The 70,060-nt window shown below is 45.4% G+C and overlaps 7 protein-coding genes and 2 non-coding genes across 11 annotated transcripts; 3 read left to right on the top strand and 6 right to left on the bottom strand.

Annotated features, from left to right (window-relative positions):
* Positions 1-10,005: 10,005 nt before the first annotated feature.
* TRNAD-GUC (transfer RNA aspartic acid (anticodon GUC)) lies at positions 10,006-10,077 on the bottom strand. Its single transcript has one exon. It is a non-coding gene; the product is annotated as a tRNA-Asp (tRNA).
* Positions 10,078-10,235: 158 nt separating this feature from the next.
* Positions 10,236-12,491, top strand: LOC127344619 (uncharacterized protein At4g15545). The gene is made up of 9 exons (XM_051370931.2): positions 10,236-10,559; positions 10,654-10,722; positions 10,852-10,905; positions 11,026-11,080; positions 11,192-11,263; positions 11,360-11,731; positions 11,832-11,877; positions 11,985-12,063; positions 12,157-12,491. Exons 1-9 carry the CDS (start codon positions 10,242-10,244, stop codon positions 12,247-12,249), a joined length of 1,158 nt encoding a protein of 385 aa, XP_051226891.1. The 5' UTR covers positions 10,236-10,241; the 3' UTR covers positions 12,250-12,491.
* A 173-nt stretch (positions 12,492-12,664) lies between these two features.
* On the bottom strand, positions 12,665-17,508 carry LOC127344620 (uncharacterized). The gene is made up of 9 exons (XM_051370932.1): positions 17,319-17,508; positions 15,744-15,907; positions 14,703-14,791; positions 14,488-14,623; positions 14,317-14,391; positions 14,040-14,161; positions 13,870-13,945; positions 13,256-13,315; positions 12,665-13,162 (listed from the first exon to the last, which is right to left on the bottom strand). Exons 2-9 carry the CDS (start codon positions 15,879-15,881, stop codon positions 13,034-13,036), a joined length of 825 nt encoding a protein of 274 aa, XP_051226892.1. The 5' UTR covers positions 15,882-15,907; positions 17,319-17,508; the 3' UTR covers positions 12,665-13,033.
* A 10,063-nt stretch (positions 17,509-27,571) lies between these two features.
* On the top strand, positions 27,572-37,326 carry LOC127344618 (uncharacterized). Of its 3 annotated transcripts, XM_051370928.2 has the most exons (9): positions 27,572-27,773; positions 27,869-27,983; positions 28,606-29,642; positions 30,450-30,627; positions 30,775-32,038; positions 32,154-32,260; positions 33,003-33,796; positions 34,218-34,330; positions 36,209-37,326. In XM_051370928.2, the coding sequence occupies exons 1-9, from the start codon at positions 27,669-27,671 to the stop codon at positions 36,492-36,494; spliced, it is 3,999 nt and encodes a 1,332-aa protein (XP_051226888.1). In that variant the 5' UTR covers positions 27,572-27,668; the 3' UTR covers positions 36,495-37,326. The 3 variants fall into 3 exon arrangements, with proteins under 3 accessions (XP_051226888.1, XP_051226887.1, XP_051226889.1); XM_051370927.2 differs by having other exon boundaries at positions 30,450-32,038; XM_051370929.1 differs by lacking the exon at positions 27,572-27,773 and adding an exon at positions 28,255-28,325 and having other exon boundaries at positions 30,450-32,038.
* A 526-nt stretch (positions 37,327-37,852) lies between these two features.
* TRNAR-CCG (transfer RNA arginine (anticodon CCG)) lies at positions 37,853-37,925 on the bottom strand. The gene has a single exon. It is a non-coding gene; the product is annotated as a tRNA-Arg (tRNA).
* Positions 37,926-44,507: 6,582 nt separating this feature from the next.
* Positions 44,508-51,247, top strand: LOC127344616 (protein PAT1 homolog 1). Its single transcript, XM_051370926.2, has 5 exons — positions 44,508-44,787; positions 45,124-45,278; positions 46,410-46,466; positions 47,241-47,310; positions 48,530-51,247. Exons 1-5 carry the CDS (start codon positions 44,727-44,729, stop codon positions 50,599-50,601), a joined length of 2,415 nt encoding a protein of 804 aa, XP_051226886.1. The 5' UTR covers positions 44,508-44,726; the 3' UTR covers positions 50,602-51,247.
* A 319-nt stretch (positions 51,248-51,566) lies between these two features.
* Positions 51,567-51,941, bottom strand: LOC127340073 (putative calcium-binding protein CML23). The gene has a single exon (XM_051365852.1). It carries the CDS (start codon positions 51,939-51,941, stop codon positions 51,567-51,569), a length of 375 nt encoding a protein of 124 aa, XP_051221812.1.
* Positions 51,942-54,628: 2,687 nt separating this feature from the next.
* On the bottom strand, positions 54,629-55,207 carry LOC127338713 (putative calcium-binding protein CML23). The gene has a single exon (XM_051364724.2). The coding sequence runs from the start codon at positions 55,163-55,165 to the stop codon at positions 54,725-54,727; it is 441 nt and encodes a 146-aa protein (XP_051220684.1). The 5' UTR covers positions 55,166-55,207; the 3' UTR covers positions 54,629-54,724.
* A 3,009-nt stretch (positions 55,208-58,216) lies between these two features.
* On the bottom strand, positions 58,217-58,808 carry LOC127338715 (putative calcium-binding protein CML23). Its single transcript, XM_051364725.2, has one exon. The coding sequence runs from the start codon at positions 58,729-58,731 to the stop codon at positions 58,297-58,299; it is 435 nt and encodes a 144-aa protein (XP_051220685.1). The 5' UTR covers positions 58,732-58,808; the 3' UTR covers positions 58,217-58,296.
* Between the last annotated feature and the right edge of the window lie 11,252 nt (positions 58,809-70,060).

Here is a 70,060-nt window from a genome sequence, read left to right as displayed (position 1 = left end):
TGGTGTTGGTCATGCTTTGCCCTAGGGAGAGCTTTAGTCAACAGATCTGCTACATTCAGATCAGTGTGTACTTTGCAAATCTTTACTTCTCCATCTTCGATGTACTCGCGAATCGAGTGGTAACGCAGCTTGATATGCTTCAGCCTCTTGTGTGACCTTGGTTCTTGTGCATTGGCGATGGCACCCATGTTGTCACAATATATGACTAGTGGGTCCAATGCACTAGGAACCACACCGAGCTCTATAATGAACCTCTTCATCCATACCGCTTCTGATGAAGCCTCTGAAGCCGCTATGTACTCCGATTCTGTTGAGGATTTCGCCACCGTGCAACTGCTTCGAGCTTGCCCGACTTTATCGCAGCACCATTCAATATAAACGCGTACCCTGTGTGTGACTTAGAGTCATCAGGATCAGTGTTCCAACTTGCATCGGTGTAACTTGTTACAACGAGCTCTTGGTCACCTCCATAACAAAGAAACATATCCTTAGTTCTTTTCAAGTACTTCAGGATATTCTTGACCGCTGTCCAGTGTTCCATTCCTGGATCACTTTGATATCTGCTAGTCAAACTAACAGCATGTGCTATATCCGGTCTTGTACATAGCATGGCATACATGATAGAGCCTACTGCCGAGGCATAGGGGATCTGACTCATCCTTTCTCTTTCTTCTGCCGTAGCCGGACCTTGAGTCTTACTCAAGACCTTGCCTGGTAACATAGGTAAGAATCCTTTCTTACTTTCGTCCATTCTAAACTTCTTTAGAATCTTGTCCAGGTATGTACTCTGTGATAGCCCTATTAGACGTCTTGATCTATCTCTATAAATCTTGATGCCTAATATATATGATGCTTCACCAAGGTCTTTCATTGAAAAACTATTATTCAAATAACCCTTTACACTGCTTAATAGTTCTATATCATTCCCAATTAACAATATGTCATCTACATATAATATCAGGAATGCTACAGAGCTCCCACTCACTTTCTTGTAAATACAGGCCTCTCCATGACACTGTATAAACCCGAAGTCTTTGATCACCTTATCAAAGCGTCGGTTCCAACTTCTTGATGCTTGCTTCAGTCCATAAATTGAACGCTGAAGTTTGCATACTTTGTCAGCATTTTTAGGATCGACAAAACCTTTGGGTTGTACCATATACAACTCTTCCTCAATGTCACCATTAAGGAACGCCGTTTTGACATCCATCTGCCAAATCTCATAATCGAAAAATGCAGCTATTGCTAACAAAATCCTCACAGATTTTAGCTTCGCTACAGGTGAGAAAGTCTCATCGTAGTCCACTCCTTGAATTTGTCGGAAACCCTTTGCGACAAGTCGAGCTTTATAGACAGTAATATTACCATCAGCATCTGTTTTTCTCTTGAAGATCCATTTATTCTCAACAGCCTTTCGGCTATCAGGTAAGTCTACCAAAGTCCATACTTTGTTATCATACATGGATCCCATTTCGGATTTCATGGCTTCTTGCCATTTGTTGGAATCTGGGCTCATCATCGCTTCTTCATACGTCACAGGGTCCTCATCATTGTTATCCACAATCATGACATTTAGATAAGGATCATACCAATCAGGAGTGGCACGTTCCCTTGTCGATCTGCGAGGTTCAGTAGTTTCCTCGTTCGAAGTTCCATGATCATTATCATTAGCTTCCTCTGTTGTCGGTGTAGGCGGTACTGGTACAACTTCCGGTACTGCGCTACTCTGATCAACGAGTATAGATTCATCAATCTCATCGAGTTCTACTTTTCTTCCAGTCACTTCTTTAGTGAGAAATACTTTCTCAAGAAAGGTTCCGTTCTTAGCAACAAAGATTTTGCCTTCGGATCTGTGATAGAAAGTGTACCCTATAGTTTCCTTAGGGTATCCTATGAAGACGCATTTCTCCGCTTTGGGTTCTAGCTTGTCCGGTTGTAACTTCTTTACATAGGCTTCGCAACCCCAAACTTTCAGGAACGACAGCTTAGGTTTCTTATTAAACCATAATTCATACGGTGTCGTTTCTACGGATTTTGATGGTGCTCTATTTAAAGTGAATGCGGCTGTCTCTAATGCATAACTCCAAAATGATAACGGCAAATCAGTAAGAGACATCATAGAACGAACCATATCTAAGAGAGTTCGATTACGACGTTCGGACACACCGTTACGTTGTGGTGTTCCCGGCGGTGTCAATTGTGAAAGTATTCCGCATTTCTTTAAATGCACGCCAAACTCATAACTCAGATATTCACCTCCGCGATCAGATCGTAGAAATTTGATCTTCTTGTTACGTTGATTTTCTACTTCACTTTGAAATTCCTTAAACTTCTCGAAAGTTTCGGATTTATGTTTCATGAAATAGATATACCCATATCTACTCAGATCATCTGTGAAGGTTAGAACATAACGATAACCACCGCGCGATGCTACGCTCATTGGTCCGCACACATCGGTATGTATGATTTCCAATAAGTCAGTAGCTCGCTCCATCATTCCAGAAAATGGAGTCTTAGTCATTTTTCCCATTAGACATGCTTCGCATCTATCAAGTGACTCAAAGTCAAGTGATTCAAGTAATCCATCAGTATGGAGTTTCTTCATGCGTTTCACTCCAATATGACCAAGACGACAGTGCCACATATAAGTAGAATTATCATTCAATTTAATTCGCTTAGCATCAATGTTATGTATATGGGTATCACTACTATCGAGATCTAACAGAAATAAGCCATTCTTTTCAGGTGCTCGACCATAAAATATATTATTCATAAAAATAGAACAACCATTATTCTCAGACTTGAATGAATAACCGTCTTGCATTAAACAAGATCCAGATATAATGTTCATGCTCAACGCGGGTACAAAATAACAATTATTTAGGCTTAAAACTAATCCCGAAGGTAGATGTAGAGGAAGTGTGCCGACAGCGATCACATCGACTTTGGATCCATTTCCAACGCGCATCGTCACTTCATCTTTCAGTAGTCTTCGTTTATTCTTTAGTTCCTGTTTCGAGTTACAAATATGAGCAACCGAACCAGTATCAAATACCCAGGTACTAGTACGAGAACCAGTGAGATAAACATCTATAACATGTATATCAGATATACCTTCTTTCTTCTTCTTGACAAGGCCGCTCTTCAGATCCGCCAAATACTTGGAGCAATTACGCTTCCAGTGTCCCTTCTCCTTGCAGTAATAGCACTCAGCATCAGGCTTAGGGCCAGTCTTAGGTTTCACAGGAGGCGTGGCAGCTTTCTTGCCACTCTTCCTATTCTTGCCTTTAGACTTGCCCTGTTTCTTGAAGCTGGTGGTCTTGTTGACCATCAACACTTGGTGCTCTTTCTTGATCTCAATCTCAGCAGATTTTAGCATGGAGAAAAGTTCAGGTAACTCTTTGTTCATGTTCTGCATATTGTAGTTCATCACAAAGTTCTTATAACTAGGTGGCAGTGATTGAAGGACACGATTAATCCCCAGTCTATTAGGAATCACTATTCCCAAGTCACTGAGTTTCTTCGCATGCCCGGTCATGGCGAGCATGTGCTCACTAACGGAGCTGCCTTCTTCCATCATGCAGCTGAAGAAGTGTTTCGATGCTTCATAGCATTCCACGGCCGCATGAGTCTCAAATATAGTCTTCAACTCATTGATCAACTCATGTGGATCGTGGTGCTCAAAACGTTTTTGAAGATCGGCTTCCAGGCTGCATAAGATGGCACACTGAACTTGAGAGTACCGAGTTTTCCGAGTTGCGTAAACAGCTTTTACTTCATCGGTTTCAGTTTCTGCAGGAGGGTCACCTAGCGGTGCATCAAGCACATATTGCAGATTTCCGCCATTGAGGAAAATCCTCACATGACGGAACCAGTCGGTGAAGTTGCTACCGTTGCTCTTAAGCTTTTCTTTCTCTAGGAACTGGTTAAAATTGATTGAGGACGCCATATCTACAACATATATTTGCAATAGTTTAGACTAAGTTTATGACAAAATGAGTTCAAATTTTAATTCAAATTAATTAAAAAACTAGGTGAACTCCCACTCAAAACAATATCCCTCGCATTGTCTTAGTGATCACACGAACCAAATCCACCGCACCTAAGTCCGATCATCACGAGACAAGGTGTGATTTCAATGGCGAACATTCAAAGTGTTCATCATATCAATCATATGATTCATGCTCTACCTTTCGGTATCACGTGTTCCGAGACCATGTCTGTACATGCTAGGCTCGTCAAGGCCACCTTAGTATCCGCATGTGCAAAAACTGGCTTGCACCCGTTGTATGCACTTGTTGATTCTATCACACCCGATCATCACGAGATGCTTCGAAACGACAAGTCTTGGCAACGGTGCTACTAAGGATGAACACTTTATTATCTTGAGATTTTAGTGAGAGGGATCATCTTATAATGCTACCGTCGCGATCTAAGCAAAATAAGATGCATAAAAGGATTAACATCACATGCAGTTCATATGTGATATGATATGGCCCTTTTGTCTTTGCGCCTTTGATCTTCATCTCCAAAGCACGGACATGATCTCCATCATCAACGGGCATGATCTCCATCATCATCGGCGAAGCACCAAGGTCAATGGCGCCGTCTTCATGATTGTCCTCCATGTAGCAACTATTACAACTACTTTGAAATACTACTCAACATGAAATTTAAAGACAACCATAAGGCTCCTGCCGGTTGCCACAATACAATAATGATCATCTCATACATAGTCATCATCACATTATGGCCATATCACATCACCAAACCCTGCAAAAACAAGTTAGACGTTCTCTAATTTGGTTTGCATATTTTACGTGGTTTAGGGTTTTCGAGTAAGATCCAATCTACCTACGAACATGAACCACAACGGTGATACTAGTGTTGTCAATAGAAGAATAAATTGAATCTTCACTATAGTAGGAGAGACAGACACCCGCAAAGCCACTTATGCAATACAAGTTGCATGTCGAGCGTGGAGCAAATCTCATGAACGCGGTCATGTAAAGTTAGCCCGAGCCGCTTCATCCCACTATGCCACAAAGATGCAAAGTACTCAACTAAAGATAACAAAAGCATCAACGCCCACAAACCATTGTGTTCTACTCGTGCAACCATCTATGCATAGACACGGCTCTGATACCACTGTAGGATAACGTTGCATAGAAAACAAAAATTTTCCTACCACGAACACGAAATCCAAGCCAAGATGCAATCTAGAAGACGGTAGCAACGAGGGGATTATCGAGTCTCACCCTTGAAGAGATTCCAAAGCCTACAAGAGGAGGCTCTTGTTGCTGCGGTAGACGTTCACTTGCCGCTTGCAAAAGCGCGTAGAAGATCTTGATCACGATCGGATCCGGCGCCACGAACGGGCAGCACCTCCGTACTCGGTCACACGTTCGGTTGTTGATGAAGACGACGTCCACCTCCCCGTTCCAGCGGGCAGCGGAAGTAGTAGCTCCTCTTGAATCCGACAGCACGACGGCGTGGTGTCGGTGGTGGTGGAGAAATCCGGCGGAGCTTCGCTAAAGCTACGCGGAAGATATGGAGGAGAAGGGGGCGGCTAGGGTTTGGGAGGGGGTGGCCGGCCACTTCAATGGGGCGGCCAGCTTGTGGTCTTAGGGTGGCCGGCCCCCTCCCCTTGGCCCCTCATTATATAGGTGGATCCCCAAGAGTTGGTCTCCAAGTCTTCGAATAAGACCCGAACCAAAAACCTTCCATATGGTGGGGAAACCTAGCCAAGCTAGGACTCCCACCAAAGGTGGGATTTCCACCTCCCATATGGGGGGGTGGCCGGCCACCTAAGGGGGAGTCCACTTGGGACTCCTCCCCCACTAGGGTTGGCCGGCCATGGAGGTGGAGTCCCATGTGGACTCCACCTTCCTTGGTGGTTTCTTCCGGATTTTTCTAGAACCTTCTAGAACCTTCCATAGAACCTTCCGCGACATTTTAATTCACATAAAATGACATCCTATATATGAATCTTATTCTCCGGACCATTCCTAACTCCTCGTGATGTCCGGATCTCATCCGGGACTCCGAACAAATATTCGAATTCCATTCCATATTCAATTTCTACCATTTCAACATCCAACTTTAAGTGTGTCACCCTACGGTTCGTGAACTATGCGGACATGGTTGAGTACTCACTCTGACCAATAACCAATAGCGGGATCTGGAGATCCATAATGGCTCCCACATATTCAACGATGACTTTAGTGATCGAATGAACCATTCACATATAATACCAATTCCCTTTGTCACGCGATATTTTACTTGTCCGAGGTTTGATCTTCGGTATCACTTTATACCTTGTTCAACCTCGTCTCCTGACAAGTACTCTTTACTCGTACCGTGGTATGTGGTCTCTTATGAACTTATTCATATGCTTGCAAGACATTTAGACGACATTCCACCGAGAGGGCCCAGAGTATATCTATCCGTCATCGGGATGGACAAATCCCACTGTTGATCCATATGCTTCAACTCATACTTTCTGGATACTTAATCCCACCTTTATAGCCACCCATTTACGCAGTGGTGTTTGGTGTAATCAAAGTACCTTTCCGGTATAAGTGATTTATATGATCTCATGGTCATAAGGACTAGGTAACTATGTATCAAAAGCTTATAGCAAATAACTTAATGACGAGATCTTATGCTACGCTTAATTGGGTGTGTCCATTACATCATTCATATAATGATATAACTTTGTTATTAATAACATCCAATGTTCATGATTATGAAACTAATCATCCATTAATCAACAAGCTAGTTTAAGAGGCATACTAGGGACTTCTTGTTTGTCTACATATCACACATGTACTAATGTTTCGGTTAATACAATTATAGCATGATATATAAACATTTATCATAAACATAAAGATATAAATAATAACCACTTTATTATTGCCTCTAGGGCATATCTCCTTCAGATGACACTATTTTGCTACTGCAAGATGATGCTCAACAAGCTGTTAACTTAAAGCTCCTGCTCTATATCTTTGAAGCTATGTCAGGTCTGAAAATAAACTTTGAGAAAAGTGAAGTTATGTTGATTATGGAAGATGATATTAAGTAAACTTTCTATGCTGAATTATTCAACTGTCAGAAAGGTAATTGGCCCATCAGGTACCTGGGGACTCCTGTTTGTGCCAGAAGAGCTTCAGTAGCTGACATGAGATTCCTGGGAGAGAAAACCAAGAAAAAGATGAGTGGCTGGATTGGTAATTCCATGTCCATTGGGGGGAGGTTGATTAAGATTGATGCTTGCCTTGCTAGCACTGCTGTGTATCAGATGTCACTGAGACTTTTGCATAAAACAACTATTGAACAAGTTGATAAGCCTATCAGGTCTTTTTTCTGGGCTGGTAGTGCTGATAAGAGAAAATATCACTTTGTTAAGTGGAGATGGATCTGTAAACCCAAACAGAAAGGTGGTTTGGGAGTAAAGGACTTATCCAGATTCAATATTAGTTTGATGTGCAAATGGTGGTGGAAATTGGAGCATGACACTGGTCCTTGGCAAGATTTTATGAGATTAAAATACTTGAATCACAAAGGCATTTACTATGCAAAACACAGACCTGGAGACTCTCCCCTCTGGGGTGATATGTTGAAAGTTAAAGATCTGTATCTCTGTGGCAGGAGAATGAAAGTTGGGAATGGGGAATTAACTAGCTTCTGGGGAGACTCTTGGTGCAGCATTAATCCTCTTAAGGAGATGTTCCCTGTTCTGTTTGATATCTGCAATGAACAACACATCACTGTTGCTGATGCAGCCAATATGGGTTGGAGATTTTCTTACAGAAGATGGCTACCTCCTGATTTGATTATTCAAGAGGCTGGTTTATTTCAGTTATTAAATCAATCCCAATTATCTCAGGAGAAGGACTCCCCTAGATGGAAATGGACTAAAAAGGGCAATTTCACTATAAAATCTGTGTATAAGCAGATCAGTGGTGGAGGTCGAGACAGATCCTTTAGGCATCTCTGAAAAAGTAAAGTTCCTTTGAAAATCAAAATTTGGCTTTGGCTGATCTGTCATAATGCTATTGCCACTAAAGACAATTTGCTTAAACGCAATTGGCCTGGGGACCCCATCTGCCAGTTCTGTAATGAACATGAATCCATCATTCACCTCTTTTTTGGCTGTTCTGCTGCCAAGTTTGTGTGGAGTGCAATAGCCACTGCTATCAAAGCTCCTACTCGACCTGGGAGTTTTTCCCAATTTTTCTGGTGGTTCCCTCAGTTCTCTCATGCTAGTCGCAACACTCAGATTGCTGGTTTGGCTGCTGTGTGCTGGGCCATTTGGAAACTAAGAAATAAATCCTGTTTTGAAAAAAAGTTAATCAGTTCACCGATTGACATCATCAGTTACGCTGCTGTTTTCATGAATTATTGGTCAGGTCTCCATGGTGAGCAGGATGCTTTGGAGCTTCGTGCTGGAGCTGATGGACTTCTGCGCCTTGCTGCTGCGGCGGGAGATGGAAATCCACCTGCGAGGAGTTCTGGACGAGCTAATCAGTTGCGCCTGGAGGATAAGGATTCTGAAGATAAACGTGAAGACTCAACAACCTCCTGAAATCGTTCGCTGTGCGATCTAGGATGTTCCCCAGTTCCTCTTGTTGCCGTGCCCTTTTGAGCTGTTCCCTTGTCGCTGTCAAAGTTATCGTTTTCTTGTAATATACTTTCTGGTTTTGTAATTTTTGTCCTGAACGTTAGCATTAGGCGGCGATCCCCTCCTCCTGCTGAAAACTGATATTGTATTTTCGTTATCTCCATGGTAATGAAAATTCGATCCCACGTGGGTCGTTTGGAAAAAAAATTGTTCGTTGGGTCATTCACTTCTAGATATCCTGCTGATGCGTGTTGTTCAAATTTTGCCATCTTTTCCGTCTCATCATACACCATGCTTGTAAATCTTATTCTGCATTTTTTTTTCCTGTGGAGAAGGGTTTTCCTGTTCTTTTATTTTTGCCTGTCTTCCATCGGTTACATACTGACCTCGCTGCATCGCTACAAAAGCAGGTACAAATAAGAACACCAACAGAGAAATGGAAACAGCTAGATGAACTCGGGGATGTCAAAGAAGAGATCAGGAATACCAACGCCAGGCCGATCAAGGTTCAGTCATATCCGTAATCATTTTCACCATCTATCACCAATCACCATTAGATACTGCAAACATTCTTGTCACGCTACGCGAAAGATTATAAAATCAACCCCCTTGTTACAGCGGACAACGATGCGCACCTACAGGCGCGAGAATCGCGCACTGGGTGCGGAGGGCTCGGCCGTCAAGGTCCGACGCAGCCCTCGCTTCGCGGCTATGGAGGAGCCAGAGCCCGTGGACATCGCCACCAAGGCCGCAAAGTTCGACGTCAGTGAGGCGCCCAGCACCCTGTCTGCCGGCCGGCAGGACGACGCCGGCTCCTCTGTCGCCACCTCCACCGCCACGCCAGCAGCGCTGCACACCGTCGGCCAGGAGTGTGGCCTGTCCCCTGACGAGCTTCAGGCTGCCATGCTACTTTCGTCCATGTGCTCACCTCGTCGTTTGCCATGATTAACCTAGGGATTAAACATACCCGCAAAAACAAAACTAGGGATTATACTTCCAACGAAATTCTTCCAAAGCTTTGGTAAAATCGATGGGTCCAAAATGCACATTCCTTGAAATGTTCAGAGTTGATTCGAAGCAAATTCAAGTAAACTCAAACTTAACAAAAAAAAATGATATTTGGTCGAGATAATTCGCAAATTATTACCAAAACTTATGCATATCAGTGATTTTGGTTGGCCCCAGAATATTGTTCAATCAGAAATTCAAAACCTGTATGTTTATCTGGTGTTCTCTTCTGTACTTCTCATATCTCACACATATACATAAACCATGTACTCCTTGTGTTCTTGATATCGACATGCTGGAGTTCGAGGCTAGCCCTTCAGAAACGGCCAAATCTCCCTTCAGAAATGCTAAACCTTGAACGCAAAAAAATTCGCCGTTGCCGGGGATCGAACCCGGGTCACCCGCGTGACAGGCGGGAATACTTACCACTATACTACAACGACTTTGTTGTTTGAATTCCAATCGTTATCATAGTTGATCATAAAGAAATCAACCTCGCCGCGGCTCCTCGGCACCCGCACCACATTCCTTTCTTCTCTTCTTCCCGCTCCCCAATAACCTCCTGCCCCCGCTTCGGATCGATCCCACCACGCCATTTCCCCACCCGATGACGCAGACTCCAGCCACCCATCCCGCCACCACCGCGCCGGCGCCAGCGCCTCCTCCCACCGAGGCCGCCGGGCTGTCCGACGCCATCGCGGCCGCGCTGCCTTCGGACCCGTACGAGCAGCTGGAGGTGGCCCGCAAGATCACCGCCGTGGCCGTGGCCGCACGCGCCTCCCGCCTGGAGCACGAGGCCGCGCGCCTCCGCCAGAAGCTGGCCGACAAGGACCGCGTCGCCGCCGAGCTCGCCGAGAGGGCCGACGCGCTCGACCGGGCACTCCGCGACGCCGACGCCCGTCTCTGCGCCGTCCTCGACGACAACGTACGTGAGCCTCCATCAGCTTGCTTCGGCATTAGCCGTGTTTCGTAACTTTTTTGTTGTTGATATTCTTGTGGGTTAAATTGATTTCTCGAAGGCTAAGCTGGTGAAGGAGAGGGACTCGCTCGCCCAGACGTCCAAGAAGCTGGCCAGGGACCTCGCCAAGGTGACGGCCGGCCGCCACTCCCATTTGTGATCACATTCTCTGCATTTTACTACTATAAGCTGTGATATGTGCTGTCGTACCTACGCTGAGACTACTGGTGATCTTTTTGGGGCGGTTTCCGCTTTGCAGCTGGAGACATTCAAGAGGCACCTAATGCAGTCGCTGGGGGACGAGAATTCTTCAGTAAGTTTCTTATTTCGTTTCTGCCAAGCATGGCCGCTTAATTTTGCCGTCAATGAAGATGGGTGAACGTACATTGCTATTGGGATTTGGGAGTCATGCTTTGTGCCCTTCTCTGCGCAGAGTCAAGAAACAGTAGACATCAGAACCTGCGATGCCAAAGGAAATTCTTGGAGAGGTATGATGGTACTATAATGCATCGTCACTACTCACTGCTCGGCCGAATCGAACGTAGTGTAGCGCCCTGTTTCGCTTGTGCTGAATCTTCTCTTGCACGCACTTTCCCAAGAGGGATCGGCGAAGAGCGTCTCCACCGCCCGAGCCGACGGATCTTCCGAAGCCGAAAGCGTGAACCAGGAAGGTATGCAGCAGCACACAGCATTCCCATTTCTGTACAATAACTGAATCCTGTTTCCTGAGCAGCTCATGCTTACGTATCTGTCCCCCTCTGCTTCAGCGGTAGCAAGGCCATTGGAGCAGAAGCTTACCATCACGCACATGACTCCACGCCTGGCCTCCGACCCTGAACCGAAGCTGAGATCCTCTGCCGCTTCCGCTAGGAGGTACTCCACCGCCGTGTCCCCGAAGCTGACGTCCGGGGCCGTTTCCCCGAGACGGTACTCGACGGCCGTGTCGCCTCGACCCACGTCAGCCGGCGCCGTTTCCCCGAGACGGTACTCGACGGCCGTGTCGCCTCGACCCACGTCAGCCGGCGCCGAGATCGCCAGTTCGCCGCGACTCGAAGGCCATATGGCAATGTCGGCGTGGATACCCTCGAGCAAGATGTCCTCTGCGGCCAATTCGCCCCCTCGTGGACACTCAATCTCAGGTAGTACTACGATATTCACTTTGTTTGTTCCATGACAGAATGAAATGCACATCGTTCAGCCGGAGATCGTTCCCTGTTCAAATCGTTTCTGTTGTTTCAGGGCGCACAACAAGAGTAGATGGCAAGGAGTTCTTTCGGCAAGCAAGGTAGTACGATCGGCCAGCTAGTTCTTGTGTATCCTAGCCTGCAAAACATAAAATTCTTGATAGAAAAACGCGCATCAGTTGTTGGTTTCTATCTTTTTCATGTGCAGGAGTCGTCTCTCGTACGAACAGTTTGCTGCTTTCCTCGCCAACATCAAGGAGCTCAACGCTCACAGGCAATCCCAAGTGGTAACTTTCAGTTTCCAGCTGGAACCGTTGTTTTGTTTCTTTCGGAGCTTCAGATCTCCTCTAGAATTATATATTTCTGTGGTGGTGATGTAGGAAACCCTCGAGAAAGCGGACCAGATCTTCGGCGCAGAGAACAAGGACCTCTTCGTGTCATTTCAGGGCCTGCTTAGCCGTAGCCTCACGTAGTAGCACGCCAGTTGCCGCAATTTTACTACTCTCCAGGCATTGCATTGTTCTCCATCTGCTAGTACAGCTGATCATGAACAGAGAACCAGGCAAGTAATGCAGTGGAGAAAACTACGGTTATGTGCACTTTGTATGCAGAATAATCACCTGTCCAATTGTCCATGGCAAAAGAAAAGAATAATCATATGTTGACCATACAAAAACTGGAGACGTCAAACATAAACCTTCTGCATTCCTCATAGGTTCAATTTTTTTTTACACCTTTCTAGAGTCTGTGATTTCGCGCTAGAAATAGAAAACAGATTGAAGGGATAAGTGACATAGTATCAAAATTGCAGTCTGTACACAGAAAGCTGCAGAGATTTTACTTGTGATGGTAAGAGAATGACCTAGTACCACAATTCAGATTCAGAAGTCATCAACGATACCGGCTTCACATTCCGAGTCGTAAGTAGAAACAGATTTTCAGGTCTCAACCTTTCAAAGGTCACATTGGTGACCAACTACCTCAGTTGTCGAGGCTTAGAAGCATCCAATGCACAGGTAGTAAGGAGCTTCCTAAGCAGTATCCAGATGGGATATGTACAGGATAGAGAATATCCGTGGAAAATCCGGGGCCGTGCTAAAGCGTATTTCTGGATCATGTACACGGGATATTAGCTTGCGCTACGAGTTGCACTATCTAGCTTTACTCCGGAAGTATATGTAGTTGTATGTGACTGTAAGGTAGGATGGTGATTTCTGTAGATGGGCCATGAGCTTGCGTCTGCCATTCTTCTCTTCTTCAATCCCTCTTGGCCATTGTCTTCTTAAGGCCTCTCAAGATCTTTGCAAACCACACCGTGTTCATGATAAGTAGTACCGTGGGCACACCAAATACCAGAAGGCAGCTGAAGGTCTGCATCTGCATGACCTGTCAAAATGAACAGCTTCGATTTAGTTTCAGGACAATGTGGCATTTGCCGCATAGTCATGCGTTGACAGTTGACCCAGAAGAATGAAGTACCTGATCATAGTGGAAGTAGATGTGGTAGAACAAGTAGATGAACAGAAGTATCCGTGCCACCTGCATACACAAATGGTTGCCCACCTTAGAAAGAATTTTTGAAACTTCACAAGCAGAAGAAAGACTTGCTGATTAGGGCAACGGACTTATTTAACATGACAACTGATTCAGATTTGTGGCATTAATGTCTCAACTTGTACGAGAAGTTTATCTGAAATCTCTTATTAAAAAGAAGAATCGAATTTATAGAACGATGTATTGCAGCTCGATAACAAGACAAATTGCTATTACTGTATCCCAGTCCCCAGGCCGTTTTAGGAATGCCCAATATTAGTTACTGTAAGTACCACAAACACAGCAAAAAGATTGAGGTACTATTCCAGTAGCAGCAATTTTGAAAAGAACATGGTAGATTAGAGTATACGAGGGAATAAGGAATTCCCTAACCTACATAAAATACACATAACAGGTTTGAATATGGCTATACAATTTGAAATGTTCATTCAATGTATGCACACATTCAAGCACACTGAAGAGTCATCAACATATGAACAACTGCGTGAGATAACTTGTCACCTACAGCTACTGCGTAGGAAACTAGGAACTTCACTTACCAGCCATGCAACAACCATCCAGACACCATTCACAAGGTAGGCCTTGGATTTTTTTAGTCCAGCAGTATCAAGAAACCTTCATGACATAGGTAACAGGAATGGTCAGATAGAATGAAAAATACGATAATTACCCTGAAATATTTTGCATTCATTCAATCAAATCCAATTACCAGCGGAGGTTGATTCCAGGTGTGGTTGCTTCAGAGATGAGAACCATGTATGTATACAGCTGGCCTTCCCCAGAGTATATGGAATAGACTATTGATATAAGAGACAGGATGTGATGAAGAACCTGGTAATGGTCAACCAGCAGTGTATAAAACGTCAAAAATGGAGCAACAAAAGTAGAAAAAGTTTCATTAGTAGCAAGTTGGTCAAAGATGCAAGCGAGAAAGCAAGGAGACACTTCAAGAGGAGGGAGATAAATGATCACATATGCTCACTTACATACTCCATTCCACCCAGGGAAGGATAAACCCAAAATATCATAGCAATGTCAGTGATGAAGTACCCAACAGAAACCTGGACAAATGACACTAAGCTGACATGAGGGGAAAGGGAGAAAAATGCATGTTAACATAGACATTCGAATGGGAACAAAATAGTAAGATCCTTTACCCCCAGTGTAAAATTAGAGAGGTTTGAATTCCGCGAAGTTATTGGTCCATCCAGCTGATCAGAGAATAGGTCGGAGAAGAATACTAAGTACACTGACATGTATGTGATGAATATTGCATGGACAGTGGATATGCCCCTGGAACAGGTAAAACATGTACGGTGAGTGAGATATGTAAATAAACACAGGGTGAACTTTTGCAGGCAGATGGCTTCACCTGTTGTTCCACTCAAGTTTTTGGGCTTTTGTAAGAGAAGCATAACCCTTGTAGTAGAATGAACTGACTAGGTATGTGATGTCATAGACCTGGAAAGAAAATATAAAAATTGCAGTCAAGAAAATAGCTAGAATTCTGGTACTGTGGTACACTGAGGTTAATCATAACAAGTTTCATGCAAGAATATCAGGGCTAACAAAAGTATACAATAAAGCAAGATAAAATCATGTGGTTTTATGGGTGAGTGCAAAGGGCTTTGAAAAGTCAAACTCTGCAAACAAGGCAAGAACTTATAATTATCATCTTTCATGTCCCTATCTAGTTCAATCGCAGCATAACTAATAACTCGGTACAGACCAGACCACTATAGGCTCAAGAGTCAAGATGACTTTATATGCACCATAATAGACAGAAGCACACCTACTATAATACAGATAAAATCAAATACGCATCAATCTCGATAAAAAACATCCACATTGTGATGCAACTTTCCATGGCTGCCAAAAATTGTAGATAAGACGGGCTAGTATAAGTTCATTTTTTGTTAGCGAAACCAAAACAAGGCTTTGAAAGTCTTGCGTTGAATGTCGCGAACTTAATTGAATAACTGAATTGCCCATACTAAAACGAAAAGGTTACATGCTAAAGCAATCTGCTAAATTTATTTCATGACTTAATTTTAAAATGCATACAACATGTGTGTGTGCATGTGAGTTAAACTTTACGTATTCCAAGAGATTTAGATACATCCGTGGCTAAAATCGTATTTGATGAGTAGCCATTCACAAATTCATAATTAGAGCTCTGGCTAATCAGATAATTTCGACAACCTAATTCGATATTACAAAAACCTGCTTATGATACCAACCACATACTGCAAAGGGATCTCCCCTAGTCCTCAGTTTTCACACAGAAAAGTTAAACAAAAAAATGCAATCAAACAAACAGCACTTCGTTCCTTCCATCTAAATACACGAGCAACACTAAATTCACTGGTTCGACCATGATAAATATCAAAAAATAAGAGGAGACGAATGATACCATCTTGCACATCAGGATCCCACCAAGCACAGCAGTGTAGGAAACATATGAATCTGCAAGAAGATATTCCTTAACCAGCGACTCTGCTTTGTACAGGTAGGCCTTAGCCGCCATGGCAGAAGTTGTGGACAGATCCATCAATTCATATAATTTGACTCAGCAGCCTGATGAAAGAGACAAGAAAAAATAACAAGGTACATTTTCAGCCATAGAGAAGCCAGAATTATAAAATGACCACACTAAGAAGATTAGCGATAGTTTTTGTGGCGTTCAGTTGACTGTAGAAGAGCATCTAAGGTATGGGTCATCGCTATACAGTACTCCGAATAATCTTCCATGAAGTACAGCAGCCAACTGTGACTTAAATGCATAATGGGAAGCTATACGAATCCGACCAACTAAAGAAGCTTTCCATGTCTTAAAATGTGGCACTGAAGCGAAATATAAATGACCAATCCCTGTCATGCGTCACTGTCACTAAGCATAAATATAAACTTCGTGTAGTATTATAAAACAGAAAGCATAAGCATGCACCAACTGAATCTATAGTTATGTGTACTCTATACTAAATTACTAATAGTTCAACAGTTGTGCATAAAGCAACAACGTATTGCCGAAGGTAACGAATGAATCCCATTAAGATAATCAGATGAGATGCTTTTCAACATGAGCCAGCTACGAACCAAAAGAGTTCGCAGCTGATGACATGCTCGACTGACATTCCTCTGAACACTACAATTCAGGCAACACAGCATGGATCACGATGGAGCATTCATCAAATGCGAAACAACTCATAACACAATGTGGCACCTCTAACTTCGCACTTGAGAAATTAATTAATCGCCAACCACCCAGAGAAATGGAAGACGTTAAGCAGATAAACATGACTAAGAATAAGAAATCCTGCAGCGTTCGTACCGGAGAAAGTATTGCCTGCGTAAGGTAACCCAGGAAACGCACGAAGGAATGAAGAACACCAATCAAGGAATAAATACAGGGGAGGGTCAGAAAAGGTGCGCAGGAGGGGCAAGTTTTCTCAAACCGCCAGCGGGAAAAAAAAAACCACCCGCACATTGCGACCAATTCGTGTTGGGGCACGGAATCGATGCCCGACGGCAATGGCACGGCACGCCGCCGCGCGCTCGGAAGAAAAACACCACAGCGATCAAGAGGAAACAGCCGCGCCGCTTGGAAGTTCGAAGAGAACCCGTCACGCCGTCGCGCATCAATCAACCAACCCGAAAATCCAGAAAAAACGGCGGCACCAAAGCGTAACCTCCCGTGGCATTGCGTACGGGGGCACGATCGGATGCCCCGGAAAACTCCATCGGAATCGCCAAACCCGCCCCCGAAACAACAGAGAGCGTACGCCGCCACGGCCCCAGCCCTCGCCACCTCTCTCTCCGCCGTACCCCCGAACATGGTGGCGCCGTGGCGAGAGCGACCCGCGCCTCGGAACAGCGCCTCGCTCCACGATTGCTGGGGCGAAACAGGACCAATCGACGGCGAAATCAATAGGCGGCGCGCGGCCGGGAGCGCGAGGCGGATGAGGAGGAGGAGAAGGCATTTGGTTACCTCGCGGGGATGCGGCTACGGCGGGGACGGAGAGGGAGGGATGGAGGGCGAGGTCTCGTCGTCGTCGGTGCAAAGCAATGGGGAGGGGCTGGATTGGATGGAGGCTGGCTATATTTTGCCTCCTCCCGCACGAGTTCTCGTCTCGCCTCGCCTGTTGCACAAGGCACAGGGGAGGAAAATGACGGGGACGGGAGAGAGAGATGGGATTATAATGCCCGATTTATGAATTTTGGAATAAGGTATGACCTGGTCTTGCCATGGAAGGGGAGAAAGGCGATTTCGAAATGAGCCGAGAGAGCAGGGAAGGTATCAAATGTTGAACAATCAGATGGTCTTTTTATTCCTCCAAGAAAAAATGGTCGATGGTCGTTTTTTATTAAGCATTAATTAATAAGTATGGTATGTTAAATTAGAGCATGTACAATGATAGAGAAGATACGAGGTCACCATCCACATTATCAAGAGAAGACATAAGATATAGGAAAATGATGCAATGCCCCTGGGGATCGACCTCACCAGCACCACTCCTCCCTCACAGCACTCCGGGAGGCCATGACCGCGATGGATCTGACGATGACGCCGCTCCAGGTCCCCTGCGCCTCCACTCCAGGTCCCCAGTGTCGCCGCCGTATCTACCTCTCGTCGACCTCCCCATCCACGGTCCTTCCCCGGCCTCCGAAGCTTCGTCCCTGAACTGACTATAGCAGCTGGAGGAGGAGGCCTCGTCTGCAGCAGCGGCGGCTGGTGGCAAGGGAGCGGCGTGAGGGGCGGCAGCGAGGATGAGGCGATAAAGTGTTTCACGCTGGAGCTGTAAACGCCGGCTGCAGTGCTGCTATGAGTGGTGGTTGCCGGAGCTACGTTGTATGGCGGTGCTGCGAAGGGGAGGTGGTCCTCCCATGAGGAGGTGCTGCTGCCTGCCGGTGCTACAAGGACCTCCATGCACGATGCACCGATATCGTACGTCTCCGAAAGTTTGCTGTCTTAGGCATGTGAAGTTGCTACCGGCAGAGACCGGTTTTGCTACCTTAGGCGTCCGACGCTGCTACCGGTGGAGGGCGTTTTTGCTACCGACGGAGGCATGCTTTGCTACCTTAGGTCTCGAGGTTTGCTACAGATGGTTTCGCGTATTGCTGTCTTGGGTCGACGGAGTTGCTGCAACATTGGGCAGCGCTGCTATCGGCTGCAGGTTTTAGTTTTCGATGATATTGGGTTTTGCTACATTAGCATTTTTCTGCTATAATAGCATAATTTTTTTTGCTACGAGCTCTCCGGTGAGGTTTCCGGCGAGCTCAGCCTTTTTATTTGATTTCGTGACTGAACCGTTTTTTGCTACAATGTAGCAAAAGTGGGTTATTATTTTGCTGCCTGGAGGTGTTTTTTCCTACATTCGGTAAAAGCAGATCTGGCCGTCTAAGATGGCCGATCCGATGGTTGACGACCCGGGGCTGGGAAATCAGATCCCCCGGGGGACGCCCAGCAGTTTCCTCCATATGCATTCATATCCACACAAAGTTGAGCAGCTTTTTTTGAACGGATGGGAGAAAATTTTATTATTATCATCCCTTGTGACTTCTGAGAATCGATTATTTATACTAGGAAAATGGTTGTTAAGGAAAGATATGTGGTATAATGGAGAAAATAGTTTTTTTAGAAGATCATCTCTTAGCTAAAAACAGATAGTCTTTTCTTTATTTATTGTCTCTTCTCCAACTCAGGAAAAATCTTACGTGGCATCTTTAAAACAATGCTAGCGTGTATCCTATTGTACATGCCCTTACCACCTTGTATTATACATGTATAGACTTATAAAAACCTGGAATTCATATAGCAATGTCTGGCTGACCAATGTGGATATGATTGACATAGGTGTCTCGACCCTTTAAAAAGTTTAAAATAAGATTGAAAAATGTGACATAAAAAGTCATGCGCATAGAGATTATATGTATGTACAAGAATGTCAAGCTTGAAACTAAAATATAGAAAATATGTAACCTATGGTAAAAAAAGACAATTTCCGTGAGTAAATATGTGTTCTCTTAAAATTTACGTGTGTAATATCAAGCTAATCTGTACCACATGATTGATTTGGTCAATTTTACAAAACCGTTTTTCTCTTTTCTTGTGAAACACAGTATAGACGTGCAAACGGTAATAAATATGTACATACACTCACCCCTGCAAACGCATGCACACGGTACACCCTACCCTATGAGAACCTTCGAGAGAGTGAGTCGAGGAAACTGATCTAGAGTATCTTGAGATTGGTGAAGTCACTAGGAACGCCTCGCTATCGACGGGAATGTTACCTCCCAATAAAATAAAACCGCATTTATGAAATACCAAAGCGGATGAAGCCTGGTGACCGGGTGTATACGTGAGCACGCGGTGAGAGACTGACACGTGTCCAAACGGTGTTAGTTTTGCCGTGAGATGATAACTAAGCCTTCATCCACACCTTTGTGTAGCAGGAACATATTTTAAAATATTTGGGATCGAAAGTGTATTTCTAGAAAGATAAAGATTTATATAGAAAATACAAAAGATAATAAGAAGAAAATAGACGGGGTCATCTCCTCGTCGTCGGGCCGGACCTGAAGCCCGTCGCCTTTAACGACAAATCACGCCACCGCAGACCGCGAGCGCCACCCACCACGCGGCGGCCACCCCCACCGAGCCGTCCTCGCCCTCCCCCGGGTCCGCGCCGGCGGGGGCTCCTCCCGCCCTGAGCACGGAGTTCTCGGCCTCGAGCATCATGACCCACCGTCGGTGCGCGGATAGCGCTGCTGAGTCGCGCAGGAGCAGCGCGGCCAGGCCGCCGTTGCTGGCGCCCGCCGTATGCCGTATGCCGCAGCGCCTGGGTACAATCCTCTCTCGGCCCCGATGATCTGTGTTAAGCACACTATAGATCCAGCGGATTGCGCGTCCCGGAACCTCTTTGCGATCGCCTTGATGAGAAACCATGGTGTGGTTACATTGATTTTCATGGTCTTCTCGTACTCGTCTTCAGTTATGCTGAGGCAATCTTGCACTTCCCCTACTCATGAAGCCAAGGAAATTTGAATGGTTGAAAGGGGATCAGCAGTGTAATTAATGGATCACATACAAGCTGAAGTTGACTGAAAGATTAAATGAAAATACTGAAGAATCATTTAGGCTTGGGCATGGGCACCATCACAGTGTCAGTTCATACCCTCGTAGGAGCAGCAGTTCACCAGGGCGTCGAGGCCGTCCCCGAAGCAGCGCCACGCGGCCTCCACCGCCGCGCCGGCCGCCGTCTCGTCGCAGGCCTCGAAGTCCAGACCCACCACCGCGACGGCCGCCGCTCTCCTCCGCCGGCACAGCGCCGCGCGCCTCCTCCGCCGTGGCGGCTAGGGTGCCCTCGTCGCCCACCAGAACCAGCTTTGTGCGCGCGTGGTGGCGCGGGATCGAACCGAACGAGAAGGCGAGGGAACGGGCGGCGAGTTGGGCAGTGGCGGTACCTGCAGCCGTGCCTGGCGAGGCTGGTGGCGATCCGTGGGGGTTCTGGTGGGCCGAAGAGCTTGGCCGGAGGCAGCAGGTCGCAGTTCTGGAGCAGATCGGCGGACAGGGGCCGCCGCTTCTGGTTGTGCTCGGCGGCGCGTGACCCCGGCGCGGCCATCAGCAGCAACCCCCGCCCGAACGTCTGCTGCTGCTCCAGACCGCCACCGTCGCCGCCGGACACGCTGCTCGTTGGCCGCGCGCAACGGCGGCCTGGCCGCGCTGCTCCTGCGCGACTCGGCGGAACGGACGAGGTCGTGGTAGCTCGCAGTGGCGTGTTACTGCGCGCGCTCTGCCCAACTGAGCGAGTGAGTGTTCGTCACGCTGCGTCCGGCATCGCCTTCGACCCACCTGCTGACCTGCCTCGCAGTGGCGTGTCACTGCGCGCGCTCTGCCCAATTTTGGTTTTATCTAATGATGTGAGTGGCGGTGGTGTGGGCTGTGGAGGAGGACGTGAGAACACAGCACAAACGGACGTTTAGCGGATGTTAGTTGATCCAACGGTGCTGATATACATCCAACGGTAACAAACGCGTGCTCACGTATACACGCGGTTACAGAATCCACTCTCAATACCAAAGTGTCAAACATGTGGCTTAATCTCTAGTGGGATGGGTACCACTGCCCTCCTAACCATCCAACCATGGCTTGGACCTCAATCATTTTTTCTCGAACATGCACTCTGTGTGTAGATGGTCTTTTTTTGAAAAATGCAATTCATATTACTTGTGTTTCTTTTCTTTTGGTAAACATAAATGTCATCTTATATTTAGAGAGAGCATCAGCACAATTCATATGACACACAAAAATAACAAACTAGGTGATGACGGCTACTATCTACGCTAAAAAGATCTTGATATGTTGGAACTACAAGTGCAGAGTGTTGTATCAGCAGAGTATCTTGCCCACAAGGGTGACTTGAGGATTTATATCGAACTCTCGGGAAACTGATAAAGAGTATTATCTTCCCCCTTCTTCTAGCATTCCTGCAAGTAAAATAAAAGCCTTGTGTCCCCAACTCCACTATGTGGTTGTCAACCACAAGGTTTCGCATAAGTAAATAACACAAGTAAAAATAAAACAAGTAAAACTAAATTAGATAAAATAACTAAGTAAAAACTACAAATAGGTTGATTGTTTTTAGTGTTTTGGATGCAAATAATAAAAGTAAATATTTTATATTTTCGGATTAAAATAGTCCAATAAATAGAAAACAAGATAAAAGCAATATAAAGGTGTTTCTTATGATAAAATATGGATAGGGGTTCATGGATTCATTTGACTATTCTCTCTTTATGTTGTAGTGGATAAATAGTAATTCATCAATGAGATATGAGGGTGCAAATAATAGTATGTGTAAGATTAGAATTAATATGGGCATCACGTCATAACATAAAGATAATGCAACACATCTCTCTTATATTACACAAAAAGAAACTTCATGCAATCTTTTATTAAGAATTAACAGAGCATAGCCATAAGTACTTTGACATGATTGTTGAATATCAAATATGCTACATTGAACAAACAAGATCATCACTGCTGTCATGTGACGAACATAGCACATACATTCACTTTATCCCTAGTGAGGTAGCAAAAGAAAAGACCACAACCATAATAGATTATAAAAATATTGTCACTATCCAATCAAAATCATGCTACTCCATCCAATACACGCATCACCCCACACACGCCCTTGCACATATGTTTGATCAGAACAAATACTTAAGAACGGGGTACATAATATGCATCTATCAATACTTACACATAATATAATCAGATCACATAATACAATATCATAGAATAAGGATCCACCACATGTGTATTACAAATATGACCATAATCATGTTAAGAAGCTCATATGACACTAAGAACTATGAAAAACATGAGAGAAATAGATCAAGCTACTGCCACAAACCCGTAGTCTAGAAGTGCACTACTCTCCCTTGATCATGGTGATGATGATGAAGACGTTGGAGAAGGTGGAGATCCCTACGGCAGTGATCCTGGCGGAGTTTCCCCCTCTAATCTTCTCCGCAGCAGCCTCCGTTTTCATGTTTCTGTGTTTGTGCGGCGTTCTCCTCCCGAGAACTCTTCGGGGCATATATATAGTGGTTTTAGGGCAAAATACATCGGTTGGCGAAAGAATCAAGGTGATTAGGCGATCGACGGTCGAAAGGCCATGGGTGCCGCATGTAAAATCCATACATGAACCATGTAGTTTATTGTACTAAAATCATATGTGATGCATGTAAAATGCATACATGAACCATGTAGTTTATTGTACTAAAATTATTATTATATTGCAACTTTATTATATTTCTTGGGACTAACCTATTAATAGTTGTAAAAGTGCACACATTTTGTTTTAAACTTTATTGTGTAGGAAACAGGCAAATATGAAAGGAAACCGGTTATTATGGTGAAATCTGTCGTTTCATGAAATCTGTCCCTGCAGGATACTTTTAAAGATCGTCCCAAATAGACCCTAAGATGGCCTCAAACGAAAAAAGTGCGAGAGCTAGAAGTTGTGGAGCATTTTATAAAGTTTAATTTGACAAAAGAACGTCCCAAACGGAGTTCGTTTGAGAAATCGGCGTTCGTTTAACCGAAGGTTACAGAGGTAGTTTTGGAAACCCGAAAATTGGTGACGTGATTGACACAAACTCTTGCCATATTTGAGGGATTCGGCCAAGCCACGGCTTTATGGACTCATAAATTATAGAGGGGGGTCCTAGGAAGGTTTTAGAGGTTCCCAAGAGCCCTTGGATTAAAGGGTATCAATCCCATAACCAAGATTGCATCTCCACCTTTATATATTGAGGGAAAACCCTTGATTTGGAGGGCCCCATCCATTGTGACGAAAATCATCCTCCTTAGCAACTGCCAAGGAGGGGGGAACCTCCTCCACACAAATGAGGAGAACATCAAATTTATCGGAGATCTAGGCCGATGAAATCATTTATCGTTAAACTAACTATTCCTTTAGCAAAGAATTAAAAAACAGATGGAGGATAAGATTGCGATATGGATGAACTCATACTCTTGTTTGGTCTAGAACAAGCGGCGGAAGTTCTTTTTGACCACATGTTCGAGAAGAGCCCGTCTTTAACTTAACAAAGCCACACACTAGCAAAATCATACACAAGGTTGGAAAAGAGCTAGGCGTAAGCGAGGCGGTTGATATAACATCCCTAGGCGCAGCCTAGGCGGGCATAGTTTATACCATCAAGTGTGTATATGGGTTATTATATGTGAATAAATATTAGTTTAGAGCATGTAAATGTGCAATTTCTAATATCTACCTTTAGGATAATGCCCATCTAGCTCGTTAGTAAAGTATGGCATGATTTCTTATTATTAAAGATAATTTCTTGGTTGCCCTGCGTAAACTTCCGCATATGCCCTAGGCGAGACGTTTGTCCATCGCCTAGTGCCTAAGCGTTGTCTAGGCGCCCCCTTGTCCAATAGTGATCATACAAGGCAATAAACAAAACATAACAGGTCTAGAAACCAATTGGTGATTCAAAGCGCTAGATAAAGACACCATATAATCCCCCTGTTGTAAAAAGATAACTCAACGTTGGACAAATTTTGGTGTATCTAGATACTAAAATAGGTATAGATACATCTATTTTTTAATAACATTGAGACATCATTTTATAGACGGAGGGATCAGTAGAGATCAGAAAAAGAAAGAGCTGCGTCTGCCTATTCCTAAGATTGCTAAGAGCATGTCTAACAGACCCCGTATTTTTTCGCCCCGTAAAACGCGAGTAGAGGGCCCTGTATCCGGTTTTCACCGGCCGAAAACTCGGACGAGCTAGCAGAACCCGTATCCCCACCCCGTAAAACAGTATCCCCACCCCGTAAAACAGAATATTCTGTTTTACGGGGTGGGGATACGGGTTCTGCTAGCTCGTCCGAGTTTCCGGCCCCTCAAAACAGGGTTTTAGACAGCAATTTGCACAACAATTTCACATCAAACATAGCACATCCAAAATATGTGATGCATAATTCATAGTTTTAACATCACAACGCGATCATAGGCAATGTTCAAGCCACAGAAGTTCCCAAATGTGATCAAGCATCAACGGATCCATCGCCACCGGCGCCACCGCTCGCCGGAGACTCACCTTGAGCACGAGCTTGACGCGCAGCCTTCTTCCTCGCAATGATGTCCGCATTGGTCTCGTTCCACCACGCCAGCTGATCCTCGTCCATGCCGTCGGTGCGCATCATCATGATTTCCCTCTCCTCGGCCAAGAGCTCCTTCATGGCCTTGGCTTCTTTGGCTGCGATCAGCTTCATGTCAAGCTCGGCCTTCAACTTGGCATCTTCCCTCCTTGCTTGCACCTTGGCAAGCTTCACCTCACTCTTCTTGTCGGTGATGAGGAGCTTGGTCTCCAACGTCTTCATCGTCAATGCCTCCTTGGACTTCATGAGTTGATCCAACTTCTCCCGGAAGCTAGCTGCTTCAAGTTCTACCTTGACCCTCTCCTTGGCCTTCTTGTTGCCCTTGGGCTTGCCAGTGTTTCTCCCACTCATGTCCTCTGCTTCATCATCCATGGTGAGAAGTGCCTCCTTCTTGCACTTTGGCTCGTTGTCCCGCAACTTCCATTTAGGAAGATGTTGAAGGATGGAAAAGCAATGTTGAAATTGAAATTCCTTGTTCTTTGAGCCGGCCATGTCCTTGTACCGTTGTTGAGCATACTTGGGCTGCACAACAATAGTATGAGGAGATGTTTCCACATCATCAACACAATATGGATAGCTTGTGATGTTTCCACATCATCAACACAAGGAAAACTTACATAGTCCTCCGGCACGCATCCACTAGGAGGGTTGTCGGCCACTTGATCCATGGCAGCACTCCAACGAGAACAAGCCGGCTTGATGATGTTCCATCGGCCTTCAAGGGAGCGGTAGGATCTGTCCGCCATGCTCTTCGTGCGAGGCTTCAGCTGGTGGTACTGATCCTCAATGCGCTGCCAATAGCGCTTGCCGCCTTGGTACACTCCGGTGCACGCATCCATCCCCACCTTGCTCCAAGCACGGACCAAGATGGCGTCTTCAATCTCGCTGTAGTTCGCCGTGCGTGGCTTCGGCGTCGACGAAGAACCGGCGGCAGCCGGATCAACCTCAACCACCTCCTCCTCGTCACCCTCATCCTCCTCCTCGTCATCAAAGTCTTCAATGTTGCACTCCCCATCGAATGCACCGATACCGGCGTCCAAATTCACCGCGGAATCGTTGAGCATGTCCAAGTACGATGTTGTGGACTCAACATCGAACACCTTGTCTACGTCGATGGTGGGTGGCGGCGGCGCGGGCGGCGCAACGGCCGGAACGGACGGAGGAGGGGTCGTGACCTTGGAGGGAGGTGGAGGCGCGAGGCCGATGCGGCTGATTGCCTTTGTCCGCACCTTGGCCGGCGCGGCGCCCCTCGGCCCTGCCGCCTTGGTCTTCACCCGGCCCGTCTTCTTGGCAGCCGGCGGCGCTTCGCCCGGTGAATCGGCGGCCGCCGCAGGTGCTTCGAAAAATTGCTTCGGGATCCTCTTCCTCTTCGACGGGATGGTGGAGGCGATCATGGCCGACACGACGCCGGCGGCCGGAGGACCTCCGACGGGGACATCAACCACCGCGCCCGAAGGAGGTGTACCACCGGCGGTAGGCGGCTCTTGCGGATGGTCCATGGCGGCCGGATCCGGCCGGGAAGGGCGCGGGGGAGGAGATCGGGCGGCGGCGGCGGCGGTTGGCTTCAGCGAAATGCTTCCCGCGCAGTGGAGTGGGCGATACTGGTTTCGCCCACTATCCCCGCTCCCACCCCGCACAAGTAGGGGGCGACGACCCGCCCCGTACTCGAAAACAGCAAAAAACGATTCGGGGGCCGTTTTTACGGGGCGTGCTAGACGGCCGAGTAGAGCAGAAACCCTCAAATCGACGGTTATTATACGGGTTTTCTTTTACGGGGTCTGTTAGACCTGCTCTAAGGAGACACGAAGTCACTTTCATCTCTCACGCCAAGTACACCAAAGGCATCATCAAATCCGGTTCAAGAAAAGAAAAGAAAAGGAAAAAAAAAATAAAAGGACATCATCAACAAATTTGGGATAGACGGGGCAAAAGGAATTAGTTTACATGCTTCAGTCACCTCTTCGTTCAGCACATGCGTGCGACATCGAGGGATTAACTCTCACACGTGCTCGTTTTCCCCCCTTTTATGAAGTCCAGCATTCGTAAATCAAACACTAGCTAGACGTTTGTCAAGGAGGTTGCTTGTCGAACTCTATCATGATGTCAATGGTATTTTTCCAGTCACTTCGATGCACAAGCGTTTGTGAGTCCGAGAAAATGCTGATCACTTTCCTTTCTATCGTGGAATCTTATTGGAGTGTTGCCTTGTACTACTACTACTACTACTACTACTACTACTACTACTACGAACTAGCGTCTAGCGACCATTAGTTTTCCGTCATTTTCAGTTTGCTGGTCGTTTTCACGAAGTGCATAACCTGACAGAGGCAATCACCACATGCACATCGGTTCATTAAAAAAAAAGGCAGTACTGCTTAACTGTGTCGATCTTGCATATGGGCCTCTCTGTCGATATGGGTTCGAACTTCGAAGTTAGGCCCGCAACATCTCGGCCCAGTACTTCTCAACGTCGCGACGCTCCACCGCCTCCGACTCGTCTCGTCGTTCCCCCACGTGCTAGTGCTAGTGCTAGGCTGTCGATTCGATTCCCGTTCCAATTTTCGATTCGCCGATGGTGGAAGCCCACACCGGCGGCCGAAACCCTAAAACCCCACCCTACTGAGAAACCACGCCGGAATGGCGGCGGAGGCCGCGGAGAGCGAATCCTCGCAGGAACCCCCGCCCCTCGCCGCCGCCGCCTCCGCCCCCGCCGGCGGCGGTCCCAACCCGTGCTGCGCCAAGGTAAGCGACCCCTCCCCGGCTCTTCGCGCATCATCTTGTTTTCGGCGTTCTTCGCGTAATTCTTGACGTGATTCTCTTTTTTTTTTGTTCCGTAGCTGTGGAAGAAGTACCAGCAGGTCGAGAAGGGCCGGGCGGCGCTGCGGCAGGGGGTCAACCTCCTGAACGGCGAGGTTCAAAAGCTGCAGAATGAGATATCCACTCTCACCCAAGGTATATATAGCTACCTGACTTGTTCGTGGTGTGCTAATTCGGTTGTGCATCATGACTACAGTTATCTCTAGTGCTGTAGGGACATCTCTATGAAAAAAAATTATGGAGTTACATTTTGCTTAGTTGAGCCACCAATTCTTCCGATATATTTAGTTCCAACATGTACGTTCTGTGCTGCAATCAAATCGTTTTCTTCGTCCAACTAAAACCAGAGCCTTTATGCATTAAAAGATTGGTGTTATGAGATATCTAATGCTCTAAATTCTATTAGCATGTTAGTAGCATGCTACCAGGGAATTAAACAGAAGCTGCCTATCCCACGGAAAAGATGAGCTTTTCGAAGTATGTTTATTTTCTCTTGATGTTTTTTTTGTTGCGAAACTCTTAATACTTCCCCTGTTCTTTGATAACACTGATAAGTTTTGTTACAGTGTATAATCGTTGCCTGAATTGCACTTACCAATAGAAATATAACAAAAATGCTTCAGATTGCTGTCACAATCAGACCATGTGGAATTCTGGTCTTTTTTATGGTCTTACTAGTCCAGCTTTAAACCTATCGGTATATGGGTATATCCGTCATGAACTAATAGTTTGCTATTTCTGTGTTCTGGATGAGCAGTTTGCAAGGAGGAGCGTCTCCGAGCTGATTCGGCACAAGCAGCTAAGGAAACCGAGTCTGATGCCAGAGATCTGTTAGAGAAAGAGGTAATCGAACTGAAGGCAAAGAGCTCAGCCCTGCACTCTACACAAAATACCAGCAAAAATGACAATGAGCTCTTGCGGATCTCTGAGTTGGAGGAAGAAAATAGAAGGCTCAAACAGGTATTAGGAGAAGAGAGGTTGAAAATGGATTCTGAGAAGAAAAAAGCTGAAGAAGCAAAGAGGAAAACTTCAGACGCCCAGAATTTACTCAAGGCTGAAACAAAGAAGTCTGAAGAGTTCAAAAGGCTCGCTGATTTGGAAAGGAAAGTAGCCAATGATTTGAAGGTATCATGTGAGAAATTGAGGATTGAAGCTAATGAAACCAGATCACAGCTGTCTGCTCAGATTCAGAAAACAGGGGAGGCATATAAGAAGGCTGAAGCAGAGAAGCAGAAGGCTTCCAGAGAAAAGAAATGTGCTGATTCAGAAAAATTGTTAGCAGAAAAAAACAAAAAACTAATTGAAGCTGAGAGGAAAAAAGTGATGGAAGAGAAGGGCCGTTCTGGCCATTTGTTTGCACAGTTGGAGGAGCAGAAGAAACTGAATGAAAACTTACACGTTAGCATTGAGGCTCAAAGAAAGAATGCAATGTGTGAGAAAAACCGTGCAGACCAACTGTTACAGAAGTTGGAAGAGGAGAGAAAACGATGTGAATATTTACAGAGGAAGACTGATGATTTTGGTGCTGCTAGGGATAGGGTTTCTTTTGGCAATGATGGGATGCAACGTGTTGATGGAGCAATTGAAAGTGCAAACATAAAACTTCTCAAAGAGAAGCTGAAGCGGAAGAAAGATCAGCTAAAGCATGTGAAAAGGGAATCAAAGTTGGATAGAGCATTGATAAGAAAAGAGCTTCAGCTCCTAAAACGGGACTGGATGCAGCCGCTGAGCCAGTTTAACAGGCTTGATGATTACCTTGCTGGTGGTGCTGAAGATGTTCGTGCATTGAAAAGGGTATGTATCCTGGTTGCTACTTATTAGTATCATAAGCTAAAACTTATGAAGAGAATTTAATTTTAATTTAAACATGTCCAAGCCTCAAAGTTATCATGGTAGCGAACAATTTTAAATTTAACATACAGTAAATTTAATGTGCTACTACAAACAGAGATTCTTTCTTCATATATGGATGTGCGCAGCGCATATCTTGCAGAATCCATGGTGGATTTTTTTTGTTAGTATGCTCAAAAAATTACTATTTTCAAGTGGATTCATATCTGACTGCTGCTTTGTCTGTCTTCATTTTTTCACATTGAAAAATGGTGGGATGATATCAACAACACAAAGGTTTTGTTTTGTGTGGCAAGAAATGTGTACCTCCTTTATCCACAAATTTATACTATCATTTTAGGTGCTCATTCAAATTTTTTCCATTCGATAATGTTATCAGAGTACTATATAATCTTATTTTATGACGATTTTGACAGCAAATATGTCGAACATTGTTAACATTTTGCTGCCAGATAATTTTAATTTAATTGACTTTTTGAAAATGTATCGAATGGTTGTCGGTTCCACACTTCAGTGCATATTACTGATGAAAGTTAAGAGAATCTGAAGAACAATACATATTAGTGCATATTATTTTGTTATTCATGATAAGAAATTACATGTTGATGCCACTAATATTATGTCGACCAACGGCCAGATCTTACTGCTATGTTACATATGCATGCTTGTAAGTATAAATGTTTGCTTAGATCTTTTTTCCTGGCCTGTCTATATGAACTGATACCATCATCAATGTTGTCATCTTGGCAGTTGAAGCGACAACCGAAGGTACATGGCTTAGAACATAGGCAACATGCTCTTCTTCCTCGTAATCAAGTAACTGCACCATATTTCGGGTTACAAGCTGGGATGGTCCCTTTCACTTCTTCCCCAAGAGAATATGCTTCATATCAGTTACCTAGAGAAAGCTGCACAAGACCAATCTCAGGTACTAGTTCTGAATTAGAGCCTCCTATTGGTAGTGCTCTCAGAACAAACTCAAAAAATCACCAGAGATCTTCATGTCCGACATCCACATCTGATAAAAAGTTCATGGGCTCACAGGGTAAGGAAAGCCTATTTGTGTCATCAACAGGTACCAGAAAGAACCAGAGCTCAACAACTCCAGAGTTACCCCCAACAAACTGCAGTACCAGGAAACAAGATGAAACAGCATTGCTGGACATTTCTGGTCATTCTTCTCGACGGGAGGCATCGAAACCATCCTTTCCTGGTGGTATAGAAGTTGCAGATCAAACACTCAAAGGGGGCAGGAAGAGAAAAAGGACCAAAAACACTGTAGAATCACTTCCCCGTGATGCCACTACAAATGATAATTTGGCATTTAATGATGATCGTTCATGTCTGCAGCAAAGAAATAACGCCATGCCATGTATGAGCAAAGATGGCTTGCAAAATAATGGGAGGAAAGTTCCTGGTGTTATTGATAGATCCTTTAGTGGCTGTGCTAAAGGGCCCTCTCCTGTAGCAGGAAATGCTTTTGAAGGAAGCAAGTTTGATTCATTGTTCTCCTTTGAGAAATTGATCAAGGGGGACTGCTTGAAGTTGCTCAATTTGGACAATGACGCTGATGAGGAGAAGTATAGGAAGGCAATGGAGGCACCTCTTTCGCCAGATGTGCCCATTGTGCTACCCACTAAAACTAAAAGCCGTAGGTCTCCTGATTTGGTTGGTGGCAATAGTGATGGATATGATACAGAATGTCCTGCATCAAGGTCTGATGTCAATTTGTCAGAAGTTCAGAATTTTTCTCAGAATGGTAAGTTTCAATCATCAACCTATAGTAGAACTGAACACGGTGGCAGTGTTATGGAGTTGTATGCAAATGGTAAATCTACTGCAGCAACTAATGTTTCTTATAGCGCCAAATTGATTGATACGTCAGGTACAGCCTCTTTGAGCTGCCTTTCACATCGGAATGAGGCCTCAAATGCTGTACTTTCGCTTGCCGTGGAGTCAGACAGTACCATGGGACCACAGTTCTCAGGAAATGCAGATGCCATTTTGCATTTGTGCAATGAGATCCCTAATAAAAGCAGGCAAAATCAAATTTGTACTACATCATCAGATCCTGTACTGCAAAATAATATTGGATTGAGTAAAGCGCGAACAGCTCAGACGATCAATTTGACCTCAGATGGTTTAAGCGGTCATTGTCATGGAGCCGGTAACAACAGTCTAAACTTTGTTGGAGTTACTAGTTTGAAACGAAGCAGCATAGTAAATATACTGCAGTATTGGGAGGCCCTTACTACTGAAACTAGCAAGCTTTCTCAGGATGTTTTTGTTGATGGTTCATTACTTGAAAGAGTATCCACTGAACCATTGCTACTTCCAGAGTAAGTCTGCTCACATTGAGCTTACTATTTTTTTCTATTCATTTTGGCAGTTGCAGGCTCTTCTATTACTGCAACTAGCATTCCAATAATAACACTTGCGTGTTTTCTTATGCAGAGAGAGGATCCCCCTCATCTTTTCTCTATTTTTATGGGGTGTTCGTAAATTGACAAGTGATCCTGTTGTTGACCAATACAGTGCTTTGTCAGCCTTTTCCATGACTGGTATGATGATCAGGCTCTCAGTATTTCAGCTTTTCATAGCTTTCCCTTTCCCCTTCCATGCAAACAAATAACTGGGTTTGCAACTTTGATATTTTTATGCTGCGCGAGAACTTTGTGCACACATCTGGTTTACCTTTGATACTGTTCTATTAGGCAGAAACTTATTTCTTAGTGCTTCAGTTCGATGTACCATTTGTATGTGCCCATATCAACTTTGTATAACCACAGATTTCATAGCTGACTGTTATTGCCTTCTAGACATTGTTGCTATTTGTATGTGCCCATTATTATGTGCCCATATCAACTTTGTATAACCACAGATTTCATAGCTGACTGTTATTGCCTTCTAGACATTGTTGCTATTTGTCTCTTTCATATAACTACAATGTTATATCAATAACATATTACCATTTCACACGTGAATCAGAATTTATGTATGGCATCATTTTAGATTATTTGTATGATGTTAGGTTGTGCTAGGGCAAGTAGTTTTCTTTGCTGATAGATTATTTGTAAAGTTTAGTTTGGTGTGAGCATTTTTCTTATGGCGCAATGATTTTGTTTTGCTTTTCTGTACAAAAGTCTACTCTATATCTTGGTTGTGTGCAGCATTGACATTGTTATTAACTTATTTTGTACTTCATCTACACTAGTTAGAGCATGCATTTATGGCTGTACTGAGCTAGTTAATGTATATCATACAAATAGCTTCTACGATGTCAAGATATTACTTTTCTTGCAGTGAAACCTTACATGGAAACAAGATTGGCCTTTCTGAAAAGCAGTCAGCTGGATGTTCTTGTCTCCTTAATTGAGGATTTTCTCATGAACAAAGAAGTTGTGGTTTGTGATAAGATGGGAGTTATGAATTCTGATGGTAGCAAGCATTGCCACCTGGATGATGAAATTGGTACGCAATTATTCACCAAGCCTGCGACTAGAGACCAGTTTATCTCTGCCTGCATCCTGTTGGCTTCAGTATGTGCTAAGGTGGAGAGAGTGGATGTTGTTTTAGAGGTTTCATACAGAGTTCTTCAGATGGGCAAAGCAAACCTTTCGTGGACTATGTCGGCTCTCCATGTCTTTGGTTTCGTCTGTGGCGATAAATTGCTACTTGTGAAGAGTTGTAATCTTCTCATGACAACTATACGGCTGGTTGTCCTGCTCCTTGAGAGCTCAGACACTTCTTTGTGCCTTGTGTCATCTCATATTCAGTCCAATAGACAAACAGCTTTCCCGTCTTGTACACATTGCCTGTTTGATGTGGATACAGTGCCCATAGATGTTTTTATCTCTTCTCTGCTCGATGAGCTGGATTTATGTGCTCTGTCAGGGATAAATCATGTCAAGTCAAATGAAGCTATTACAAAGCATAGTTCTCATTTGGGGTCTAGTGCACTACAGATCGACTGTGGTGAACCTTGCAATATCCACAAGCAAGCAAAAGTTGCTGAGGGTATCAACTATCCTGCCGGGAGGGACCTGTGCTATTTTACCGAGATTATATCTTTGCTTGAGCTGTTTGGGAGCTACATGGTATGTTCAACTTTGTGATCTTTACTTGATTTCAGGCTACCTTGATAATTTATTTTTGTTTCCAAATCATCTAACATGTGAACATTATTGACCACCATACAACACATTTCATATATTACGAGAGCTATTTAGGCATGTATTCGTAGTTAACGTATTAAGATTATATGTTTCACCAGTGCAAATGTTCCAAGTTTAAAGTTTCCATCAGCTCAGCTGTGCCTGCAGTTCCCTTGTGAAACTAGAATTAAAAATCATTTCGAAAGAACTAAATCTTGTTGTTTTAGTATGATGAATATTTTGTGAAACATTGCTTAACTGCGTTCTATTCCTGTTATTGATGCTAGTAGCAATTTTAATATTTATGGTGCGCTATGCACGTCATTAGTTTCATTATCGGCTGATCTTGTGTGTTTGTTTTTAGAGCTGCGAGTGGACATACAAAAATGTTGTTCTTCGTCTTCTGAAGATTTTGGAATCGTGCCCATGTGAGGAGTATTCAGCTGCTCTTTTCGTACTCATCAGCCAACTTGGAAGGTTTGCTCCATTTACTTCTGCTTTTAAATATTAATAAGGAATTACATTCTGTCTTTACAGGAAAATATATTTAATCGTTTTGCCTGTTGTCCACAAAGGTTAAATATGCAAGGCTTCTGAGAAACTAATTAATGTGGTAGGAAGAGGTCACTTGTGCTTTAGAAAATAAGTATGCACAAAGTCCAAAACATCAAGTGAAAGCAGGGATGATGAAATTGTTTCTTCTCCTTTTTTTAGTGATTGGCAACAAATCAATTTCCATCATTAGAATTGGCCCAGGTGCACATATTGTGTGACATCTCGTGCGTAATGTGTATTACGCGTACTCGGATTGTGTGAATTTGTAGTTCCTAATAATCAAGGAGATTGTAAGTAATGGAACCTCTTAAGTCATCACAACGTTCCTATCACGATCTTACAGCCGCTTTGAATAGCAGGTAATTGAGTAGCTATAGAAATTATTCCAATATATGTGCTGGAGAATATAAGAATCTTGTGTAGCTATACTTGGGAAGTTTCTCTTAAATAGACACTGTCACATGGTCTTTTCTTCAATCTGCCATTTCTTCCTTACAAAAAAGACATGGCGACAAATATATATCTAGATTGGATCCCTTCAATTCTTCTTTCTTATTTTTCAAACCCTGAAAACGACGGATACAGTTTTTCTTGACTTGGTATTGATTAAAGGCATGTACAGTGGTTGATGGCCGTCTTATCCTATTCCCGCCACATAATTGTATAATGAATTGTTTCTTAGTGTTATGTTTAGTAACCTGACATCCCTAAATTTGTGGTGGGAGAGATTGTTGCTAAGATATCATCTCTTAATTAAGAGAAGGCAAACCCTTTTTTCAACTTTCTCGTTCCTCCACCTCAGCTTTTATCCTATGTGGCACTACTAAAATATCACCATTGTACATGCTTTAATCTAGTTGAGAAAAACAGACCAGACCGGCAGACTCTGACTGGTATAAACCAGAACAGACGCCTCTACCATTCTGTTGTGACAGATGGACTGGACAAGGAAGTGAACTGGAAAAGTTCCGGTTGAACAGTCTGTTTTGTTGGACAGTCCGACTGGTGAAAGAGGCCCCCGATCCTTGGCAGCCCTAAAACTATATACTGGCAGATGGAATCGAATCCTGGTCTGGAGAGCCCGAGTGGTTACTGTCCACAAACACACTAACCATCTACTTTGCCAGTTTGTTGTTCAAAGGAAGTAAGTTAGCCTAGTTGACTACTTTATTTCTCCATTACACTACTGGAAATAACTCCATTCCTTTATCACCGGTCCAGCTGTTGAGTTGATGAACCGGCGGCCGGACCAGTGAACTGACAGCCTGAGCGGTTTAGTACCGGTCCAGTTCTTAAACTGTGCTTCATTATCCAATCTAGCTCAACTTTTTTCAAGTCACTGGTAGTCTGCCATGATTATATGCTATTTAATTGAGTTCTTTTAGTGGTGAAATAATCTTTTTACACGCTTAAATTTAAACTTCTATTCTTTTATTTTGGGCCTTTTAAACAACAACAACAACAACAACAACAACAACAACAACAAAGCCTTTATTCCCAAACAAGTTGGGGTAGGCTAGAGATGAAACCCATAAGATCTCGTAACCAACTCATGGTTCTGGCACATGGATAGCAAGCTTCCACGCGGTTCTTTCATGGCTAGTTCTTTGGTGATACTTCAGTCCTTCAGATCTCTCTTGTGCCCTCCTTTTTCTCTATTGCTAAACATATGCTTTTGTGTATGTTCTGTGTACATATCGTTCCAAATTCTGTTCCGTACTAAATTTAGTGGTAATACACATTATCTGCCAGAGTTGTTTCCGGTAAATTTTTGAAGATTTCTCACTTCCTCTTTTGTAGGTTTTTCATTGATGATGTTGGTTATGAGATGAAAACAGTTATTGAGCTGAGGAACAAATTATCAGTATTGATGGGAACTAGTTTTACAACATCAAAGAGCATACTGGTTCAGTTTTCTGCGGTCGGTGCACTGCTTAGTCTCCTGCCGTTGACATTTGATAAAATAGTTGCCAGCCCTACTGGACCATTATCTGGCCTGTGTGTTCTGCAAGCGACTCAGATTTCTGAATGGTTTGCTCAGTTAAGCAAGGAGAATCAATCTTTTGCCTGTTCCTTTTTCAGCTGAGCTAGTAGGTATGGAAGCATTTGGGATATCCGCTTGGACTCTGACTTGGCCTTCCAAAGGAGTAATGGATTAAACAAAGAATTCTCTTCACCATCTTGGGTTGTTCATCTCAGGTGAATTCATGGTTCTCACAGTGGGATAGTAAGACTAGTCTGTTGGCCAGGATATTGCCTTCTCCTTGAAGAAGGTCAACTTTTCTGCAGGCCATGATATCTTTCTGTGAAGGAATTCAAGATCTAAGCTTTCGTTCTCGAGGGACTTGGATATTCAAAAGCAGAAGAATATGCCGAAGACTAACAATTGGGTTTCGTTCATAATTCTTTCAGCAGAAATATGAATATAACAGGTTCGCCAGAAAGATCTGTGTAAAGGCTGAACATGATACTGGTGCATATGACTTCAGATCATTGAGTTACTTCAAATTTTGTTGAGGCGACCTGGTTAACTTCATCGAATACCTGCAACATCTTAGACAGGTTCCGTGGTATGCTGTCATCTGAAGACTCTGCATGATCAGAAGCCACCTATGGATGGAACGAACTGCAATTTTCGTCCTAGAGCTGCTAACATCTGGCCCTGGCCTACATTAGCGTGAGACAGGGTAGTTACGCAGAGCATGTTTGTCCGAATGAATTTTCTTTTCTTTCTCTGGAGGTGATCCAAATTTTTATGGTGTCACCTTCTGAATATTTTGTTTTGTTTTTACAATTGTGGACAGTAAAGGAACAGCACCCAAGTCCAAGAGGTGTTTTCGCAATGTGGGTGTAACCTTTCCCTTCTGAACTAGGTACTATATTAATGCAAGTGCTACCATGCAGCCCGATACTATCAACCTTACCCATTTCGCTCTGAAAAAAATGTCTGTCTGCTGTCAACACTAAAAAAGAAAAGGCGTTTAGCAGGATGACCTGGTTTTTTAACATGACAGATCTATTGTTCCATGGTTTAGTAATCAGTAAAGCCTACCAGCGCTCATGTCAGTATCAAAGTTTTATGAAACAGTGATGAAAATAATCCTGAACCATGGGTATGGAAATATTGTTTTCCTGTTGTACTTCTGAACACATGGAATGAAGCATGGCCATGCAAAAATATGTCGCCGTTGTTAATTATTAACAAAATGAGCAAGACAACGATGGCAACGAGCTGTACTCCTATGAGTATCAAGTTTTGTAGTAACAAAGAGAAAAAAAAATATCCTAAAGCCTTGCAGTGGAAATGTTGTTCCCATTGTAAATCTCAAAACATGGATTGAGCATCGTTAATTAATAACGAAAGTGAACAAGACAACGATAGCACCGTAAACAAATGTTTTCAGTTGTTGTATAAATAGCGTACTCCCGCTCGGCGATAAAAAGCGACCACGCTGGGACTCGAACCCAGAATCTCCCGCTCCGGAGGCGAGCGCCTTATCCATTAGGCCACGCGGTCATGTTGTGATGACTTGTATGCAGGTAGTAGAAGATAATGGCGTGGCACTAGAACGAATGCCCATTCCTTTTTTGTTTGTAGTATCGCAGAACATGACGGCATATTTACTAGCATGATGAATGAATCGTCACTGTACTTTAGTTTAAATTTCAGAAATGCATCAGATGGATTATTTCACAGTCGCGGCTAGGTCGATCATACGGAAATATATAGGCGATGGCCAGGGAAAAAAAAATTGTGGGCCGCGCTGTGCGTCTCTGGTTTGTTCTCAAGACACACCTTGGCCATTCATTTCGAAGTGAATAAATGAATAGTGGCACTGGTAGCACACCTGCACCTGCTCGTCCTAGGATCCCCGTCCCGAGTAAACAAACACGTTCATGCATGGGCGGTGGACCTACCCTGCTACTGACGAGGCACCATGGTCCATGGGTAGATACAACGGATCTCCTCCTCAGAGTCACCGCCGCAAACGTGGCGGCGAAAACGGACGAACCCACCGTCCATCCGCCCGCGTCCGTCCACCGCCTGGCCTCCACGCGTCCGGCGGGGCCGCGCCTACGCTATCCGTCCAGGCTCGCGCTCCGTCCGGCACGTGCCGCCGGCCGAGCCTCTGGTCGGTTGCGGACAGCGCGGGCGGCCGACTCGACACGCGCGCGGCGCCCGTGGCCCGCCTTGCGTTTCGCTGTCCACGCCCAGCGACGGCGACACCCCACGTGATTTTCCGAAATATAATTCTTACTGAAGTAGTAGTCAGTATTACTTTCTTCCACAAGGTGGATTTTGCCGAACGATCGAGCTAGCCGAGCACGAGCTGGTCGTCGATCGACGCGCGACCGAAGAACTCGGCAGGCACGCGGCCCTTTCGATCGGGATCCGGCCGGCGAGCACGAGTAGTTCGGGTACGACTCTGCAGCGGCGGCAGATTAGCCGGGGATCGTCGTTGCACCTTGCCTTGCAGCCGCGTTCGTGTACGCGTACGCCGCCGGCCGGAGAACTTGAACGGGTTTGGATTGAGCGCGACGGCACGGGTACGGTGCCGTGCATGCGTGACGCAACCGACGCGGTCGCCGGCACGCTAACATTTTTTTTGTTTTGAGATGGGCACGTTAATTAATAACATTTTAGTTCGGCTATTCCAGCATGTACGTACTTCTACTTGTAGTGTAGAATGGACGAGTCCCTTTCTCGCCGTGCTTTTCGCTTACGTGCGACGCAACGCGCGGTGGGGCGGTGGGCGGATTAGCGTAAGCTCGGCCCGTGGATCACGATGAGTACGTACGCGGGGATCGATCGATCGATCGGCCGGGCATGCGTGCGTGCGCGCGTCAGAGGTGAGATCTTGCTCAGCCGCGACGAGGAGGAGTACAGCTTGCGGTAGCTATCAAAGACGTAGTACGAGCACGACCGCTGCACTTCTTCTCGTCTTCTGTATGAGCTTCAGTATATATACGTGGAGTATTATCGGCCGTTCTCTCGGCGCTGGCGTTGGTACGGGACTGAATCAACCGTGAACGTAACGAGCGGCACGCGCGCCGGCCGGCCAGATCAATGCGAGAGCAGAGTACAGAACGTGCGACGTCGAGGTCGGTTTCCGCATCCAATGCCTGAACAACGTGCATCCACATGCATGCTCATCACAGTCACAGGCCGTACTACCACCGCCAAGCGAGCCCATAACTATAGTCATAGGTCAGCTCCTTCTGAAGAAAAGTGTTTCAGTACTGCTGCTGTGCTACTTCCATGCTACGTCAACTCGTACTCGTCGATTGATGAGAACAACCACAAGATGGATATATTCAATTTCGCAACCATTTTCCCCCCGAGTAGAAATAAAAGAGTTCAGTAAGGCATTTTCGTTTACGTCCACGTTCACTGAACCGAAACTGGGAAGGAGCAAACAAAATCTGGAGCTCGGTGGGATCACCCCCACGCCGTCGTGTTGCCCCGCGAGCACGCACCGAAAACGACGCCGACGGGTGGCAGACGTAGCCGCGGCAGCTACCCAAACACGGGAAAGAGACGGGAGAGGCAGATGTATGTGCTTCGTCCAAAACCAGAAGAAAACACTCGTCAGCTTCGGCCTTTTCCCGGCGCGGATAACCACGCGCACCTACATCCACCGAGTACACTATGTCTAGAACCAGAAGCGGAAGAAAGGACGTCGTCACGTCACGGCGTCGCCGCCCAAGCGCAACGCCGGGCTGCATGCATGCGTGGCGCCCGCTTTTGACCGCGCCTACACGGCTTGGTAGGTGAACCGCCCATGGATGGAGAAGACAAAGTAGAGGATCGTGCTAGTACACAAAAGAAATAAAATTTGGCCTGCTAGCGCGTCTCCGTGGACACGTGTGCAACTTCATGTTGAGGATCACGTACGAAGCCAGCTGATCGAGTCTAAGTTTCTCCGAACACTTTTAACCAAGTGTTTACAAGTGAAGGAGCTCACGAGCTTCATGCGTGGCAACCTCGATGCCATATCGCCAAACTAAGCACAAAGGCTAAACACGCTAGACCTACTAGTTGCCGGAGGAAGGGGAGATGGGAGCCGGCAAGGTGGAGGTGACTCTCAAGGTGTTTTCCTGATAGCGAGGACGGGAAACAGATTTTTCCAGAGCAGTAGTACTCCGTAGCAAATTGTACTTTTGCAGGGAATAATGTAAGAGCATCTTAAGTCGCCCGTCCCTTAAAGGTATTTGGGACGCGCCGGACAAAAAAATGTTCCCAGCCACGCGCCTAAATGCCTTTTTTGTCCGGCGCTGTCCAATACGGTGTTCGGCGTTCGAGCCCATCCCCGCTACATAGGGGACGCTTCGGGCACGCCGAACACAACGAAATGAGAGGCGAGGAGGCGCGAGCCCGACGCGTCAGCAGCTCGGACGCTCAACCGCCGCCTACGTAGCGACGGTGCAGTTGCCGGGAAGCGGAACCGTCGCATTGGCAACCGCGTCGACCGACGCGCCAACCACCGGAATGGAGCGCGGACTCCTCGGAAGAGAAACCGCCGATCTCTTCAACTTCTGCGATGTCGTTCATCCGCGCTCAATAAGACTCGTACGTCGGCGCTTTCGGATCTTCAACCGGCCGCCATTCAGAGGAGCTACATCCGATGCCTCCAGCGACGATGGGCTACATCTCTGAGCTTCCATCCGACACCTCCAGCGAGGGCAAGCCTGCTGAATGGTGCCATTGGTGGGACAGAACCCGGACGCCCAGCAGCGGCGACGATTCCCCGCCGCCAGTTGACAACGCGGAGGAATGACTGGGCGTGGAGGAGGATGCGGAGGAGGAAGGGTTAGAGGAGGCGGCGGCGGCCCGTGCGAAGGTGGAGGCGGACGCGAAAGCGAAGGCCAAGGCGCAACTGGCGAGCACCGGCGACGACGAGGAGGACACTAGTTCCTCTGATGCGTCGGCCGACACCGCCTCTTGGGAAGAGGTGACGAGCAGGAAGCGCCACCGTGATGACGACAACGAGGCAGGGCCATCATCGAAGAAGAAGAAGTAGTTTAAAATGATTTATATGTAATTTAATTATGTTTTTTCAAAGTTTTATATGTAATTTGTTTATGTTGAACTGATTTGAATATTAGTAAAGAGTTTTATTCTATCTATTTAAATTATTTTTAATGTTTAGGGCCGGCGTTTGGGGGACGCGACTGGGAAGTGACGTCCCCCAACGTGGCACGAACAAAACACGTCACCAAACGCTCAATCCGGTGCCGTTTGGAGGATGATTTGGGGGACGCGAGTGAAGATGCTCTAACCAGTTCTACAATCAATTCATCGTTTATTTATTTTCATGGCATATTGGCACGAGTCATGTGCAACATTTGGCATCCCTGCCATCTCTAGATTCGGCCGACCCTGAACCACCCCCACACTCTACACTCTACAGCAACTCGAGTTATTCCTGGCCACCATCTGAGAGCTCAGGTGCGCTAGCACAATTTGTAGCTTTCGATGATTAGCACGGCCGGGCTCCCTGGAACATATTCCTCTCAGCATTTCCGTGGCGGAGAATATTCCACCGTCCAATAATTCTCGCTCTCATGCCAGCTGAAAATATAAAGGGGACTAGCCCAGAGAAAAGGACTCCTGCCGCATCAGGGCACCACCCGGAAAAAGAAAGCATCACACGAATACTTCTATCCACATGTCCCAACCTTCTTTCTTTCAAATAAATTGGTCATGGCGTGCTCCTTTTGTAGGATCATGTTTGGTACCGGCCATTTTTCTTTAATTCCACGCCTTGTTCTTCTAGATCATGCTCCAGGGTCCCGGCAGGGGACGACCAATGGAAACAAAACACGAATGCTCAATTATTTTGGTACAAGAAAAATCTTTAAATATAAAGGGAAAAAAGAGAAAGAAAATGGTCGCGGACCTGGACTGATAGTGTGTTGTAAGTTTGGTCGTTTGGTCGTGCATATATATGCATGGGAGGCCCCCGACCCTAACCTCTCTCCACCCCAGTGCGACGGCGCCGCTCCGCGCCAAGGTGGCCGCAGGAGGTCCCTCTTGCCCTCCCCTGTGTGTTCTCCACTCCAATCGCCGCCGCCCGAGGCGCTGCCGGGCAAAGCTTTGGTGGCGGTGGCGATGACCTTCCTCGGCTGTTGACTGGGGGCGTGGCGGCGTCCGTCCGGGCTTCCATCTGCGACGGTGATGTAGGGAGGCGGCGGCCAGGAGGTGATCTGCAGGCAGCGTCACTGATGGGAGGCGGCGTGGAGCTTGGCTGATCTGGGCACGAATTGGTTTGGGCAGGTTTCCTTTCGTGCTGTTGCTCTGGTGGATGCTCCGTCGCTGGTGGCTCTCCTGGGCTTCTCCCGCGTCATGAGGATCCCTGGAGTAGTTGCTCCTGGCTTGGCGGTGGTGTCCATCTCTATCCTCGGCTGCGAGTTGAGAAGACATAGTTGCCGGTGAAAACCAAGTCTATTGGCGGGCGATGGCAGCGTTTGCGCCGTTACCTTGATGGATGCATCACTAAGAAACGACCTACTCGTGGTACTCCAGGGAAAACCCTACTCTGGTCATCCAGACCGGACGATGGCGGCACCGCGGTGTCGTTTTCTCTCTTGGGAGCATCATTTGTGGAGCAGCGCTGGTGGACAACGGATGATGGAGGAGATGCCAAGTCATTTTTGGCTGGCAGGTGCTACTGTTCGTCAGGTGCTACATGCGACATACCTTTCATGGTGGCATCGACAAGAGGACTGGCAATGTTTATGTGGATCTCTGCCCTAAAGATGGACCTGGTGACGACTTTTGAAGCGAGGGCAAATTGCTCTCCAATCTGCTAAATCGGTTGTGAGTTCCTATTTTCGTCATAGGGCGACTCAGGGATGCCCCAGATTTTAGTTGGTGACGCATTTGTTCCTGTTTTTAGGGCAGAGGTCCTAACGACATGTTACTTCACCCATTGTCGGGTTTCTAAGTGTCGTGGGGTGGCTTCAGATTTTATGATGTATAATCTTGATAGATTCTGTTAAATAAAATATAAGTAAATATTGTATGCATCGCTTTGATGTAGATGCTGGATTCCCTCTATTTTGAAAAAAAAAATGTATAGGAGAAGCACCGCCATGGTCAAGCGGCACACGATGGGGAACCAGACCCGGGGCGAACAAATCGGTATCAAGCTTGCAACTGTACCGGCGATCGAAGCCCCAACTTGCACGGTCGCGCCATGTCGCAGCATTATGGCTCCACCTTGGAAAATGATGTTTTACTACTCTGAGAGGTAGTAGCTCACTGCAAATCGTGGTAGATGTACACGTAATCTATGCGCATGGTACTATTATGAGTACTACTAGGTTTGATAACTACTCGTCGAGCCTACTAGTTGTCCAGTTACCATTTGGGGATAAACAAGTCATTATCAACATAGGATCCCCTCTCCCCCATCGAATACAGTAAAAGAGAAGCCTACCTCCACTTCCCATCACACCACTAAACCGAGTGCTAAATCCACCCCCAAAACCACTATTAGCGAGGAGGGACATGTAATCATAGAGGAGAGAGAAACCAAGCTCTCACTAGGACCCAGCTTAGCAGTGACACGCCAAATCAAATCATGATAACACCATTTTAAAAGTCCCATCTAAAAAGGGACACCATACACAAGAGCCGGAAGAATCGCGGAATGATAACACCATTTCAAAATGTTTTTCCGGTGGCAGGAGCATATGCTCCCGTGTGCCGAATTGAATTTCCGCGGAAGAATAGGTGTACGAAAACGCATTACAAAAGTTAATTATAGATAGAGTAACGATCAAGCCAAGCCAAAAGTCTCCCCGTCCATCTTATCTAATCCTCTCTAGGAGTAGCATCTCATCTACCATCTGCTAATCTCTCTTGCACTGCATTTTTTTTTTTGCTTGTGGTGAGATGCTGGTTGCACTGTCTTGCAAGGGAAGGAAAAGCGTGAAACCCTAATCCCAAAGCGAGGGAGAAAGGACATTTTCTTGTACACCTGAAATTCGCTTCCGTGTTTTCCTTGCGGCAATAAATTAGCTTTCCTTTCGAAAAAATAAATCGGGTTCCCGATCCCAATATATATATATATATTCCGGTTTTATTATTCTAGGCAGGAGAGAGAAAGAGAGGGATAGAAGGGAAGGGGGAGGAGAAGTACGCAGCACTGAGCCGAGGCCGCCGAGCTATCTTTCTCTCGCTGCCCATCCCGCCGCAAGCTCGCTCCCAGATCCGAAGCCGGGAGGAATCGCGCCAAGCTCCTCCTCCTAGATGCGCGCCGCCACTTGCTGCCGCTGCTGTTGCTGCTGCTGCTAGGTTCCTTCCGCGGAGATGCTGGGCGTCGAGGCGGACAGCGGCGGCGGCGGCGGCGCTTCCTCCTCCTCCGCCGCAGGTGAGCCTTCATCCCTGGCAGAATTTGGTGGGTTTGCTTGGCGTGCTCGATCTGTTCGCCTGTTTTTGGTTGGTGTTTGTTGGGCTGTCGCTGCTCTGCTGCTAGATTTGGCGCCCAAGGGAGGGAGGTCGGCGCTATTTTTAGCTGCGAATCCTCGGCTGCCGGTGGCGAATTGCTCGAATTTTCCACCCGCGTGCTCGGGAAAGCCAGAGGAGACTTTGCAGCGTGTTAGCTTGATTGGTTTCGCGTGCTGTTTCTTGCCTCTGCTGTTCTTGGTTTCCCGCCTGCGTAATCTGGGTAAACGATGCTGATTTTGTCTGATCTTTGCTGCTGCAGATAGCTTTGACGCGGGGCAGTACGCCTTCTTCGGGAAGGAGCCGCGCGAGGGGCTCGAGCTCGGTTGCTTGGAGGTTGATGGTGGCCATGGCAATGGCGGTGGATTCAGCGGGGCGGAGGAGGGGCTGTACCGCCTCTCCTCGGTTGGAGAAGAGGTGACGATTCTTCGTATCTGCTACACAGTAGCCGTATTTGTTACGAACTGCTGTCGGCCTTGTTTGTGTGATTGCTTCTCATCTATGCTTGATCTTGCTCGATGGCATGTGGTCTCTGCAAGATGGATGGATGCTAGTAGTGGGGGCATTGGTGCTGGAGGAATCGAGAATAGATTCATGTGGGCCTGTAGGGTAATATGTGGTGGAACTGAGGTTCAGATCAGCAGTGTTATCCCAAGCACTTTGGTGTATGGTGGAAAATTTTGAGCTACCTTGATACGCGTTCAATGAGCGAATTTAGCTATTTTTCCGAAGCACAAAAGTTCCATTATTAGGCCAGATGGAAGAAGATTCTTCTCGCACCCACGCTATTGCTAACTGGCTTAAACATCCCTACAACACTGATAGTTGATTATGAGCAGCCTATATCTATTTTAGGATTTTTGGTGCATAGTACATCTTTTGTTGTCCCGCCCCGAAGTTATTTGTTCTCTGGGTCTGTCTCAAACAAAATTATTTCTGGAACTTTGGGGCTGGGATCATTTGTCCAATGCAAGTATGTGAAAATAACCGTCGGACCTAGTATGCTGCAAATTGATAGTTGACTGTCCCCACCCTTGGTAGCTGTGTTGTTCCGAACCTATAAGCTGCTTTTGCATTTCCATTACCTTGTTGATCTTGCAGTGTTAAGATTTAGTTTGAAACTCGTCTGGATTAAGTTTGTCCCCTAAGATTCATGTCATGTACTTCTGGACTTGGCGAGTTTAAGATTGTGCTACTTCTAGTGATTCCACAGAATGTACTTGTACTGCTTGGATGGCTGACTTGTACTGTGTGGTCATAAGTAGATAGACTGATAGAGTGCTTTGTATAAACAGATACATCAAGTTAATTATGATAGGCAGACTGTGCGTGCAAGTATAGAGGAATTATTCGTCTATCTTTGAACAATATCTTTCAGTAACCTAGTTTGTATGATGAATCATAGGCATGCCCATGCTTTTAGCTAACCTGACGTTCTGTGCATTCGAAATGCTTCCTGTTTTCTTTTACCATTTCTTGTGATATTTAGATTATTTTTTAATTCTCTACTGTTTTCTGTTATTCTGATTGAAACCGCTGTTTCCTCAGATTGATAATTTAAGCAACTTGTCGGACGTCGATGATCTTGCGAGCACTTTCGCTAAGGTTTGCTACTCAACTTATTGCTCCAGTGTTTCTGCTTGATAAAAATTGTAGGAGTTGGGTATGAATTTTTCGACCTATCACATATGATTTGGGTATACACATAATTCAGCAGATTCTTATCTAAGTACTAGCAGCTTTCTGAACCCCATTATGCTTTATCATATCTAGCTAAGTGGTTACTCTTATTCTGTAATGATTCATCCATTTCTTATAATCTAGATTAACTGCAATATCTGAACATGATGGACATAGATAGATTATTAAACTGAGCTGAAATATTAATGTCGAAATGACTTTCTGAACAACAAACAGGCACATGCATGCATATTTATTTGTTGAAATTTTGCTATCTTTTAACTCCATTGCATACATTTTTATTAGGCTGACGCACGAGTAATTAGACTCTGATTTCTGTTCTGATTGCATTTATATATTTTGCAACGTTTTGGCCCATCAAAATTAGGCATAGGAGATGCTGCAGACACCCAGTTCCTGGGGTTTGGACTCGTTTTGAAGTAGCCTATCAGGCTGTTCTGTATTCTAAGTATAATGTTGTATTCAAGTTTGTGGTGTATTGACTAAGATTTTAGTCTGTAGCTATGCAACCTAGGTTTTTGGTAATTGCGTCTTCACGTAGTCTTTGTTGGATATATTAATTGTACTTGTCTACTTGATGCATATTTCCGTATTAGCTCTGCCCCTTACCCCTGGGTTTTTTTGCTGGTTTACCTTTTCTATTACTTGGCACTGAGAAATTTACATATTTATTGCCAGTTGAACCGAACAGTTAGTGGAACACGGAATCCTGGTGTTATTGGTGACAGACGATCCATCTCAAGAGGAAGTAAGTGATATTGGTGCTCTTTAAAAATTTAACAGTGAAATTTCTTATAGTATAGAGCTTATTTTGTGATGGGGAAATATGTGGCTACCCCAGGTGGCTATACCCCCCCAAAATCCACCTTAAATCTGTGCTTTGAGATTCACATATTTCTTATCATCTTCAAATTTGTGCTTTGAGATTCACATATTTCTTATCATCTTCGTGTTAGCTCAATACCGATTTCACATCTTAACGAAGTCGATTCTACAGTACTGCCCGTTCTAGACTCGAGTATCACTTAATAATCAATTCATTTCAATGTCTAACATGCATATAAATGAATTAATGCAAGCTAAATATTAATTGGTTTGTCATGGTTAGTACAGCAAAATTTCTTAGTATGGAGCTTATTTTGTGATGGGGAAATGTGTGGCTACCCCAGGTGGCTATACCACCCCAAGATCCACCTTAAATTTGTGCTTGATTCGCATATTTCTTATCATCTTTGTGTTAGCTCAATACCAATTTCAGATCTTAATGAAGTCAATTCTACAGTGCTGCCGTGTCTAAACAGGGTCAATGATTTATAGACTCGAGTATCACTTAATAATCAATTCATTTCAGTGTCTAGCATGCATGTATACGAATCAATGCAAGCTAAATATTAATTTGTCTGTCATAGTTAGTACAGTGATGCACATGTAGAAATATAATATTATATGAATCTCAAAAGCACGATATTACGATAAGAATCATCAAGCCAGTCTTCACAGCATGTTTTATCTCTGTTGAATCATAATTGGTTTTGTTTCTCAACCATTTTGCCTCTCAGTGTTCAGCATGTACATTATCGGTACAATTTTGTCCTGCTATACATGCGAATGAATATATTGTAGTTTTGCATGTGTCTTTGTTTAAACCTGAATGCTCAGCATATGCTCCATTACAATATGATTATATTCTGCATCATTCCACAGCCTCAAAGTTTAATGCAATCAATGTTTTCATGAAGAGCGGTTAGGTGTCTGTATTTGTTGGTTGAGTAGCATGCAAAACTTCAATCCCCCGTGGACTTGAATTTAGTTTCCTATTTATTATACTGCTGGGATTAAAAGACTGTCTTACACAAACTTTTTTTGACAGCGTCTTATGCAAACTTTTGTGTATAGTAAACGACTAAACATCAATTCATGCCCTAAGATTCTATATGTTGCTGAGCTATGCAATGGTTTTTCTTCAGGTTCTTTAACTGTTGATTGGGCTGAGGATGCAGAATTTCCGAATTATCAGGATATATTAGAAAATGAGGAATTCCAGGATGGTAAAAGATGGTGGTCGCAGTCACATTCTATGGTGCAGCCAGGGGACTCTAAACCATTAAGCCGAACAACCTCCTATCCTCAGCAGCCACTGCAGCACCGTTTAAGTGAACCTATCACAGCACCAAAGTCTCCTCCATTTACCTCGTTTCCACCTCCAGGTGGCAGATCACCGTATCCTGCTCAAGGTCTTACACGTCATGGGAGCATTCCATCATTTGGAGCGGGAGTACAGATGGGTTCTCCGAGCATGCAGCTGCCAGGTTCTCCGTATAATATGGTTGGATTACCTCATGGACTACCATATGGAGGAAGCATGCCTTTTGGTGGTCCTAATCTGCATGTAAGCAATCCAATGCAAAATGACTGGTCCAACCAGGCCAACCTGTTCAGTGGGGAGCACCTTAATCTACTGCCAAACTTATTACAGAAACAAATATCACTTCCGAATAACCCAATGTCATCACTGCTATTCTCTCAGCAACAGCAGAGATTGGCGCAGCTCCAACCATCACATCAGAATTACCTGAATATACCACCCCATCTGTTCTACCACCATCATCCCCCAGAGATGACAGGCAGGTTTGAATCTGCTACAAGTCTTCCTTCATCAAGAGACAAGAGATCACGATCAGGAAGGGGAAAACACAGTTTGCGTTTTTCTCAACCACCATCTGATACTACTGGTAGTCAGAATGGTGAGAGTGGTGGACTAAAGTTCAGATCCAAGTACATGTCATCTGAAGAGATTGAGTCTATCCTAAGAATGCAGCACTCAGCAAGTCACAGCAGTGATCCTTATGTTGTTGATTATTACCACCAAGCTTGCATCGCGAAAAAGGGTACTAGTACTAAGCAAAAGACCAATTTCGCCCCAACATCAATGAAAGATTTGCCTTCCAAGTCCCGGTCAAGTGGTGACCAGCATGCATATCTTCAGGTTGATGCTCTTGGGAGAGTTTCTTTCTCTTCCATACGCAGGCCTCGGTCTCTTCTTGAAGTTGACCTTCCTTCATCAGGTGAGGGTTCTCATGATCAGAAGTCTTCTGTGAGGTCTCTGGAGAAAGAACCAATGCTGGCAGCCAGGGTCACTGTTGAAGATGCCATTGGTCTTCTTCTTGAGGTGGAAGATATTGACAGGCTCCTGCAGTCTAGCCAGGCACAGGAGAACAGTTTCCAACTGAGGCGAAGGCGACAAGTCCTCCTTGAAGGTCTAGCTGCATCACTTCAGCTGGTCGACCCTCTTGGGCCTAGCAAGTCTGCTCATTCATCTGGTTTAGCCCCGAAGGATGATATTGTCTTCCTTCGCATTGTTTCTCTTCCCAAAGGACGTAAGCTTCTGGCTCGTTACCTCCGGCTTGTTGTCCCTGGAAGTGAGTTGACGAGGATTGTATGCATGGCTATTTTCCGACATCTGAGGTTCTTGTTTGGGGGTTTACCATCAGATTCGAGTGCAGCAGAGACAACAGTTGCTCTGGCAAAGACTGTTTCGTCTTGTGTTCACCATATGGAGCTCGGTGCTCTTAGTGCTTGCCTTGCTGCAGTAGTGTGTTCATCTGAACAGCCACCTCTCCGTCCTCTTGGTAGCTCTGCTGGCGATGGGGCTTCTCTTATTATTAAATCAGTACTGGATCAAGCAACTGAATTACTGACTGATCAGAATACTGTATCCAGCTATACCCCGTCAAACAGAGCTCTCTGGCAGGCATCATTCGACGCTTTCTTTGGGCTTCTGACAAAATACTGTCTCAGTAAGTATGAAAGTATTCTGCAGATGTTTGTCATGCAGGCATCGGGCTCTGTCATTGGATCCGAAGCCTCCCGAGCAACTAGCAGGGAAATGCCAGTTGAACTACTACGCGCAAGCCTTCCTCATACAAACGAACAGCAACGCCAGATGCTGCTCGATTTCGCTCAGAGAACCACGCCAGCCAGCAGTTTTAATCCCCCTGGTGCTAGTGGACACATCACTTCTGAATCAGTTCCTGGTTGATATAGCTAAAGACCTCGACACAATTGTCTTCAGATGGTGATTCTTATATCTGAAGTCATGGGCGCCCCCCTTCATAAGGTGTGAGCTTGGAGAAGTTCCATGGGCTCAGAAAATTAGCCTTATCCAGATTGTGACTTAAGTGTAGGTTTCAGATTAATCTCATATAGACCAACAAAAAAAGATCCCTTTTTCTGTGGGTCATTTAATATAGCACCCACCTGATGATCATAATAGACTATGGAGACATGTACTTATAAAGTTGTAACTCTGCAGTGGTGAACTGGTCAGCTCGTCGGGGCAATCTAGTTTTTAACATTTATGTGCCCCAGTGAAGAAGACGTAGTGAGCTGTAGCGCTGTTGTACAGGTTTGAGAACTGGGCCTTCCTGTCTGTTCTTTTTACGAGTGTGGAAGCCGCCTAGTGTCAGGTGAAGTCTGGTCTGATCTGTTTTAATTAGGGCCAGATATGCTGGAATAATGGGTAAGTGCTATTTATAGGCTCCTGGAAAGATATTGTTCTTCTAGTCACCCTTAAAAGATTCTGTAGATTTATATGTCCAGGTATTCACTGATATTATAGTGAAGTACTGGAACTGGAGATGCAACTCCTCTTTGTGCTTTATAATTTGTTTATGTTCTTCGTTGGTGATTTAGCATCTGTAAATTGTCCCAGGTATCCACTGATATTATAGTGGAGCACTGGAAATGAAGATGCACCTTCTTTATCTGCACTATAGTCCATTCATATTTTTTACATGTCTAGGTTTGCAAGAGATTTCATTATTTTGTCCGGTTAAGTAATTTATACTTAATTCCTGATGATTTAACATTTGTAACGCTGCAAATGATTGAATTTATACAATATGGATCAGACGAGTTTTCAGTTTTATTTGGAAGAGAGACTGGTAAACAAGCATGCATACAACTTTAGCCAGAAGAATAGCATCGGCTGGCGTAAAAACATCATCATGTCATCATCATGGTCTTGAACTCGTCGAAGGTGAGCACCCCGTCTCCGTTCAGGTCGAACCTGCGGATCATGACCTGGCACTCGTCGACGTCCAATTGCAAGCCTAGCCTGCTCAGCATCAGCTTCACGCTCAGCGGCGTGATGCAGCCTCTCCCTTCCATCACGTACATCCCGAACGCCTCCCTGCACCTGTCCCCCTCTTCGTCTTGAGTACCGGCCGCCGTCTCTTCTACCAGCCTTACAAACTCCTCTTCGTCCAGAAACCCGAGCGCCGCCTTCATGCAGAGCTGCAGCTCGGTCTCGGAGATCTTGCCGTCGCCGTTCTGGTCGAACGCCGCGAACACGCGCCTGAACTCAGCCGAGGCAACCATGATGACAATATGCTTCACGCAACTGGGAAGACTTGTCGGTAGGTGCTCGGTGTGTTTCAGAGTTGATCTGATGTGTGGCTCGTTTGCGGCATGAGATCTTGTAACTCGTGTGTGTTGGTATTTATGGTTCAGCATCTTGGCAAGTAATTGCCGAAAGGGAAATTAGGTCCAACAATTAGCTCGTACTACCTTTCTATGGAACGACAGGAACGAGTGAATTTTTTGACTAGAGTGAATTAAAGAAAGTGAACAACTTTGACAGAACATAGAAAACTCTAAAGACCCAAAGGAGATCGATCGACAGTTAAGTTCAGAGAACTGCCGTGCCATATTAAACTGAACTCACATTTTTAAACTCAACGATCGATCGTGCTCGCCTCAGATAGTAGCATTGTAGTTGCTGCAATCCAAACAGTGACAACCACTGAAAGATTAGGACATAGGGTTTTGCTCTGCCGTGTCAGTTGCAGACGACACCACATGCATCTTTTATAATGGGTTGTCTTTTAGAGCAGTCTGTTTCTTTTTCCTGAAATGGACGTTATACCTCTAGCCTTGCATTAAAATGATGCACATAACTTTCTTTTATTAAGATTATTGACTGGAGCGTTACAGGGAAATACAAAGATCAAATTGAAGCCGCCTCTAGCGACAAATGTAGCAACACCAACAAGCTTGATGAAGGGGATGACCATGTCAGGACCTCATGCCTAGACTTCACACCAACACACATTATCGAATAACTAAAGGCCTCAGCAAAACGCCCAACAACGAGTCGGGAACATAAACCGCTCCATCAAACCCAGAACGCACACCATTGCACACACTCAATAAGTCGCCGCCACCATCTTCAACTGACCCATCTTCAGGATGGATCAATGTATTGACCTTGCCAGACATGTCGTCGATGCCGCCACGACACTAGACAATGCCACCGTCCTACGGGCATCTATCTTCACACACCTGCCGCCGAGACCTCGTTGCACCACACCGTCGATGACGCGGTAGATGAAACACCGCTCCACCACCAGACCCCTCCATGCATCACGTGTTCCAAAACGATGCCTCCCAGAGGGTGAGCGACACCGAGAGTGCCACCATCATCCGACCCGGGAGACTCAGATCTAGGATTTCCCCCGAACATTTGAAGGAGGCGGGAGATACACAACCACAACACCTTCAACAAGGTAACGATGCCCGAGGACTCCGCCATCGTCGACTCCGAAGTGGTTGGAGCCCGTCTCTCAACGGCCGCCCACCTCGTAAAACCGCATATGCAGCCCGAGGGGCCGATCCGCAGGAGAGGAGGACGCCTCCACTCCGTCCACCGTCGATCTTCTTGGAGAATACCACCATGCCTCCCGCCGCACCTGTTGAGGTGTGCACGGTGTTCCGTGAGTTATGTCCATGTCCTCGTGGAGCGTCCTGGTTGCGGCCAGCAGGGTTCGGTGCGATGCCGAAGGCGGACGGTGGTTGGGAAAGCTACCGTAAAGCGAGGAGGTGTGTGTGCAGTAGGAGGAGAAGCTACTGTGCGCAAGTACAAGAGGAGTATGGTGCGAACCGAGTGTGAGGACAGCAATAGCGCTGGCACATATGTGCGAACCGAGTGCGGGAGGCCGATCAATGGCGGTGGCAAAGCATAGCAGAGCAGAGGTGCACTGCATGTTTCCTGCGTGGTCATACTGACTGTACGGACATGACAATGAAGACTACGAAGATGTGACGTGAAGCTGCGAGAGTCGAGATCAGGAGGAGCATGAGGAGACGTCGAGTTTAGATTAGGAGGAGATTGTTAGAAATAATCTAAACTTTGAGTTTGGGTTAATTTCCTAATGATCTTTGTGTGAGTTTGTCCGAGTCAATGTAGGTCAAGCTAGCTATGTGCATAGTTGTTTTCTGCCATAGTTGGCTTAGGCCAGGTTAAGTGTCCTAGTCTGATTAGGAGTAGTACTTGGTATTGGTTTGTACGTGAGTATAGTATAGAAAATAGGAGTCCTAGTTTGAGTAGGAGCACTAGTTCATGTAGGACTGGTTGTCCATGTCGGTTTAGAATAGGTTTATCAGTACGTGTAGGTTTAGGCTAGGTCTTGAGTTGGTTGAACGTCCGTGTATATATACACGTGAGGTTCTACCAGATTGTACCGAGAAGAAAATCAGAAAATTAATAAAGAATAGTTTAGAGGGTGCGACACGCACCCTTGGCGATAAATTTTGTGTCGCGTGTGTTCATCTAGTTTGATGTGATCGATCCGTGGGCGAATCCCAACAGCACCGCCGCAGAACATCGATGCCATGACGTCAGTGTCTGCGTCGTACCCTAGCCCTAGGGTGCCGTCCCAGTCTGGAACTCTAGGTCCTTCGGGCAAAAGCGCGAAAGGAGTCCCCACCGCCACGTCGGCGAGGCTTCACCCAATCCGCGCCCTGGCGAAGGCGGAATGAGGAGGAGGGGAGGGAAGGTGCTTGCGGCAGCTTAATAGTTTACATTTAAATCAAAATGTTGATTAATAATCACCATGCTGAAGTAATCGGGCTAGAACCCACTGCTCATGCGGCTATGCATGCCAAGCACAACGCTATATGTAAGAGAATCTCCACCGACGGGTATCATAGGAGTTGCAAATGGTCGAATTTATTATACTAGACCCGAGGAGTTATACAAAGAAGTAATATGAAGAAGGGAGTCCCAACATTTTTGTGCGTGTGAGTTGTGATCGAGTTGTTCAAGCAAATGCACAGCGATGGATAGCTTCGGCATGAGAGCAGCATCAGCCGGCGTAACCTCATCATCCCATCATCATCATGGTCTTGAACTCGTCGAAGGTGAGTACCCCGTCTCCGTTCATGTCGAACCTTCGGATCATGGCCTGGCACTCGTCGACGTCCAGGTGCAAGCCCAGCCTGCTCATCATCAGCTTCAGGCTCAGCGGCGTGATGCAGCCTCTCCCTTCCATCACGTACATCCCGAACACCTCCCTGCACCTGTCCCCCTCTTCGTCTTGAGTACCGGTCGCCGTCTCTTCCACCAGCCTCACAAACTCCTCTTCGTCCAGAAACCCGTCGCCATCGGTGTCCGCGGTCGCCATCAAAGCTTGCACCTCCTCTGCCGACATGTCGCCGCCGAGCGCCGCCTTCATGCAGAGCCGCAGCTCGGCCTCGGAGATCTTGCCGTCGCCGTCCTGGTCGAACGCCGCGAACACGCGCCTGAACTCAGCCGATGAAACCATGCTGACACTCTGCCTGACGCGATTGGGAACTGGGAAGAGATGGCGCGGGTGGGCTTGTTTTTGGTGCTCGATGATAGAGACTTGAGCTGGTCTGTGGCTCGTTTGCTGGTTGTGAGATCTAGTAACTCGTGTGGGCTGGTATTTATGGGCGAAAGGGAGATTAGGTCCAACGATTAGCACGTACCTTCCTATGGAACAAGACTGATTTTTTTGACTAAACTGAATTAAAGAATGGAAGTGAACTACTTTGACAGAACATAGAAAACTCGTAGATCTAGACATCAAGTGACAGGAACAGAACGAGATCCATCGACAGTTAAGTTCAGAACTGCCGTGCCATTTTAAACTGAACTCACATTTTAAACTGATCGATCGGGTGCTCGCCTCAGATTGTAGCATTGTAGTTGCTGCAATCCATTCAGTGACAAAAAGCTTCTTCAACGGGAGTGCACTGCCCCTTGTGTTGACGTTGCCCGACCATCTGTCACCATCGAAAACTTTGAGATTCGTGTTAACAAATTATAACTTATAACCAACCCTATAAACCTATAGAGAAATTACGTTATTAGGTCCATCTTAATTTACACAATAGACCATATATTTAGTTCATATTTGAATGTTTCTTTTCCTTTTTCTTGCCTCATTCTTTTACACGTTTATTTTTCCTTTTTCCACCTCTAGAACATAGTTTTATACATGTTTTATGAAGTTACCAACAACAACAAATACATGCCCAAATCTAAAAGGAGAGAGAAGGTCGTCGCCCGCAACACCGGCTACAAAGGCATCCCTTCCCAATGCGGCCCTCCTGTCCCACCCTGCAAGCTGTTGCCTCCCTTCCCGTCATCCCTCCTCCATCCCACGAGTAGCCGCCACCTTCCCATCGACAACCTCCACTCAGAAAGAGGAGAGAAAATTGAGGAGCTCACGCCAATAACGATGAGGACTAAGGAGAGATGGGTTTGTACTGGTGTGGATAGGAACATCCGTGTTCTATAAGGAAGGCCAAGATGTAATAACCCAAAGCACTAATCTCAGACTAATTTGGTCTCTTAGATAGTCCAACAACGTCAACATGGGGGGAATCCTCTTTGCTCTCTTCAAGCTTGTTGGATTTTGTGAATTTTTTTAAGATCAACAATGATCAACTAGAAGGGGTCACCATTGTCCCCACCCTCCGTCGCCATCGCAGATCAGGACCTCCCTCGACGCTGGCGACGGAGGGTGGGGACGGTGCCGACCTGATCTGCGATGCAGATCTCGTCGGGGCCGATCCACTTCTCGGGCAACGACACACTAGGGGTGGCTGGAAGCGATGGCCAGTAGGTGGCGGCCAGGTCTTCGATCTGTGCCGCAAATCCTGCTTCATCTCCCCGCCTCCCGGTAGCGCGAGGTGGTGCTCCTGGGCTTCTCCCGCGGCTCGAGGACGCCTAGAGCAGCAGCCCTAGGTATGATGGCGGAGGCGGCCCTCTTCTTCGCCAGAGATGGTCGGCCAGAGGATGGTGTGGTGGGTCTAACGATCCGTCACCGAGTCCCAGCAGCGTGGCAGAAGGCATGGTAGCCAGCGATGGCCGAGCCATGACTGCGGTCACGGCGGGTTGGTGGCATGTTAACGCATGGCCATCCTGGTTTTCGCCGGTGGAGGGTCGGCCGACTGCAAGGCGTTGCGCATTTGCTTGGTGTCACTGCTTTGCCTCGGCCGGCCTGGGATGGTCGGTGGCGTTGGGGCCCGACCTGAATAATGGTGGCGGTCCTATGGGTCTTTCTTGTGTGAAGATGAAGACCTCCCGAGGCATGTCCGTCTTGATCTTGCCGAAGTGATGAGTTCCGGAAGGCTCCGCCAGCGAATTTAATAGTGCACCTTATGCCTGGAGTTTGTTGGATCGGGTGGTATTCGGTTATGCGCATCCATGGTTTTATTCTGACCGTTTGGTTCTAGAGGGAGCGGCGCGAAGCTCTGTTCTGTGTTGTCATCAAGTAACATTGATCCATGGTGAAATCAGAAGAAGAGAATATCATGAAGGCCGGATTGGAGGACTAGCTAAGGGAGGTTCAATTCTCTACGCTGTTGAGGGACTTGCTTGGTGTTTCGGGCTTCGCAACAGTGGTATGTAAGTGATGGCGGCAACACAGGTGAAGTTCAGAGTCCTACCTTTCATGGTGAAAATCCAAGGTCTGGCCTTAATTGGTTGGGCCTGGCAATGACCTTTTTGAAGGCATTGTTTTGAGAGTGGTGGCTATCTTCTGTGTGACAACTTAAGATCTTTAATCGGACGATGACGGCGCTGGTGTACTGTTTTCTTCTTGGAGGCGTCGTTTTTGGAGAGTCTGAAATTCAGGTGTTGTCTTGGTGGTGGTAGCATTGTTGTTGCTAGGTGCTCGAATACTGTAGCGGAGCTTTTATTTTTTTAGTTTTCTCTTTCTCTTTTTTGAATGTCTACATCCGTACTGCCATTAGGGTATTGCGTTGTTGCAGGCGCTTAGTGTAATTAGTATCTTTTGAAAAAAGTGAAACATAACCTTCTAGGTGGCACACAACCTCCAGAAGGTAACAACATTGTCTATCCCTTGGATCATGAATCCCTTGCAAATATTCATAGTATTCATCATGCAACAACTCTTGCCACACCCCATCCTTGTGAAGTATTTTAAAGAATCATTTGCCTATTTGCTGAGTAGATGCCTATTCTTTATTATTCAAAGTGCCTCTAATCTTTATTATTCAAAGTACCTTGATACTCAAACGCCCCCTAATCTTTGGGGCGGCAAATGATATTCCATTTGTAAGGAGATACTTCTCCAGCAGCTCACTTCGCTAGGCCACACTTCTTAGCTAGTCACTTCGTTAGACCATACTTCTTCAGCTGGTCACTTCGCTAGAATAAACGTGAATTATTATGTTACAGTAACATCACAGATTATTCGGCGATTTAGCATTTTCAATGTTATTCGTCGAATCAAAGATTACAAATTACTGAATTTACGTTGGACCAGACGGGTCACGAGTAATACATAGAATGAAGGTACATTTTTTTTCTGTGTGTGAACGAACGGCTCAGTCCAATGAACAGCGATGCATAGCTAGCTTAGGCTGAGGAACAGCGCATCTCTTCTCAGCCAGCCCAATATCATTAACCCATCATCATCATGGTCTTGAACTCGTCGAAGGTGAGCACCCCATCTCCGTTCATGTCGAACCTTCGGATCATGGCCTGGCACTCGCCGACGTCCAGGTGCAAGCCCAGCCTGCTCATCATCAGCTTCAGGCTCAGCGGCGTGATGCAGCCTCTGCCTTGCATCTCGTACATCCCGAACGCCTCCCTGCACCTGTCTCCCTCTTCCTCCCGAGTACCCGCCTCTTCCACCAGTCTCACGAACTCCTCTTCATCCAGAAACCCGTCGCCGTCGGTGTCCGCGGTCGCCATCAGGGCCTGCACCTCCTCGGCCGACATGTCGCCGCCGAGTGCCGCCTTCATGCAGAGCCGCAGCTCGGCCTCGGAGATCTTGCCGTCGCCGTCCTGGTCGAACGCCGCGAACACGCGCCTGAACTCAGCTGAGGAAACCATGCTGACACGCAATTGGGAAGAGGTGGCGCGGGTGGGCTTGTCTTTAGGTGCTCGATGTTTCAGACTTGAGCTGGTCTGTGAGATGACTCTGTGGCTCGTTTGCTGGTTGAGATCGAGTAACTCGTGTGTGTTGGTATTTATGGTTGAACATCTTGGTAAGTAATGGGCGAAAGGGACATTAGATCCAACAATTAGCACGTAGCTTCCTATGGAACAGCAAGAGCGAGTGGAATTTTTGACTGAACTAAATTATAAAGGAAGTGAACTACTTTGAAAGAACATATAAAACTCCGAAGAGGCGAGCGAGATCGATCGATGGTTAAGGTCAGAACTGCCGTGCCATATTAAACTGAACTAACATTTTAAAACTGAACGATAATTGGTGCTCGCCTCAGACTGTAGCATTGTAGTTGCTGCGGCCCAGACAGTGACAAGAAGCTTTTGTTCGCGAAAAAAAAAGTGACAAGAAGGTTCTTCAACGGGGATGCACTTTTTTTTAGAGTAAATTCCTGTTTTTACCGCTAATTTGATATTTTTGACACTAATTACTCCATTTAGCTATTTTTTTTTAAATTACCCCATTTAGCAAAAGTGTTGCTAACTTTTACCCCTTTTAATAGATCAACGGACCAGGAGTGATGTTCAGTTTGACGTAGCATAGGTTTTGATCGGCTTAAGCACGGCACCGTCAGATCTTTCTTTCAGGGAAGGCACAACCTGTCCTTCATTGTAGAATAAATCAACGTGTCCATGGGAGAAGTACTTGCATACTCTATGGGAAGGAAGAGCACTTGATTGTGGTAAATTATTCTTAAACATTAACATGGTATAGGAGCGTGGTCAATTGTTTGATTTGCTTTTTTTCGTATAATAGTTATAGAATTAAACAAATTGGCACATGACTGTACCTGGCACTGGCATCCATCATTAAAATACTCACAAAATTTAGGAAGGGGTTAAAATTGGCACAATTTTTGCTAAATGAGGTAATTAGGCTGACAAATTTCTAATAAGGTAATTAGTGTCAAAATTATCAAAGTAGGGGGTAAAAATTGGAATTTACTCTTTTTTTTATAACAGAGGCAAACACTTTAAGGTGTCCAGTTTTTATGAAAAAGTCTGGGCAAAAACCTACAACAACAACAACCACCTCACACACCTTAACACACCCACAACCACCCGAACTGGGACCTAAACTACAAGGCAACACCCACTCTAGCCAATACAACGGACCATACATCGACACAAGCGAACACTCCAAACATGAGAAAAGACATGGCATCAATCAACTGCAGAACCGGGGTAAGCATCAGCCAGGGTGCCAAGGAAATCACAAACCTCTCTAGCGACGATAGCTCCTGGCACCTTTGCCAATAGTCTAGACTTAGCATCCCCATCATCAAAAGGAACCATATGCCTGCCAGACTCAGGAGAGACTGCTGCATCAACAACACCACTCTTCTCAAAGCCAAGTAACTCACTCGGCGGAGAAGCCGCATCCAAGCCTAACACCGACGGAAACACCATAGATGAATCCCCACACAACTCATGTAGCTCTGGCGTGATCTGTACCGAAGCCAAGATCCTATCAAAGCGCTCGCTCTCAGAGACAGCCGACACAACGACCGGACGGGACTGCCACGATCAGACGAACAACTATAGAGATGTTCATCTTCAACCACATATGACTTCTGCACCGCGGAGCCAAGCGGAAATGAAGCATGCACGATGTCAAGCTCCTTCCCACTAGAAGAACAAGACTCTATTTGGTCCAAAGAAATACCAACAACAACAGCTTGAGAGTTGCCACCTCTTCACAAACGGGGCGAGACGCATCCTTGACGTGGTTAGCAACCAACTGCGCGAGCTCCAAGCGCAGCAAGGCAAACGGGCAATGAAGGTGAGATTCGGCACTAGCGTCAACATTGAACTCCTTGCAACACCATGGAGAGGGCCTTGAAGGCGATGTCGCAGCCGACGACGAGCGGCACACGACCTCAACTCAAATCCTGGACGCCGAGGGAAGACGAGGCAGAGCGAACAGAGAGCAGCTCCACTGACAAGGAGCACGCGCGTCCGGAGAGCGAGCACGAGCGTCAGGAGAACGAGCGGTGGGAAAGCACGCACGACGGAATATCACCGGATGACTAGGACAACGACAATAGATGCATCTGAAAGGCTGGCGACATGTGCTCACCTGGTGGTGCGCATGATGCACCGAAAGCATCTCCCACAAGCCAAACACTTGAAGGAGAGACTACGCTCGAGGCCTTCCTTTCGAAGAAAAGACAATGGCTCACGGCCGAGCGGCCGCCCCGACCCACATGTACCTAGTCATCATCACCTCCAAGAGCATCAACAGCCGTAGAGAGTCCTCCAGAAGGCTCAGATGTCACCTCCTTATCATGGGGCACATCATCGATATTGCGAACTGAGCCGGAAGCAACGCCTCTGGAGGAGGCCAACAGCGACCGCTGAGCTCGTCATCCTCGTCGTCGTCCTCGTCGAAGCCTAAAGAAGCAACCAAAATCAAGACCAGGGCCGGTGACAAGGTATCGACTTGTCAATGCCTACGGATTGTAGACTAGGGTTTTCAGGGAAGTAGAGGGCAAGTAGATCTCGAGGGTTCAGCCGGAAAAGCACTCGACTGCTAGAAAACTAGGGTTGTGTTGACAATGAATCGATCCCCTCTTTCTCCCTCAACTCCCCCTTATATAGGAGGCGGAGCCGAGGGTTTCGTGATGTACAAGTTACAAAGACCGGTAGACTCTTTGAGTTCGTCCCGTAATAGTTACAAGTCATTATTCCTAATACAACTCTATCTTTCCAAACCATCGCTTAGCTGGGCTTCCGGGCTTCATAAACTTCGGGTCACGGGCCTCCAGTAAACCCCGGGTAGCATCTTCGACAGGCCCATTGGGGATGCCTATGTCAGCAGCCCCCGAGATTTTGCTTGAATCGAAGAATCAGGGAAAATCTCCATCATTACAATTAACACCTGATTTCTTAGAGTTACTAAACGACTTTCATAAAACAATCATATATTGTGCAGGGATAACGGTAGTTGGGGCTAGTTCATCTGACGGATCAGGTACCAGTTAACTGCTCTCGTGGCAATCCCGCAAAAACCTACTTCAAGATCAAGTCCCTGGACATGATCTCGGTATACTGGCGTAATTCGACATGTTCCGCTTAAGGTCTTACCATATGCCGAATTCCAGTCATGTTTTATCGGGTACCTAACGCGTCCGTTAGGATTTTTCTTCGCATCTGTTGATACAGAAAAAAGTAGCAGAGCGCATTCGGGTGCGATGCCACGCCGCGCAGGACGGATCCTAGGGTCTTACCTTCGCAAAGTATTGCGGCATTCAGAGATTAAGTCGCGACTGAGGCGCTCTGAGAATATATTGTCGAGTGCCTTTTTCGACTGTTGGAATAGCACATTTATTCAAGTCATATGATGACTCCTATATTTTTTTATCTTGTCCTCCCGATGGGAGTATATAAAGAGTTATATCATAACTCGAAACATGCTCACCATGACTTCTTCAATTTCATCGGGTACGCGACCAGCGTTCCCGATGGGAGTAGCCCCTGAGGCTACAGCCAAGTGCTTGTACTTGGTTGTAGGCTCAACTTTTTATTATCTTTGTCGCTATATTATCAACTCTTCTAGTACTTCCATCTTTATCGGGTGCGCGACCAGCGCTCCCGATGGGAGTAGCCCCCAAGGCTACAGTCGAGTATTTATACTTGGCTGTAGGCTCATGTTTGTCTTTTTGAATCATCTTCATATCAAACTCCTTATAAAAGTAGCCCCCGAGAATTTGAACAAAAACTTGTATTTGATCAAAGGCTCCCGAAATTACCGATAATACTCCTCTGTCGCCGATCCTCAAAGCACTGCAGCCGAAATTTTCCTTATAATGACATCAGTGCTAATGATGGCCACAATCACTGTATTGGGAAGGTGCGAGTCATGTCCTATCACTGACCCGTGGGTCCTTAATACTGTGTCGCTTGACACGTTACACAGGTGGGGACACACATCCTCCGCTTTCTCTGGCACGCGCGCTGTAGCGCCTGTCTAGTTACTTCGCAGTAAAAAGACCATTTTACACATGGAAACACGTGTAAGGCGTTGGATCCATTTCTCCATCATCCAACGGCGCAACGGTTCAATGGCTCGCTATAAATAACCTTCTTCTTCCTCAATAATCCCCTTCGCTGCGCCGCGCTCCCTTCCTTTATCTCTCCAAAGCCTCCATTGTTGTTACCAAGCTCCTGCGCCCGTGCTCTTCTTCAATCTCGCCAACGCTCACGTTGATGCCACTGCGGGCGAGGCTCACAAGGCACACCGCTCCAGGAACCGGCATGGCGACGGAGGATTTGGAGATCTCTGAGTGGGAGAGATCCAAGATCTCGAACCAGGACGTGAACCTACTCAAGATGCTTGGGCTGATGAAGAAGGAAGAGGGGCTGATCTTTCCCGGGGAAGAAAGCTTCCCGACGCCCCGCATCGGATACCGGGTAACTTTCATTGACCACCTCATCCGCGGCATGTCCACTCCCATCCACGAATTCTTCCGTGGATTACTTTATGTCTATGGGCTGCAGCTACACCAGCTGACTCCCAACTCTATCCTCCATATCTCCATCTTCATCACCCTGTGTGAATGCTTTCTCGGGACTCCTCAAAATTGGGGCCTGTGGAAACGCATCTTTCTTGTTCGCCGCAACAACTCCCACAACATCGCCTACAATGCAGGTGGTGTTGTTATCTGCATCCGTCCCGATGTCGAGTATTTCGACGTCAAATTCCCCGATTCTATCCAAGGGTGGCACAGAAGATGGCTATACATCCGCGAGGAGTACAACGACTCGCAGGATTATAATATCCCGCCTTTTGATGGTAGCGCAAAAATCCTTTGACGCCGATTATGGGATGCTGAAGCTACCGAAGAAGAGAAGATGGCGACAGATGCGCTGATGAAGCGCATCCATGAGCTTCAGAACACCCGTGGCAAGGAACTGTCGGGTATTCAGATCACTGCGTACTTCCTTAGGATTGGGGTGCAGCCTCTGCAGGTTCGCAAAAACCCCCTCTGGATGTATGCTGGCGAAAAAGACGCGGACCGCGTATCCTAGGATCTTTCGGTGAAGGATTTGGAGAAGCTTGTCCGACGTATTTCGTCGCTGAGCAAGAAAGATACGGTTCCAAGCTCTTGTCGCGTGGAACCATACAGTGGCACCAACGCCCTCCCCAGTGTAGCTATCTTGTCTTCTCGAATTGCTTAATTTGTCTTTTTCGACTGCTATCTTGCTTAACTTCCCTTGGTGTAAATTTTTCTTCTGCAGAAACATCAAGTCTTACCCTCTGTGCCTCCCCTACCTAAAGGTGGGGAAGTTGACGAACGAGCCGTCGTTACCGACGATTGGTAGGGTACCTCTCGCCCTGAAAGTGAAGTCGCAGGATCTCACAAAATCCGCGGCTTCCTGATGTCTACGTGTGCTTCTATTCTTGTAGACAGTGTTGGGCCTCCAAGAGCAGAGGTTTGTAGAACAGCAGCAAGTTTCCCTTAAGTGGATCACCCAAGGTTTATCGAACTCAGGGAGGAAGAGGTCAAAGATATCCATCTCAAGCAACCCTGCAATCACGATACAAGAAGTCTCTTGTGTCCCCAACACACCTAATACACTTGTCAGATGTATAGGTGCACTAGTTCGGCGAAGAGATAGTGAAATACAAGTAGTATGGATGTATATGAGTAGCAATAGTAATCTGAATAAAATATGGCAGCGAGTAAACATGCAACAGAACAGTAAATAAACGGAGTTTCAGTGCTTGGAAACAAGGCCTAGGGATCATACTTTCACTAGTGGACACTCTCAACATTGATCACATAATAAATAAGTTCTCTTCCTTTGTGCTACATATACTCTTGTTTGATAATGAACACCATTCGTTGTGTAGGGCTACAAGAGCACCTCAATGCCGGAGTTAACAAGCTCCACAACATTCGACATTCATATTTAAGTAACCTTTAGAGCATAATAGATCTTTGCAATTTAAACCGAGTACTAACATAGCATACACACTGTCACCTTTACACTATGAAGGGGGAATAAATCACATCAATACTATCATAGTAATAATTAACTCCATAACCTACAAGAGATTATGATCATAACCTACGCCAAGAACTACACGATGCACTCACTGTCACCATTACACCGTGAAGGAGGAATAGACTATTTTAATAACATCACAAGAGTAGCACATAGACTAATAGTGATACAAAGCTCATATGAATCTCAATCATGTAAGGCAGGTCATGAGATCATTGTATTGAAGTACATAGGAGAGAGATTAACCACATAGCTACCGGTACAACCCTTAGCCTCGAGGGAGAACTACTCCCTCCTCATGGGAGACAGCAGCGTTGATGAAGATGGCGGTGGTGTCGATGGAGATGCCTTCCGGGGGCACTTCCCCATCCCGGCGGCGTGCCGGAACAGAGACTCCTGTCCCCCAGATCTTGGCTTCGCGATGGCGGCGGCTCTGGAAGGTTTCTCGTACCATGGCTTTTCCCGTCTCGAAGATTTAGGTCAGGGAGTTTTAAATAGGCGAAGAGGCGGAGTCGGAAGGGTTACGGGGGCGCCACACAATAGGGTGGCGCGCCCCCCTCCTGGGCCGCGCCGCCCACACGTGTGGTGGCCCTGTGGCTCTCCTCTGGCCCCCCTCGGGTGTTCTGGAAGCTCCGTGGAATTATAAGATGCTGGGTGTTGATTTCGTCCAATTCCGAGAATATTTCCTTACTAGGATTTCTGAAACCAAAAACAGCAGAAAACAGGAACTGACACTTCGGCATCTCGTCAATAGGTTAGTTCCGGAAAACGCATCAAAACGATATAAAGTGTGAACAAAACATGTAGGTATTGTCATAAAACTAGCATGGAACATAAGAAATTATAGATACGTTTGAGACGTATCAAGCATCCCCAAGCTTAGTTCCTACTCGCCCTCGAGTAGGTAAACGATAACAAGAATAATTTCTTAAGTGACATGCTACCAACATGATCTTGATCAATACTATTGTAAAACATATGAGATGAATGCAGCGATTCGAAGCAATGGTAAAGACAATGAGTAAACAACTGAACCATATAACAAAGACTTTTCATGAATAGTACTTTCAAGACAAGCGTCAATAAGACTTGCATAAGAGTTACTCATAAGCAATAGATTCAAAGTAGAAGGCATTGAAGCAACACAAAGGATGATTAAGTTTCAGCAATTGCTTTCAACTTGTAACATGTATATCTCATGGATAGTTGTCAACATAAAGCAATATAACAAATGCAATAGGTAAACATGTAAGAATCAATGCACAGTTGACACAAGTGTTTGCTTCTAAGATAGAAAGAAGTAGGTAAACTGACTCAACATAAAGTAAAAGAAAGGCCCTTCGCAGAGGGAAGCAGGGATTAAATCATGTGCTAGAGCTTTTTAAGTTTTGAAATCATATAGAGAGTATAAAAGTAAAGTTTTGAGAGGTGTTTGTTGTTGTCAACGAATGGTAGCGGGTACTCTAACTACCTTATCAACCAGACTTTCAAGAGCGGCTCCCATGAAGGACGTTATCTCTACCAGCAAGGTAGATCATCCCTCTTCTCTTTTGTTTACACATGTATTTTAGTTTGGTTTATATTTTTTTATTTTTTTTAGATGACACTCCTCCCAACCTTTGCTTTCTCAAGCCATGGCTAACCGAATCCTCGGGTGCCTTCCAACAATCACATACCATGAAGGAGTGTCTATTTGCAAAATTAAGTTGCTTACTGATGAATCAGAGCAAAACATGTGAAGAGAATTATTAATGAAAGTTAATTAATTGGGGCTGGGAACCCCATTGCCAGCTCTTTTTGCAAAATTATTGGATAAGCGGATGAAGTCACTAGTCCATTGTGAAAGTCCGTCCAAAAGTAAATGACAAGGTTGAAAGATAAAACACCACATACTTCCTCATGAGCTATAAAACATTGACACAAATAAGAGATAATAGCTTTTGAATAGTTTAAAGGTAGCACATGAAGTATTTGCTTGGAATGGCAGAGAAATACCATGTAGTAGGTAGGTATGGTGGACACAAATGGCATAGTTTTTGGCTCAAGGATTTGGATGCACGAGAAGAATTCCTCTCAATACAAGGCTAGGCTAGCAAGGTTGTTTGAAGCAAACTCAAGTATAAAACGGTGCAGCAAGACTCACATATGAACATATTGTAAGCATTATAAGACTTTACATCGTCTTCCTTGTTGTTCAAACACCTTAACCAGAAAATATCTAGACTCTAGAGACCAATCATGCAAACCAGATTTTAACAAGCTCTATGTAGTTCTTCATTAATGGGTACAAAGTACATGATGCAAGAGCTTAAACATGATCTATATGAGCACAACAATTGCCAAGTATCAAATTATTCAAGACATTATACCAATTACCACATGAAGCATTTTCTGTTTCCAACCAAATAGCAATTAACGAAACGGTTTTCAACTCCGCCATGAACATTAAAGATAGAACTAAGAACACCAGTGTTCATATGAACAAGCGGAGCGTGTCTCTCTCCCACACAAGCATGAATTTATTCAGAGAAGGAAAATAACAAAACGAAAATAAAAACAAACAGACGCTCCAAGTAAAGCACATAAGATGTGACCGAATAAAAATATAGTTTCAAGAGAAGAAACCTGATAAATTGTTGATGAAGAAGGGGATGCCTTGGGCATCCCCAAGCTTAGACGCTTGTGTCTTCTTGAAATATGCAGGGATGAACCACGGGGGCATCCCCAAGCTTAGACTTTTCACTCTTCTTGATCATAGTATATCATCCTCCTCTCTTGACCCTTGAAAACTTCCTCCACACCAAACTCAAAACAAACTCATTAGAGGGTTAGTGCATAATCAAAAATTTCACATGTTCAGAGGTGACACAATCATTCTTAACACTTCTGGACATTGCACAAAGCTACTGGAAGTCAATGGAACAAAGAAATCCATCCAACACAGCAAAAGAGGCAATGCGAAATAAAAGGCAGAATCTGTCAAAACAGAACAGTCCATAAAGACGAATTTTTTAGAGGCACTGTACTTGCTCAGATGAAAATGCTCAAATTGAATGAAAGTTGCGTACATATCTGAGGATCACGCACGTAAATTGGCAGATTTTTCTGAGTTACCTACAGAGAATCCTGCCCAAATTCGTGACAGACAGAAATCTGTTTCTGCGCAGTAATCCAAATCTAGTATCAACGTTGCTATCAAAGACTTTACTTGGCACAACAATGCAATAAAATAAGATAAGGAGAGGTTGCTACAGTAGTAAACAACTTTCAAGACTCAAATATAAAACAAAAGTACTGTAGTAAAATAAACACATGGGTTATCTCCCAAGAAGTGGTTTCTTTATAGCCATTAAGATGGGCTCAGTAATTTCAATGATGCACTCCCAAGAAATAAGAGTTGAAGCAAAAGAGAGCATCAAAAAGCAAATTCAAAACACATTTAAGTCTAACATGCTTCCTATGCATAGGAATCTTGTAAATAAACAAGTTCATGAAGAGCAAAGTAACAAGCATAGGAAGATAAAACCAGTGTAACTTCAAAAATTTCAGCATATAGAGAGGTGTTTTAGTAACATGAAAATTTCTACAACCATATTTTCCTCTCTCATAATAATTTTCAGTAGCATCATGAACAAACTCAACAATATAAGTATCACATAAAGCATTCTTATTCACATGCATAAAAGTATCATTACTCTCCACATAAGCATAATCAATTTTATTAGTTGTAGTGGGAGCAAATTCAACAAAGTAGCTATCATTATTATTCTCATCATCAAATATAGGAGGTATAGTATCATCATAATAAAATTTACTCTCCATAGTAGGCGGCACCAAAAGACCACTATCATTATAATCATCATATATGGGAGGCATATCATAATCAACATAAACTTTCTCCTCAATACCCGGAGGGCTAAAGAGATCATTTTCATCAAAACCGACCTCCCCAAGCTTAGAATTTTCTATATCATTATCAACAATGGTGTTCAAAGCGTTCATACTAATATTACTACTAGCATGCAAATAAGGTTCCATAGGTTTTTTAATTTTCACATTAAACCATTCATGTCTTGACTCAGGAAATAGTTTAAAAAGCTCACAGATGTTTTCCATTATGCCTTACTAGTGTTTAACAAGAAACAAAAATATGCAATTGCAGGATCTAAAGGAAATAGCTTCGAACACTCACACAATGGCAACAGAAAAGTACTTAGTTACCTGGGACTGGAGTATGAGTGCCTTTTACCTTTCCTCCCCGGCAACGGCGCCAGAAAAGTGCTTGATGTCTACGTGTGCTTCTATTCTTGTAGACAATGTTGGGCCTCCAAGAGTAGAGGTTTGTAGAACAGCAGCAAGTTTCCCTTAAGTGGATCACCCAAGGTTTATCGAACTCAGGGAGGAAGAGGTCAAAGATATCCCTCTCAAGCAACCCTGCAATCACGATACAAGAAGTCTCTTGTGTCCCCAACACACCTAATACACTTGTCAGATGTATAGGTGCACTAGTTCGGCGAAGAGATAGTGAAATACAAGTAGTATGGATGTATATGAGTAGCAATAGTAATCTGAATAAAATATGGCAGCGAGTAAACATGCAACAGAACGTAAATAAATGGAGTTTCAGTGCTTGGAAACAAGGCCTAGGGATCATACTTTCACTAGTGGACACTCTCAACATTGATCACATAATAAATAAGTTCTCTTCCTTTGTGCTACATATACTCTTGTTTGATAATGAACACCACTCGTTGTGTAGGGCTACAAGAGCACCTCAATGCCGGAGTTAAGAAGCTCCACAACATTCGACATTCATATTTAAGTAACCTTTAGAGCATAATAGATCTTTGCAATTTAAACCGCGTACTAACATAGTATACACACTGTCACCTTTACACTATGAAGGGGGAATAAATCACATCAATACTATCATAGTAATAATTAACTCCATAACCTACAAGAGATTATGATCATAACCTACGCCAAGAACTACACGATGCACTCACTGTCACCATTACACCGTGAAGGAGGAATAGACTACTTTATAGCATCACAAGAGTAGCACATAGACTAATAGTGTTACAAAGCTCATATGAATCTCAATCATGTAAGGTAGCTCATGAGATCATTGTATTGAAGTACATAGGAGAGAGATTAACCACATAGCTACCGGTACAGCCCTTAGCCTCGAGGGAGAACT

The sequence above is a fragment of the Lolium perenne genome, chromosome 3, assembly GCF_019359855.2.
Source record: "Lolium perenne isolate Kyuss_39 chromosome 3, Kyuss_2.0, whole genome shotgun sequence".
NCBI classification, from domain to species: domain Eukaryota; kingdom Viridiplantae; phylum Streptophyta; class Magnoliopsida; order Poales; family Poaceae; genus Lolium; species Lolium perenne.
Note: the sequence above shows the minus strand (reverse complement) of the source record. Positions and strands in the feature narration are given on the sequence as shown.

Coding starts and splice junctions, on each gene's coding strand:
- LOC127338713 (XM_051364724.2), bottom strand. CDS start 55,165: ATGGTTTCATCGGCTGAGTTCAGGCGCGTGTTCGCGGCGTTCGACCAG.
- LOC127344619 (XM_051370931.2), top strand. CDS start 10,242: ATGACGCAGACTCCAGCCACCCATCCCGCCACCACCGCGCCGGCGCCA. Junction 10,560..10,653: donor GCGCCGTCCTCGACGACAAC/GTACGTGAGCCT, acceptor GATTTCTCGAAG/GCTAAGCTGGTGAAGGAGAG. Junction 10,723..10,851: donor TGGCCAGGGACCTCGCCAAG/GTGACGGCCGGC, acceptor TCCGCTTTGCAG/CTGGAGACATTCAAGAGGCA.
- LOC127344618 (XM_051370927.2), top strand. CDS start 27,669: ATGGCGGCGGAGGCCGCGGAGAGCGAATCCTCGCAGGAACCCCCGCCC. Junction 27,984..28,605: donor GATATCCACTCTCACCCAAG/GTATATATAGCT, acceptor CTGGATGAGCAG/TTTGCAAGGAGGAGCGTCTC. Junction 33,797..34,217: donor AGCTGTTTGGGAGCTACATG/GTATGTTCAACT, acceptor GTTTGTTTTTAG/AGCTGCGAGTGGACATACAA.
- LOC127344620 (XM_051370932.1), bottom strand. CDS start 15,881: ATGGATCTGTCCACAACTTCTGCCATGGCGGCTAAGGCCTACCTGTAC. Junction 14,624..14,702: donor AAACTTGAGTGGAACAACAG/GTGAAGCCATCT, acceptor TACCTGTTCCAG/GGGCATATCCACTGTCCATG. Junction 13,946..14,039: donor CCTGGAATCAACCTCCGCTG/GTAATTGGATTT, acceptor TATGTCATGAAG/GTTTCTTGATACTGCTGGAC.
- LOC127340073 (XM_051365852.1), bottom strand. CDS start 51,941: ATGGTTGCCTCGGCTGAGTTCAGGCGCGTGTTCGCGGCGTTCGACCAG.
- LOC127344616 (XM_051370926.2), top strand. CDS start 44,727: ATGCTGGGCGTCGAGGCGGACAGCGGCGGCGGCGGCGGCGCTTCCTCC. Junction 44,788..45,123: donor TTCCTCCTCCTCCGCCGCAG/GTGAGCCTTCAT, acceptor TTGCTGCTGCAG/ATAGCTTTGACGCGGGGCAG. Junction 47,311..48,529: donor ACGATCCATCTCAAGAGGAA/GTAAGTGATATT, acceptor GTTTTTCTTCAG/GTTCTTTAACTGTTGATTGG.
- LOC127338715 (XM_051364725.2), bottom strand. CDS start 58,731: ATGGTTTCCTCAGCTGAGTTCAGGCGCGTGTTCGCGGCGTTCGACCAG.